The sequence below is a fragment of the Salvia splendens genome, chromosome 4, assembly GCF_004379255.2.
Source record: "Salvia splendens isolate huo1 chromosome 4, SspV2, whole genome shotgun sequence".
Lineage (NCBI taxonomy): Eukaryota > Viridiplantae > Streptophyta > Magnoliopsida > Lamiales > Lamiaceae > Salvia > Salvia splendens.
In genome coordinates this window covers 23,488,129-23,560,217 of record NC_056035.1, presented here as the reverse complement: position 1 = coordinate 23,560,217, position 72,089 = coordinate 23,488,129, and the positions used below count along the sequence as shown (strand labels likewise).

The 72,089-nt window shown below is 39.7% G+C and overlaps 3 protein-coding genes, 1 long non-coding RNA gene and 1 pseudogene across 11 annotated transcripts in view; 4 read left to right on the top strand and 1 right to left on the bottom strand.

Annotated features, from left to right (window-relative positions):
- The window catches only part of LOC121800453, a 2,918-nt gene extending 1,756 nt beyond the window's left edge, over nucleotides 1–1,162 (top strand). Inside the window, exons 3-4 of one of the 3 annotated variants that reach the window (XR_006050507.1) lie at nucleotides 515–615; nucleotides 930–1,162. This is a non-coding gene — a long non-coding RNA (uncharacterized LOC121800453). Of the gene's footprint in view, nucleotides 616–929 lie in introns of all 3 variants that reach the window. The other 2 variants (XR_006050508.1, XR_006050506.1) reach the window with 2 other exon arrangements.
- A 44,219-nt stretch (nucleotides 1,163–45,381) lies between these two features.
- Nucleotides 45,382–48,310, top strand: LOC121799179 (protein ENDOPLASMIC RETICULUM-ARRESTED PEN3-like). Of its 5 annotated transcripts, XR_006050160.1 has the most exons (3): nucleotides 45,382–46,843; nucleotides 47,144–47,245; nucleotides 47,896–48,310. XR_006050160.1 is itself a non-coding variant. In XM_042198523.1 (2 exons), exon 1 carries the CDS (start codon nucleotides 45,436–45,438, stop codon nucleotides 46,828–46,830), a length of 1,395 nt encoding a protein of 464 aa, XP_042054457.1. In that variant the 5' UTR covers nucleotides 45,382–45,435; the 3' UTR covers nucleotides 46,831–46,843; nucleotides 47,896–48,310. The 5 variants fall into 5 exon arrangements, 3 of the variants coding, with proteins under 3 accessions (XP_042054457.1, XP_042054455.1, XP_042054456.1); XR_006050159.1 differs by having other exon boundaries at nucleotides 45,382–47,245; XM_042198523.1 differs by lacking the exon at nucleotides 47,144–47,245.
- A 3,743-nt stretch (nucleotides 48,311–52,053) lies between these two features.
- On the top strand, nucleotides 52,054–53,829 carry LOC121800859 (annotated as a pseudogene).
- A 1,254-nt stretch (nucleotides 53,830–55,083) lies between these two features.
- LOC121800858 lies at nucleotides 55,084–56,225 on the top strand. Its single transcript, XM_042200351.1, has 3 exons — nucleotides 55,084–55,300; nucleotides 55,384–55,598; nucleotides 55,786–56,225. Exons 1-3 carry the CDS (start codon nucleotides 55,084–55,086, stop codon nucleotides 55,885–55,887), a joined length of 534 nt encoding a protein of 177 aa, XP_042056285.1. The 3' UTR covers nucleotides 55,888–56,225.
- A 7,138-nt stretch (nucleotides 56,226–63,363) lies between these two features.
- Nucleotides 63,364–67,010, bottom strand: LOC121801460 (aspartic proteinase 36-like). 2 transcript variants are annotated; one of them, XM_042200953.1, is made up of 10 exons: nucleotides 66,475–67,009; nucleotides 66,003–66,132; nucleotides 65,635–65,882; nucleotides 65,316–65,540; nucleotides 65,017–65,182; nucleotides 64,859–64,932; nucleotides 64,664–64,754; nucleotides 64,515–64,590; nucleotides 64,353–64,424; nucleotides 63,364–63,798 (listed from the first exon to the last, which is right to left on the bottom strand). In XM_042200953.1, the coding sequence occupies exons 1-10, from the start codon at nucleotides 66,717–66,719 to the stop codon at nucleotides 63,650–63,652; spliced, it is 1,476 nt and encodes a 491-aa protein (XP_042056887.1). In that variant the 5' UTR covers nucleotides 66,720–67,009; the 3' UTR covers nucleotides 63,364–63,649. The 2 variants fall into 2 exon arrangements, with proteins under 2 accessions (XP_042056887.1, XP_042056888.1); XM_042200954.1 differs by having other exon boundaries at nucleotides 63,660–63,798; nucleotides 64,353–64,446; nucleotides 66,475–67,010.
- Between the last annotated feature and the right edge of the window lie 5,079 nt (nucleotides 67,011–72,089).

The window sequence follows — 72,089 nt, the reverse complement described above, 5'->3', positions numbered from 1 at the left end:
TTCTGTGGGTACAATTGGCATGCCATAGGACAGCAGCGCTGCATTATCTATGATCTCTCGTCTTCTGGATAACCGAAGCGAGGATCGTCTGTTATCTGATCTGTCTGATCTACACCCTATGGGTGGTCAGTTCCCGGGATTATCTGTCTACATCCGAAATGGATGGTCTGATTATCTGTCTGCACCCTAATTGGGTGGTCAGTGCGGAGTCCTCTCGAGGACAAAATCCGCGTCTGTATCTGATTCTGATCGTGATTCTGATTCTGATCTGGTCCGCGTACCCTAGTATGTCACTAAGCACATTAAGGGGCCATGTGTGAAATTATGTGATAATGTCAATCGAAATATTCGTGATGATATATGTGACAATGTGTATGGCAACATATGAGTTATAATATGAGATTATGTGAAACATCTGTTAAAATTTGATATGATAATATCTTATACGTGAAAATGGATTCTGTTACATGGTTCTGTTGAGTTTTTTCATAAATATTGAAAATCTGACTTGCAGATGTAGTTTATGACATATGTGAAGTTTTGTATTATTATACCCCTCTGATGACATAGTTTGGAAATTTGAAGTCGTGGACGGAGATTTGACTACTGGTACGGGTATGTTGATGCGTATGATGACGTCTGTGATTTGTCTATGTTAATGTATGGATATCATTTGGAATATTAGATGCTTCATATGAATGCTGATGACTGTTGATAAATTCTGGGTTTGATATTGCCTATTGTTGGGTTCTGGGTATGTGTTGGTCATAGAGGAGATGCTGCCCAATATATGTTAGAAATTAATAAGACAATAATAATATGATATAAGCGGTAATGGTTGATAAATAAAATAATAAGAATTTAAAAAATTTAAGTTGTATGATTATTGTTGTTAGAGTATTGTGGCTGAAGTGTTGAGTGTGCTACAGGTTAATTGGATCAGGGATTTCTTTGGATATTTCTTTCGTTTCTTTGCCAGCACTGCATCCACGGTGGGTCACTAATCACTGCTTGCGGCGTTTGTGTCCATTTCTATTAGATGTGGCATGTATAGTATTTGAACATTTGCAATAGCTTCCGCTGTGTTTGTAAATAGTGTTGGAACTTTTGTTGATAGGTTAATGAATTAAGTTTGGTTTTTAATTGACCATAATTTATGGCACCGTAATTGTGACATTTCCTATTCGACCGTTCGCCGATCGGGTAGGGGGTGTTACAAGTTGGTATCGGATCCTAGGTTTAGGTGTTCCTAGGCTCTTGGTGGGTTTGAAGTGTGTTTAGTAACATGCCACATAGGGTGTCGAGTCGTATTCGATATCAGTGACCTGATGCAGTGGCTACAGTATGTCAGTATAGAAGTTTGTCAAACGATTATTTGATAAAGTATAAAGTCTAAAGTTTATCAAAGTACGGGACAAGAATTCCCGTATGACCGAGAAATGTGGTTATATGGGACTGGCCACCCACATAACTCGAATCTCGATAGTGTCATTGTCGGACAAAAAAACAAACTAAAAATAAATAAATAAATAAATATGATGTCAGCTAAAAGAGTGTAAAGTATAAAATGATTAGTAAGTAAATTATTTGCTAATTATGATTTGAGATCTGATTTTGATATATGTGAACATGACAGTGATGTAGATAATAAATTAATATGGTCATATAAGTGTTGTGCCCTTGCTTATGCGTTAACATCGGGTATAGAAATTATTTATGATATATGATACATAGTGTCATTCTCTACAATATCTGGTGTGATGGGAGGAAATAATATGATGTGACGATTGGTGTGATGGGAGGATTTGATTGACCCCATGCGGGTGCATTTTTCTTTGTACGTATACCCGTGTTTATCGTTAAGCACACTTAGGCAAACAAGTGAAAATATGTGATAATGTGTATTAGCCTACGGATAACATATGTGTTCTGTGATCTGTAAATGTGTTGGTTATGGATAAGAATGGGATATATCCTTCGTATTTGATTTTAATAAATCGTATGGATATATGATGTTAAGTTTTATACGACGAAAGCGGGCTATCTAAATGTGAACATGTGAATTGATCGATACCTGATATGGATAAATATGTGTGCTCTAAATGAGCTATGCGTATGTGAAAATGAAGTGTATGAATATGTGACGTGAATGGAAGTATGAAATCTATATGGATTATATGAGTACTCGGAATCGGGCAATATGAAATATGATGTGATGTGATAGAGATATAAGCTAAGTAACTATACATGATATAAGATATGTGATACAAAATGTGGTAAGATTAGAATGTTAACTCCGTAAGAACTGTGTGCACTCGAAGACGAGCTAAATGATTATGGAAATTTAAATGAAGATTTAGATATGAAATGGAAAATTAAAATGGGTGCTCTAAGTGAGCTATAATATATATGAAATGATATGTCTAAAAATGTGAGTTGTAAATATATGAGTTTGAAATTGAACTATATGAGGAAAAAATGGTACTATGCTTGAAATTATGGAATCCAGGGAATCATATGCGTGTTTAAAAGAATGTGAAATGTATTGATGACCAATATATGATGGAATTCGAAAATGAATGTGATATTTGACATTATTGCGAATTGTGTTGATTATTTGGGAGATATTAGAATGCTGCTGTGGATGATTAATTTATTTGGATGCTTTGCCTTTGAATTTGAATATTGTTGGTTTTTGGGCATGCTCCATTTTTAGGGGAAAGGTTGCCCAATTTTTGTTAGAAACTAATGGAATAAATTAACTACGGAATTATAATAACAATAGATGATGACTGTAATAGAAACAATATCCAATATGTGATGAATCAAGGTGGAAGTATGTAGTATGATAAAAGGGTATGTAAATTGATATGATATAAGAGGACAACAAGAATAAGTTAACAATGAACTAGAATGGTGTAGGGGATAAATGAGTAATAAAAATGGTAGCATTGTCACGTGAATGCGAATGGGGAATCTGAATGTGAAAATGCTGATTATGTGATTTTATATGCTATTTGATGAATGATTATTGAAATATGAGCTATGGATTTCACATTGGAACTTATGCTGAAATCTGTCAGATAATAAAATGTAAAGAAGTATGCGATATAATTTGATAAGTATGCTTATGTATATTTTTGAATCTGTGACATGATGGAACTAATAATCTTAATATGATATATTAGGGTGAAATATGAACTTATGTGACATTATATGTGAAAGGTGGATTATGTGATTTTAAGTATGATTTTGTGGCTTGATGCGGAAAATGAGGATACGCTACGAATAGGAAATGACGTAATGCCATGAAATGACATAAGAGAAACCATGGCGCTTCAGGAGTAAGAAAATCTGATGGAATTTCGAGGACGAAATTCTATTTAGGGTGGATGAGTTGTAATGCCCCAAAACCCACCTTAGACGGAAAAGTGAATTTCCGGTGCTGTAAATCGCCGAAATTAGGGTTTTCGGCGAATAAATTGAAATAAATAACAAAATAAATTCTGATAATTCAATAAATCATGGGATACCGAAATATAAGTCTTAAATAAGTGTTAGAAAGGATACGTGAGCAAAGAATTGAGTTTTAATGAGTTTTAGTACGTTTTTGAGAAAAGTCACCGATTAGGGTTTTTCGGCGAATTTGCCGAGAAATATTAGGAATTTCCATTGGAAGATAATTTATATGGAATCTAGAGATCAAAATAAGTATAATGTGAGTAAGATTGAGCAAGAAATTAGAGAGTGATGGTGAAGACTTTTCCACCGATGACGAGGTCGGAAGCGAGGGCGCTCAACAATATCAATGACCGGGGGGGCGGTGAATGGCGAGCACGGCCGACCAAAAAGGTAAGTAAGGTAAGAGAACTACATGGGCTTTGATTCCTCAATAAAATTGTGGATAAGTAGGCAACTCAACTTAAATTTGAAAGTTTAACTTTGAAAATTTAAGTTGAGCTCAAGCCCTTTTCAATTTTTTCCTTTTTCTCCCCATTTTATGTTTTTTTATTTATGTTCCGACGACATTTGTAAATTATATCAAATTATTGTATATGTGTATATGTATTGTAAATTGTAATGTATCGTTGTTCGTTACAACTCAAATTCAATAAAATTGATATGTTTTTCACCTTATTCGTCTTATTTCAATTTAAATTATCCATTGTCTTGTTTCAATTTATTGTATAAGTCCAAATATCAAATTCAATAGAAAAAAAACCCGTCAAAACTGCCAAAACCGAACCAGAACCATGAGAACCGTCTGAAAACCGGCGGTTCGGAACCGGAACCGCTTGTTTTCGAACCAGAACCGGAACCGGAACCGGAACTGTAAAATAGCCTCACGGTTTGGTTCCGGTTCCACCTATCTCAAAACCGAAACCAGCGGTTCCGAACCGGAACCGCCGGTTTACGAACCTTGGGCACCTCTACCGAGAAGGATGGTGAGATGATTGCCACGAGAGTACCCACGGGTTGGAGAGTTTGCATTGATTATAGGATGTTAAATGCAGCCACAAGGAAAGATCACTTCCATTTGCTTTTTATTGATCAAATGCTTGATAGACTAGGGGATATGATTACTACTGTTTCTTGGATGGTTATTCTGGTTATAATCAAATTGCAATTGCTCCCGAGGATCAACATAAGTCTGCCTTTACTTGCCCGTATGGGATATATGTTTATAGGAAGATGTCGTTTGGCTTATGTAATGCTCTTGCTACTTTTCAAAGATGAATGATGGCCATTTTTCATGATTTAATTGAGAAGGTGATGGAGGTCTTTATGGATGATTTTTTTGTTTTTGGGAAGTCTTATGATCATTGTCTTGACAACTTGGCTAAGGTTTTGCAGAGATGTGTAGAAACTAACCTTGTTCTTAATTGGGAGAAATGTCATTTCATGGTAAAAGAAGGTATTGTTCTAGGTCACAAAGTATCTTCTGCAGGGATAAAAGTTGATAGAGCCAAGATTGCAACCAATGAGAAACTACCGCCTCCATCCAACGAGAATGTCGTGAGAAGTTTCTTGGGGCATGCAGGATTCTATAGGAGATTTATCAAGGATTTCTCGAAAATCTCAAAGTCTCTTTGTAAATTACTTGAAAAAGATGTGAAATTTAATTTTAGTTCTGACTGTTTGCAGGCTTTTGAGAACTTGAAAAAGGCTTTAGTGAGTGCCACCATTCTCATCACCCCCGATTGGAGCCAACCATTAGAAATCATGTGTGATGCAAGCGACATTGCCGTTGGTTTCGCCTTGGGGCAGAAGAGAGAAAAAATTTGAGTCATTTATCATGCTAGTAGAACTTTAGATTTTGCACACACTGATTATACGACACACAAGCTAATTATACGACCAAAGAATGGGAGATGCTTGCTATAGTTTATACTTTTGATAAATTTCGAGCTTATCTTGTTGGGACTCAGATCATTTTTTACACTGACCATGCAGCTATTAGGCACTTGTTTGCAAAGAAGGACGCAAAGCCAAGACTCATTCGGTGGATCCTACTACTTCAAGAATTCGATGTAGAGATAAGAGATAGAAAAGGATTTGAGAATTTAGTGGTGGATCACTTGTCTCGGTTGGAGTACCCGGTGGAGGGAGAAGATCTATCACGAGAAATCAATGAGTACTTCTCCGACGAGCATTTATTCTTCACCCAAGCCACTTTTCCATGGTATGCAGACATTGTTAATTATTTAGCAGTCAAGGTACACCCTCCCGATCTTACTCCTTATCAAAGGAAGAAATTTTATAGAGATGTTAGATCTTATTTTTGGGACGAGCCCTACTTGTTCAAAAGATGTGCAGATGCTATACTTAGGAGGTGTGTACCGCAAGAAGATTGGGCAACCATAGTTGAAAGATGCCACTTGTCGCCAACCGAAGGACACTTTGGTGTGCAAAGGACCACCATCAAAATCCTATAAAGTGGTTTCATTGGCCAACCATCTACCGTGACTCCGCCAGTTTTGTGCTCCAATGCAATGAATGCCAGCGCACAGGGGGAATATCTAAGAAGAAGGAGATGCCTATGAACACCATCATTGAGGTAGAATTTTTTGATGTATGGGGGATAGATTTTATGGGACCATTCTCAAAATCAGGGGAGTACCAATACATTTTACTTGCAATTGAATATGTGTCTAGATGGGTGGAAGCAATTCCTACCAAAACTAATGATTCTAAAGTTGTAACTGCCTTTGTGAGGAAAAATATTTTTATCAGGTTTGGTACACCCGGCGCTCTCATAAGCAATGGAGGATCTCACTTTAACAATAGGTGGCTAGACAACGTATTGGGCAAGTATGGAGTCAAGCATAGAATCACCTCACGTTACCACCCCCAAGCGAATGGGCTGACCGAGCTTGCCAGTAGGGAAATCAAGTCCGTCCTACAGAAAATAGTGAGCACTAATAGAAAGGATTGAGAACTGCGTTTGGATGATGCGTTGTAGGCATATCGTACCGCACACAAACCTCCTATAGGTATGTCTCCTTATCAATTAGTTTATGGGAAATCATGACATTTGCCTTTTAGTTGGAGTATAGGTCTTTTTGGGCAGTTAAGAAGTTGAATTAAGACTTCCAAAAGGCCGGCGAGGAGAAGCGCCTCTTCTTCAATGAGATGGACGAGTTTTGAATGGAAACATATGATACTTCGTCTACTTACAAGGAGAGGATGAAAGCCTACCACGATAGGATGATTAGCCCACGAGAGCTCACCCTGGGGGATGTAGTTTTGTTGCATAATTCAAGGCTCTCTTTTCCCTAGAAAGTTGAAGTCCAAATGGACCGGTCCCTACATGATCAAGAAATTCTATGATAGTGGGACGGTAGAGTTGCTAGCTCCGGATGGGACGTTGTTCCAAGCCAATGGCCACCGTGTGAAGAAATACTATAGCACGGACAAGGTGATGGAAGAGGAAGTGACACTTGAAGAACCTCCCAAGGAATAAAGAGGGGTAAAGTCAAGCTAATGACTTTAAAAGAGCGCTTGTTGGGAGGCAACCCAATGCTTTTTCCAGTTTTTAAGTTGTTTTTGTGTGATTTTCGTTTTTCTGCTATATTGGAATTTTTTTCGCAGGTACTGGATGTTAGGGTTTGTATACTAGAAATCACCTTTCGAGTGATAAAATACTGTAAAATTCTATATTTTATTTTCCAATTAATGCAACAGATTATTTTTGTCATAATGTTGTTATGTTTTACATTTAATGGATGTTTATGGCATATTTAAATGTATAAGAAACATAACAAAGTCTAAGTCTTTGTTTTAGTAGACCGGTTGTGGGCGTCGTTCACTTCAAGGTAACACAGTCAGATCTGAACAAAGAAAAATAAAAATTTCACAACCTAGACAGGCCTAGACTACTTATCGTGAAAGGTTGCAATGTCAGTCCGCATATTTCTAAGCCTTACTGAAATAAGATGACATTGGTGTAGTATATCACTGAATTGGATCTAACGGCAAGACGAGTCTTTATGCTATCTACTGAAAGACAAGGTCTTGATAATTAGTTTCTTAATCAATGTACGTTAGCATTGAGCATACGATATTGATCATGTACTACTTTGACTTACCAATAGGTGTAGGTTTTTCGTAACCCAAAGATCCTGGTATATTGGGTAGTGGTGATTAATATCTAGCGGTGCTAGGATTGCTATTATGTTGAATCGTGCGCGAGGTGGGTCTCGTTTGATAACATCCACAAGAGGAGCTCGAAACAAGGTTTTATTATTCGGAACCTAGCTAGTTGGAGTTTGATTACTCTATGAATAATGAATAAGTGTTTCTTGTTAAGTCCACTCTTGGAGTTAATAATATATTAATTAATTAAGTCCATAGCAGACATTAATTAATTAATAGATATTTCTATCTTAAGCACGGGAAATAAATAACAAACTAATGGAAACCCGGAATACTTGTAATTTCGGATTTGGATGGGCAGTGCAATATTACTTCTGTAGTGGCTGCTCGTAATATTCCAATATAAGCTTATATTAAATTGTGGGTTCAATTTAATTAGTAAAAAGCTAATTGGGGGAGGCCATATCCAAATTATTCCATAGATCCCTGACTAGGCCCAATATATGACTTAATATAAATAGGAGAATATAGGAGATAGAAAATACAAGATTTATTTTATAAAATTTTCGTCCCCCTCTCCTTTAAGCAGAGGGACGATTTTTGCTCTCCTCCATGAGCAGATTCCATCTTCTGTATTTAAGTCCTAGTACTCTTGTGAGATCTGCCCACACTGATATCAAATTACAGTCCGGGGACCAGTCAGAAGATCCGTGGTTTAGTACTCAAGATCTTCACGTGGAGAAGGCACGAGCTATCTTCGATTCTTCGGTGAATCAACGAGGTAAATTGGCTTACTCCATAGTAAACATGTTTTTGGTGTTGATTGCGCTGAAGCATGTTTAAATTCAAGTTATGAGCATGATACATGTGAGAATTACGCGTATAAAATTTGTCTAAATAATCTGCTAAATAGATCAGAATTATTATGTGATCCGTTTGAACGCACGCTTGCGTTGCCAATCCCTTCAATTGGTATCAGAGCCAGTCTTTGGCTCTGAATATTTAGATTTAAATTACGCGCAATTCATGTATGCATGTGTTGTTTGATTGCGAAGCATGTTCTTGGTGTTTTTGTTTATATTTTATGCATGATTAACTCAAGAACTATCGAATCAAAGAATTTCAATTTTTCGATTGTTCGAGACGTGCGATCCGTCGGCACTCGCGCCGAGACGGATCGCACCACGCGCGATCGAGAGAGGGTTGTCGATTGAGTGGGAGCCGAGGGTTAATGATCACGGGGAGACGCGCAGACGAACAAGGGCTCGTGCGCGCCACCGACCTAGACCAAACCCCACACGACACCCGCACCAAGGTCGACGCATGGTGGATGGCGCGGTGCGGCGGTTCGACTGAGAACACACCGAGACACCGAGACACCGAGCCCCAACCCTAGGCGGAAGGTCCCGACCGTCAGCACCAGACCAGGCCGAGAGCGACGCACCCCATGGCGCGACACTGGCTGAGCTAGTGGGAGCGGCGGATCGAGCCTGACCAAGACGGGCCATCGCGGCTGGCCGAGGGCAGCGCCACCGACGTGCGCGCTGCTGCCCGAGGATCGCGGTACTCGACGAGCCAGGGCACCTTGACGGAGTCAGCGACTGGCCGAGAGCGGCGACGCCTATGCTCGTCTCCTTGGCCGAGAGCTGCTGAGACACCGATGAGCCGGTGTGCAAGCCAAGCGGCCGAGAGCATGCGCACATCTGTGCGCTGCTTGCCGAGATGCAATGTACGTTGGATATTCATCGTTCATCGTTCGTGCAAACCTCGTGCGATGAGATATCGATGATGGATTATTTTAATGATTATTTAATTCATTAATTAAAGAATATCATTAAAATATTATTATTTAATGGAAATAAAATATTTTGGAAAGATTTCCCTAGATTTTAAGAATATTTGAATTATTGATTATATCTATGGAAATAAATAAAATTATTTTGATTCCTAGATGATATGGATAAGAATAATTTAATAGTTTCCTAATATTTATATATCTAGAATCCTAACAATGATAGATATATAGGAATACATTAAATAATACAATAACATAATTTCTCTTCCTTATCTTGAACATGGAAATAATTTGAATTTAATTTTTCAAGTTTAATTAAGATTTAAATAATTCGTTTATTTTAGAAGTATCTTATAGAAGACATGAATAAGAATTAAACTCCAGAATAATTAATTTATTAAACTAAGATAATAAAGATCGTGAAAAATATAATTATCCCGCCAATTAAATACCAACATAATTTAATTAAGCCTTTATCTGCCTTAAGGCTAAGGATGATTAAAGAAAAACCATAACAAAATATCTAAGCTATAATTACGAACTCAATGTTTGTATATGGTCTCCATCGATTGGTCTGCAATTTATGAAGCTAATTTCAAATATTATCGCCACCCATTATGTGGGGACAATAATCCTAAGAAATAGTAAGTTCATGAGGGCGGACTTCTCAAATATAAATAGTATGAACTGGAATGTGGTTTCCAATATTATTGCCACCCATTATGTGGGGACAATAATCCTAAGAAACTACGAGATTCAGGAGTTCACACAGTATTTATGAGATAGCTTGATTTTATTAGCAGCACATGAACATTGTTATTGGAGTGTGTTGTAGAAATAAGATATTGTAATGCTAAATCTGGTGGTCTTGCTTAGGCAACATTAGGCGGCCATGCCATTATGTGGTCTCTGGACTATTCGTCGGTGTTGTGACCAGTAAAATTGTAAAGTTTTAATGCGTATTGACCTCATATAGAGGGTACAAAATTTAAATTTTACAGTTGTAAGATTTTGAAAAGTTTTATGGTTAATCTACTCAAAATTCTTACATAAGTTTATGACAAATAGTAAATATTTTGTTTTGCAGTGTAAACTAAATCGTCAAGATGTCATTCAATCCTCTTTCTGCAATTCTCAAAGAAAACAAACTCGATGGCGAAAATTACATAGAAAGAAAACAAAATTTGGACATCATTCTCACAGCTGAAGAGTACAATTTTGTGCTCACAACCCCACGACCTCCAATGCCGACGGCCAACGCCTCGGCAGGAGTAAGAGATGCGCATAGACGGTGGCATAAGGAGAATGAGATGGCTAAGTACTACATGTTGGCTTCTATGTCTTCAGTACTCAAGCATCAGTATTCTGCCACGGCAGCTGCTACCGAGATCATGCAAAATCTCACAAATCTTTTTGGTACTCAGAATCGAACGACCAAGTCTCAGGCCTTTCGGAGTATCAAGACGAAGACCATGAAGGAAGGCACGTCTGTGCGGGACCATGTCCTCGAGATGATGGGCCACCTCAACCAAACTGAGGTTTTGGGAGGGACGATCGGTTCCGAGTCCCAATTAACAATTATCCTTCAGAGTCTTCCCCTAGTTTCCAGCAGTTCAAGCTCAACTTCGAGATGAATAAAAGGAACTACACCTTGGCAGAATTGTTGACTGAACTTCAGTCGGCAGAGGACCTTATGGTTCAGGCTAAGGTAGCTATGCTTAGTTTGGCGCATCATTCCTCTGGCTCTAAGCCTAGCGCGGGAAAGAAGAGAACGCCGAACCCAGTTGCGGCTAAGAGTGCTAATGGAAAGAAGAAGAGGAAGGCAAACAAGAAGCCTTCGGGGAAGTGTTTCAAGTGTGGAGAGAAGGGGCATTGGAAGCCAGAGTGTCCTAAAAAGGGCAAGGCTACAGGTATGCACCAAGCTCTGGTGGTCGAGTCATGTTTGACTTCGACATCTACTCATACTTGGGTCATAGACACTGGATCCACTAATCAATATTGTTTTGATCCTTACTTATTGCAGGTGACAAGACGGCTATATGATCGTGAGATCGAAGTCCAGCTAGGCGACGCTACAAAAGTGGCAGCCGTTGCAGTGGGAGACGTTTATTTACGTTTTAGTAGTGACAGATTTTTTATTTTGAAGAATGTTTTGTTGATACCTTCATTTAGAAGAAATTTAATTTCAGTTTCTAAATTAGTTTTTGATGGATATTCGATTTCTTTTAATGACAATTGTGTTATTAAGAAATATGGTTCTTATATCTGTTGTGGTATCATGGAAAACAATATGCACACAATCACATCTACACAGTTTAATAATCGCAACTCAAAACTCAATACAACATCAAAAATTTCAAAGAAAAGAAAAGCACCTTCAAGTTCAATGAACGAAACGTACTTATGGCACCATAGACTTGGTCATGCCAATGAAAGGAGGATCCATTCTCTTGTGGAACAAGACCTTATTAAAGGTCTAGAGAATGAACCTTTTCATAAGTGTGAATCATGCTTAGAAGGCAAGATGAACAAGAGGTCTTTTAAGACTAAGAGCAATAGGGCCAAGGAAGTACTTGAGCTCGTTCATACCGATATATGTGGGCCAATGTCAATAGAGGCAAGAGATGGTTTTCGATACTTCATCACTTTTATTGATGACTTCCTGAAATTCGGATATGTCTATTTGATGCGCCACAAGTCTGAATCTTTTGCCAAGTTCAAGGCATATGTGGAGACGTATCATGGAAAGAGTATCAAAAGCCTACGATCTGATCGCGGAGGCGAATACCTCAGTGCCGAGTTTTTGGACTACTTATCGGTGGCGGGAATTAAATCCCAACTTACCGCGCCGGGCACGCCCCAGCAGAACGGCGTGGCTGAAAGAAGGAATAGGACCTTGTTGAACATTGTCCGGTCGATGATGAGTTTTGCACTGCTACCTGTTTCAATTTGGGGACATACATTGCTTTCTGCAAGTCATATTTTAGACAACTTACCGTCAAAATCTGTACCTACTACTCCTTATGAGTTGTGGACTGTGCACAAGCCTAATCTAGCACATCTCAAGATTTGGGGTTGCCCAGCTCATGTATTGGAAAAGGATCCGACTAAGCTAGGATCAAGGATGGAGGTATGTGTGTTTATAGGGTATCCTAGAGGATCGAAAGCTTATGAATTATATAGTCTCCAAGACAAGAAAGTCATTGTGAGTACTCACGCGACATTCTTAGAGGAAGATTATATAATGAATCATAAACTCATCAGTGAAGTGGCTCTTGACGAGCTAACTTCTGTCACAAGTTCCATTAACCAAGAACCCGTACCTAGTGTACAAACAATTCCCGAAATTTCAACTTCTACTCCAATTATTATAGTGCCGCGCCGCAGTAGGAGGGTCTCTCATAAGCCCGATAGATACATTGGTTTGGGGGAATCTATGGATCTCTCCTCGGACAGCAATGTATTAGATCCCTGGAACTTTGCAGAGGCGCGGGCAGATGTCAATCATTGCGAATGGGTGAAAGCAATGGATTCGGAACTACAATCTATGATAGACAAAGACGTCTATGATTTGTCTGTCCTACCCGAACGTTTACTGCCATTGGGAGCAAGTGGATATACAAACGTAAACGTGGACCCGATGGATGAGTTAAAGTCTTTAAGGCAAGACTAGTGGCCAAGGGGTATACCAAAAGGGAAGGTATCGATCACTATGAAACCTTCTCCCCGGTGGCCATGCTCAAATCGATCTAGATACTGTTGTCTATTGCAACTTACATGGATTGAGATGTATGGTAGATGGGCGTTAAGACTGCGTTCTTGAACGGGAGTCTTGAGGAGACCATCTACATGGAACAACCCGAAGGATATGCCATGAAGGGCAAGGAACACATGGTCTGGAAGCTTAAGAAGTCCATTTATGGCCTCAAGCAAGCATCTAGGTCATGGAACTAGTGTTTCGATCAAACTATTCATAAGTTTGGATTTGAAAAGTGCCCAAATGAAAGTTGCGTTTATAAGAAGGTTGAAAAGAGGAATGTTGTGTTCTTGGTTTTGTATGTAGATGACATTCTTCTAATTGGAAACAATAAAAAGATGTTGTCATCAGTATGAACTTGGTTATCGAACCAGTTCGAGATGAAGGATATGGAAGACGCAGGACACATCCTCAGGATCAAGGTTTTTAGGAATCATGAAAAGAGGATGTTGTCATTATCTCAAGAACCCTACATCAATATTGTACTTAGTCACTTTAGCATGCAAGATGCCAAGAAAGCTTTCTTACCTTTTAGACATGGCATCCATCTATCTCAAGAGATGTGCCCCAAAACGACATCTGAGATAGAAGAGATGAGAAGGATTCCATATGCTTCGGCAGTTGGAAGTCTGATGTATGCTATGCTTTGTACAAGGCCTGATATTTGCTTTGCTGTTGGCATGGTGGCAAGATATCAGTCGAATCCGGGCCCCATTGGACTGTCGTAAAGAACATACTCAAGTACCTTAAACGGACTAAGGACTATGCTCTAGTTTTCAATGCAGACGAGCTCTGTCCTTTGGGATATACTGACTCAGATTTTCAATCTGATCAAGACTCGAGAAAATCTACTTCTGGATATGTGTTCACTTTAGGAGGTTGAGCCGTAATTTGGAAGAGTGTGAAACAGAAATGCATCGCGGACTCGACCATGGAAGCCGAGAATATGGCCGCTTCGGAGGCTGCAAAAGAGGTTGTATGGTTCAAGAACTTCCTTATGAATTTAGGTATGGTTACGAATCTGCCCAAGAGCATCACCATGTATTGTGACAATTCTGGTGTTGTGGCAAACTCAAAAGAACCAAGAGCTCACAAAGCGAGCAAACACATAGAAAGGAAGTATCATATCATTAGAGATATAGTGCAGAGAGGAGACATACAAGTGGTCAAGATTGCGTCAGAGAACAACTTGGCAGATCCTTTTACAAAGGCATTGGCGGTGAAACCGTTCGAACGCCATGTTGAAAGGATGGGGGTTCGACTCATTCAACACCTCAACTCGCTTTTCAGTATAAGTGGGAGAATTAGACGTGTGCACCTATATTTTGTATACTCGAAAGCTGTTTTGAGTATAAGTGGGAGATTGTTAGAGTTTGTATACTAGAAACACCTTTCGAGTGATAGAATACTGTAAAACTCTATATGTTATTTTCCAAAGGAATTAAATAGATTATTTTTATCATAATGTTGTTATGTTTTACATTTAATGGATGTTTATTGCATATTTAAATGTATAAGCAATGTAACAAAGTCTAAATCTTTGTTTAGTAGACCGGTTGTGGGCGTCGTCCACTCTAAGGTAACATGGTCAGTTCTGAACAAAGAAAAATATGAATTTCAAAACCTAGATAGGCCCAGACTACCGATCGTGAAAGGTTGCAATGTCAGTCCGCCTATTTCTAAGCCTTACTTAAATAAGATGACATTGGTGTGGTATAACACTGAATTGGAACTAACAGCAAGACAAGTCTTTATGCTATCTACTGAAAGACGAGGTCTTGATAATTAATTTCTTAATCAATGTACATTAGCATTGAGCATACGGTATTGATTATGCACTACTTTGACTTACCAAAAGGTGCGAGTTTTTCGCAGGGTTTGACTTGCCCTTCTTGGTGAGTTTTTTGGGTCCTCCATAGCTAAAAAGGGGTTGTCTCATTTCCTCTAATAAGCTTCTTTAATTCCTTTTGTTCTTTTGTAATTAATACTTGTTTTTATCTTGCAGGTGGATTAATAATTTGGCTGTCATACTGCTATCCATGCCATGGGCTCAGTGCCCCGGGCCCGACGGTCTGATCGGGTAGGGCCGCGGTGAGGATTCTTCCATAGATCCCTGACTAGGCTCAATATGTGACTTAATATAAATAGGAAAATAAAGGAGACAGAAAATACAAAATTTAATTTATAAAATTTTCGTCCCCCTCTCCTTCAAGTAGAGGGACGATTTTTGCTCTCCTCCATGAGCAGATTCCGTCTTCTTTATTTAAGTCCTAGTACTCTGGTAAGATCAGCCCACACTGATATCAGATTACAGTCCGGGAACCAGTCAGAAGATCTGTGGTTTAGTACTCAAGATCTTCACGTGGAGAAGGCGCGAGCTATCTTCTATTCTTCAACTAGGTAAATTGGCTTACTCCGTAGCAAACATGTTTTAGGTGTTGATTGAGCTAAAGCATGTTTAAATTCAAGTTATGAGCATGATACATGTGAGAATTACGCGAATAGAATTTTTCAAAATAATCTGCTAAATAGATCATAATTATTATGTGATTCGTTTGAACGCACACTTCCGCTGCCAACCCCTTCACTGGACTCTTCTCAGTGACCGTTGGCGCTTGCGCAGTGGCCCGCTGGGAACACACAGATCTGGACTCTGCCCAGCGACCGCTAGCAGTTCCGCAGCGGCCCACTTGCCGACCATAGTGTTCCAGCTGAGAAGTTTTCAATTTTTTCAAAATTTCGCTCGTCCAACCTCTACACGGAAAATTTCAAGGTATCTTTAATCGCTTTCTTAGTTTAGTCGCGTCCCTACCGCCTCTACAAATTTATTTTACACTTTGTTGTGAATAAGTTTGGGGGGATGAAGTGGTGGACCGTGAGCTTAGGTTTTTGTTTTTGGTTTTGAAAATTCTCGAAGGTGAATCATTGTCATGAACTTAGCATGAAGAACTTAGAAACACGCATGCTTAGGGACACATTAGACCGAGTTGCCTATGATATAAAGTTCTTTCATCATTGATTAAGTATGGCTTGACGTTTTGATTTGATGGTTTAGTAAAAAGGTGCATAATTAGTGAATTGCTTATTTGTCTTGAATCATGCTTATCCCTTGTGAGATTTGAGCCTTAATTTCTTTCATGTGTGATTTATCTGTATCCATGTATATGTTTATAGAACTTGCTCCTAGTCTGCCTAAGTTTACATAGTGTTTAAGTAGATTTATGATGATATTAGGCCATCTTTACATACCTACTTTTATATCTAAAATTTTGACCCTTTTCAAAAAATTCTCTATCCCTTTGGAGCCAATTTTGAGCCTTTAAGCCTATTCTTTGGAAGTCAAATCAATGGGGAAAATTCCTTGGTTTAGTATAGTTTTTTTTATCTTTTGTAAAGGAATTGGAGAGATAAGGGGAAATTGTGAAAAGTGAAAAGTAGTGTGCTTAAAGTTATAAAAGTGCATGTTGTGAAATAGAAAAATTCAAAAGTGTGTTTAATCTAGAAAGGATACCTATGATAGAAAAGAAAAAGAATGAAAGGTTGTGAAGAAAAGAAATATCAAAGGTTTGGGAATGTGAGTTGAAGGGGAAAAAATGATAAAAGTGTCTTGGGTTTATAAGAAAAGTGTAGTTTATTTTACTCTACTTGGGATTTTTATTATAGCCACTTTTAGCCAAATATTCCTCACCTACCAAAGAGCCTACGTTACAACCAAAAATAAAGACCTTTCGGAATTTTGATGCTTAATCACATCTAGTAGAGGAGGGATTAGACTTTGAGCAAGCCTATGATAAACTTTGCATGATGCATGATTTGGGTGCTTATACACACTACCTTATACACTTTGAGAGTGAGAGAGAACACTTCCCATCTTTGGAAGTTTGCCACATGTGAGTGCATGAATTCAAGGTGTTCCACGAGTTAGTAATGAGAGTGCACTAATAAGCCTTGCTTGATTTGATTGCAATACATGCTTGATCTAGTCCTTGTGCATTTCGTGCGTCTATTCTTGTGTCTTCTATGTTTTTTTCGAGGACAAACAAAAATGTAAGTTTGGGAGAGTTGATACGCTCAGATTTTGCACGGTTTTAAGGCCATCTTTTGGTCTGTTTTCCATGTCAAAGTTGCATTACATGTCCATTATTTGCATATTTTATCTATTTTGGTATTTTGACATGTTTTGTGAGAAATGTGCATATCTGAGCCTAAAAAGGGAGCCAAAACGCAAAGTTAGAAATCTGGAGATGTTCTGCATGTCCAGCGGTCCGCTGCAACACTGTGGGCGACTGCTGGCGCCCAACGACCGCTAAGCTAGTAGAGGCCCACTCCGGGAAAGTTGTGCATGAAGTCAAGACACGCCCAATGACCGCAGGAGGATGCGTGGCGACCACTACCGAGAGTCCAGAGAGTTACGGGATGATGGCTAGCTACCGCTGAAACAAGTGCAGCGGCCCGCCAGCCAAGAGACAGAAGCCTCGGAGCAACCCATAGCGACCGCTAGCCAAGGTGCAGAGGCCCGTTGGGAAATAGCGGTGAGCAGAATTTGCCCTACTTTCTCTCCAAGATTTACCATATTTTGCAACCATTTTCCTTATATGATGAGGGGTGATTTTCCTCCTATAAATAGCCCCCAAAGCTTCATAAAAAATAGATCTTCTCTTTGCCAAATATTTCTAGAGCTTAAAAGTTAGAGTGCTTCATTGTGCAAGGAGTTGAAGAAGGAATCAAGATCATCAAGGCTACAAGGATTCAACCATTGTGTTTTATTGCTTTAGTTCTTATGTTTTCATTGTCTTCCCTTCAACCTATATTTTTAGCTTATTCTATCATGTGTAACGAAACTCATAGGATTCTAGGGATATGTTAGTAACTTTTATTGGTTTATACAATTCCTATTTCTATTTAACATCCGTTTGTTCTTACTTTATTTCTTCCTTAAGTTAATGGATAATGCTTCACGCTTGAGTGACACATTCAGTGATGATTTAATATAACTTGCTACATAATCGTGAGAGGAGGTTGGCGAGTTAGATCCACTTAATAGACGATGCAATTAGCTTCCTTTAAAACAACATTGTTAATTGAGAGTGAGGACTGTGCTAGGGTGTTGTAGTTGGAATTTGTATAACCATAAATGTGAAAGCATATCCCTGGAAATTCCTTATCTCTATACTTTTAGCTCCGTGATTATTTGCAATTAGTTATTTCTTTGCTTTCAAAAGTTCTTTGTTTTCAAAAATCTCCAAACTTCCGGTTTTCTAAATAGTAATTGAGTTTTAGTAGAAGATAGACAGTCTGTGTTTGTTTTCCCCGTGATCGATATCCGGTACTAACCTTTAGCTATACTATTTCTACTCTGTATAATTTAACTCCAATATGAAGGAGGAAATTACAAATAAACCCATATACTATAGAAAGGAGGAAATTACAACTGGTGTGAAGAGGGCTCGAACTCGGCAGCTCATACAATAATGTCTAAGCTCCTTGCTTTTAGGACAAAGACTCTGGACTTCCTACTCTATATACTTGTTGGTATTTATAGTTCTAATAAAAAGTGCATCACCGATATACCGAAGATTCGGTATACCACGGTATACCGCGGTATAGGAAATCTAATATCGTTACCGTACTGTATCTTTCAGTACGGTATCATACCGTACTAAAAACTACGGTATACCGAAAATCAATATTTTCGGTATTTTTTTGGTAAGGTAAGTTCGATATTCCGGTATAATTCTCTACCCCTAATATAGACCACCATCAAGTGTGCCCTTGAGAATGATTTCCTTGGATACCTGATCTCTCACCAAACATAAAGAAGAGTGAAATTCAAAGAATGACATTGTTTTCTTTGGCAAACTGAGATATACTCAACATTTTTTTGGAAAATTGAGGCACATGAAGAAGATTATGTAAGAGTAAAGTCCTAGAGGCTGGATTAGAAGTAGACCTAAAGGTAGAATTACCAATATGAGCAATATGTATTCCATTACCATCACCTAAATGTAAGAGCTTACCTCCACTGTATTCTGTAGTTGCGTTCAGATTTGAGTAGTCATTGGAGATATGGTTTGTTGCTCCATAATCAGGATACCAAGATGATGTTGAAGATGCATCAGCTCAAAACTCAGAGGGAGGATGATGAGAAGAGGTGTTCTGAAACACCAACTGTCATCGGGTGTGTGCAACATGAACAATAGGGGTGTTGAAAAAATGAGACTGATTTGGTTGTGTTCTCTGCTAAGAAGGAGCATTATCATATCTATACCTACACTTATTAGTTGCATGACCTAGTTTTTGGCACAGTTGGCTGGTGAGCTTATTGTCTGCCACCTCCTCGGCCACCCCTTCCCCTGAAGCTAGAAGATCTCCCTCCATCGTTTCTACTGCTAAAGTTTCTTCCACCATCATCTCTAAAATTAGAATCTCTCATTTGGTTGATGGACTGAGCAAGATTTTGCTAAAGAGAGAGAACCATCAGAATTTGTGGTATTCAAGCTTGTGCCTTCTAGCATGGTCTCAAAGCTCAATAGGATTGAAGTAGCTTCCTGAAGTGAACAAGCCTCAGCTCTTGAGGTGATAGCCACTATCACTGGGTGATAATCAGTTCCCAACCCAGATAGGATATGCATGATATGATCATCTTGCAAAACTCTGCAACCTGCTGCACCAAGAAGATCACAACAAGTTTTTACTTTGTTGAGATATGCTCTCATGGACAAACCTTTCTTTTTAATGGTTTGAAGCTGCAGTTTATACTGCATGATTTTTTCTTTAGACTGGCTTGAAATATTTGCTTCCAAAGCTTCCCAAATGGCCTTGCTTGAGATTAGACCTACTGGTCGGACGTGGGAAAGGCGAGATTTGGATTGATCAAGTTATATAAAAGATAACTGATCGGATGGATCAGTTAGCAAATGTCGTTGCCACTTGATCAAGGTGTTTCTCGCTCTCGCTCACCACCAATGTAATTTATAACTCCCAAACTCGCACTATTTTAACAGTAAAGCGGCAAGAACGGGGTCGATCCCACAGAGAAACCGGTGTATCGAGTGAGTGAGTAGTGAACAGGGTTCGGCTGCTACCACGCTTTAGTTTGGGAGTTTCTAAGCTACTGGATTTACGCTAGGCAAAATGTAAACTATCTACTTGATCAAGCTACTCATCATGCTGACACAATTAATGGATCAAGTAAGCGACAGGCGGAAATAAGATCTTAACTACCTAAGCATACTACGAAAAACACAAACACTTTGCCATTCAACATAATAAAGATTCGGACAATTAATCGAAGACTTAAAAGTGAAACTGAACTGGAAGAGTAAACAAGATGACGAAAACAAAACAACTTCGACATTTATATTCAATCTCAGAGCAATACTGCAAACATGCGAAATAAAAAAGATCAATTTTTTTAACTACGGAATTAAACTAAGCCATCAACTTCGGAAAATAAAAAAAAAAGCGAGTAAGGCCGAGGGGCTCTCGGCTGGAAACTTGGGACGGTGGCGAACAGATGTTGAGCATTCTGTCGCACTCCCTTCGATCCTCTCTCTTTCTAACTATTTCTTTAACTACGCTACCTTCGGAACTGGAAAACTAAACTAGAAAAGAAAATAAAAGAAAAGCTAAGGAAGATGCTAAAAAGGAACTCTTCATTATGGTGGCACATCCTCTATTTATAAGTTCGCCGTGACGACCTCCAGCTAAACAACGATCTTGGAAGGGGATCTTCGCTCACGCTGTGATCGAGCGTCTCATCGACTAATACGTGCCTTCCTTCTAGAAGACGTCACTTCTCAATAACAGAATGATGACTCAGCTCCGTCCTTGCGTCTTATGTATCAGCACGTGTCCCCTTCTAGAACGTCGTCCTTGATAACGGAATGATGATTCCCCTCCAGCTCATTAGCTCACGCGTCCTTCTTCTAGAAACCAGTGGTCCCCGCCTAACTGCTTGATCACCCCCTTCGATCATTTCACCTGACTTTTGGCCTTTTTTGCCTTTTATACTAACTTGATCAGCTTGGCCTTGTTGCCTTGGTCAAGCGGCATTCCTGCACAATTAACACTTGCTTTGCGCAATAAACTGATCAAGTAGCATATATTTTACCCCTAAACCGATGCATGAAATAGGCCTTATCACCTACTAGTATCACCATTGTGCTTTCTGAAAGAGATGATAGAAGCCTATGTGATAGCCTCTGATCTTGCATATTCCCGCGGATAAATGCTGGATTTGAGACAGCTTGAGTGGATCTGGCAGGAGTTATCATTCTGGGAGGTGGAGTCTGTTCTCCAGTTAGATAACCTTCAAGTCTGATAAGTCGTATTCTAGGCCTTGGTTACTGGTCAGTATAATGTGCATAATTGGAATATATCTGCAAAACAGTTGCTAAAGTGTGCAGGGAGAGTGTTCTAGCCAGTATGGGAATGTTCGGATAATTCAGGTGAAAAAGGGCGTCAGTAGGGTGCAATACTGACCAGGTTGCATGCCAAAAAGGCTCGAGATGGAGAAGAAGGTTAGCTTGGAAAATCAGCCGCAAGCAAGGGGCAAAAGAGTCATTTAATGAAGAGAGTCTACCCTAAAAATCAAGGGAGGCCTCCCTATGAAAGGAAGCCACTTGGAGAGAGAAAAAAGAGAGGAATGAGTTCATCACCTTCACACTTAGTTAGAATTCTCTCTCGGTAAATCAGTTCCTACAGCATTGTCCTACATCTTCTCATTCCTCGCCACAGCCATGGTCACCTGAGTTCCATCAGTCTGCCGGAGATCCACCGTCCTTCGTTCCAGTCAGCGTGTTTCGTAGTGTTAAAAGTTTCATCGCTCGGAGTGGCAAAACAATCTTTACTTGCTTTCTTAGTTATTTGCACTTTATTTTCTTACGTTGGATCTGTTGCACGTTCAATATTTGCTTACTTTAAAGTCTTAGTTGCGATCCAAACGATTTTATGATACGAAGCTATTTTTCTGCATCGGTTCTTGTTTGATTTCGTTCTTTTCTGCCCAGATAGATTAGATCCAGTTGTTACGTTAATTTCCAGTTGTTACGAGCATGTTTTCATTTCCGAATTGATAGATCTGAGTTTATGAGTTCAGTTTGCTGTTAGATTTTAGATCTGAAATGGTTAAGTGTGAAGGCCTAGTTTACGTAGTTTCTGCCACCTTGCATGTCACCCAGTAAGTTTAGTTGCAGTTTCGGTGTTTGATCTTTTGATTTGAAGTTTTAATTGTAGATCTGTGTTCATGGAGTTGTTAATCTGTGTTTCTATAGTGATAAATCTGGATTTGCTGATCTGATTTGATTCATGTTGAAGAAGAATACATCTCCATCCACTTTGGGACCACTTTTGCTTTTTAACCACTTTTACTTTTGTCCTTTACTTTTCAGCTGTTACTCTTCAGATCTGTAGGCCTAGTCTCCTAACTACCTCTTTTTCCTCTGATATTCCGTTTAGCCTTTTATAGTAAACTCGTACTTTCCATATGTTTCTGAAACATCATGTTCCCCACTCTCACGTACACAGCCGCCTGTCAAACATCTCTCCCACCTCCTAGTCAGTAGAGTACCATCTTAAATTCCAGCCTAGATTAAGTCTCAACCCAAAGCGTGGTAGCTCACCAAACCTTCCAGAATATCACCACGATACCAAAACGCATCATCTCTGTGGGATTCGACCCTTACGTCCTCTATGCTAGTCAGTAGAAGTGGGTTGAGGAATTTTTGATACCAGGTTCAGGCTTAGCTAGGACTTCCATCCTGATCAGTAGGATACATCCTTTGCTCGAAACGACACCTGACACAAACCTGCTCTTTCAAAGTCCATACCCTCGCACAGCAGATAAGACATGTTGTTTCCAAATGAGGTAGTTATCCTCAGACAACTTAATGGACATGGGATGATTTTGGGGAAAAACTTGCAGGGATGCAACATTAGAGCTGTTGTCTAGTTGCTCTCCAGATCCAGATCCGTCGCTTTCAGCCATATGAATATAAAAAAGAGTGAAAGGGAAAGAGAAAGAAGAGGGTGGGAGCCTAGGATCAGATCTTAGGCTCTGATACCATGCTAGAAGTAGCCAATAAACACATATAAGCTACAAAATTAAGTACACTAAAGTCCCTTTTTGGTCCATAACATATAGCGATTTTTTGATTTTGGTCCAAAACATTATCTTTTGAATTATTCGGTCCGTCACAAATAAAAACGGGTCACATTTGGTCCATTTTGGACGGAACCGTCAAATTTTTAACGGTTTTAATTACCGGGTCACTAATTCGTCACTAATTTTGTTTCTTTGAATATATTCAACCCCACCCAACTCCGGATGCAGAAACGGAGTGGGCAATCCACCTGAGTCTTCAACAAATATTGATTTGAAGGTTTGTGAAGTGCTGCTTCAGGAATTTCCTCCCATTTCAATCAATGGGCTGATTAAAGAAAAATAAATAAATATGATATAATTAGCTATTTTAAAATTGTGAGAGAAATCGAAGATGCTGATGATGATCTGGGCGACATTGATGAGCTCATCGCAATCGACGAAGAGCAAGAAAATGGAGAGAATTCGCAGCCCACAGCAGCCCATTTCGAAAGCAGAGAATCTGGGAAGATAACGGATGTGTTGAGCAGAGCTCAGAGAGTGGTTCTTGAGCTCAATGGTGACACCGCGAAGAGGGCAATTGAGGAGAATGAGTATGTTCTGGTGTTGGGGTACGCGCCGTGGTGCGGCAGAAGTGCTGAATTGATGCCGAGGTTTGTTGAGGCTGCGAATGTGCTCAAGGGTTTAGGGAGTCGGGTTTTGCTGGCCAAGATTTATGGCGACAGGTACTCGAAGGCGGCTTCCAGCATCGAGATTAGAGGGTTCCCAACTCTGTTGTTGTTTGTCAATGGAAGCTCTCGGCCTTACACTGGTGGATTTTCATCGTAAGCGTTTGATTCTTGGTTTTGTGTGAAGGGGTGAATGTTTGATGTATGAGTTCTTTGAATTATTGCATTGCTAGGAATAATTAGCAGATTTAGCGGATTAGTGGCGGATTAGTGACGGATCAGTTTCTCCTAATTAGTGATGGATTAGTGACAATTAGTGATTTGACGGTTCCATCCAAAATGGAACAAATGTGACCATTTTTTATTTGTGAGGAACCAAATAATTCAAAAGATAATGTTTTGGACCAAAATAAAATAATTTCTATATGTTAAGGGCCAAAAAGGGACTTTAGTCTTTAATTTAAAAGGAGATATGAGAGCTCGGAATATGGTGCTTAACTGATGATATTTCAGATGATTCAAAATGAGTTTTTTACATCTCTATATATACTATGGTTTGGAAGAGACTAGAAGCTCATCCTAAACCCTAGCTAAGCTACCAAACAAACCAACTAAGAACCAAACTAGAGTAACTGAAAACTTAATGCAATGCAGTACAACTTTATCTTCAAGCTAGGATCCTTTAGAGTGTCCACAATGGTGGCCCTCTAGGGCCACCAATTGTAGCTCTCCATGGCCCTCCACAATGGTAATAAAACCCAAAGACAACAAGGGCCACGAAATGTGGCCCTCTCCAAAATAAAAATTAATTTGTTTGTTTTGTTTAATGATATTTTTTAATTTAACTACAATAAATTTAATTAGACTAATAATTTGAAAAATAAACATAATTTAATAAAAAGCGAATTAGAGACAAATTTTCATCGTATTATAGGTAGAGGAAAATTATACAACGTTCATCGCGTCCATATTCGGCCGGTAGTCACCGAACCCCGATTGTGGGCGAACCACGTTCCTCTGCTGATGGGAGGATGACTGAACCCGGTATTGGGGCGATTGTGGACTCCACATCTGATTTGGAGGGGGGGTTGGACTCGATCTCCACGGTGGGGAAGATGGGAAGTTGCCGTATCCCGCGAGTCTCCATATCCCGGGGAATTACCATCTCTACCTTGCATTTTTTATAGGATTAAAATTAGGGTTTTGAAGTGTAAAAATGGAGTGGGAAGAAATGGAAATGAAAGTGTAATATTTATAAAAGAATTTTTGAAAATAAAAAAAAATATATCAAATTTCGCCGGCCGGGCCGCAAATCTCGGCTCTCTGCAGTGGTGGGCCGCGGCTCACAGGGCTGAGCAGCGTGAGGGCCGCGGCCGCGGCTCTCTCTCGTTCCTCGGCTCCCAGCCGCACTTTGTGGCTCTCTGCAGTGGGGGCCGCGCACCCGAGCCACCATCCGCGGCTCCCCCACTGTGGACACTCTTAGTCAACACTTCTTTCCACGTTGGATACATTGGATGAGAACTCATTGATGACATTGCACAATCTGCCACATCTTTATTGACATGAGAAACATTGTCACGACCGCCCCTAGGGTTAATAAAAGCGGGCGATCGCGACTTAATGGGGCTTAATGGACAAGCATAGAAGACTAGGGTTTTCAACAAAAGTTTGACCAAGAATTTAAGTTTAATAAATAAAACAACCAAAAGTATTTATGTTCAACAAGTAAATGACTAAGGGTTTAGCATTTATTCAAAATAAGTAACGAGTTTGCAAATATCCCAAGTGAAACAGTTTTTGAATTTAAATAAAAAGTATGTAAAGCAAACATCACAGCGGAAGCATCCAAGAGAAGAGTGACGTTGTCACGCCCGCATTTTCTAAGGATAGAAAACACAGTTGGTCGTGACTAGGGGAGGATTAAAGAAACGGGGAAGAAAGGGGAAAACAACACAAATCGACCATAGCTCGAAATAAATGGGAATAGCTCGAATAAAATCAGAGTATCTCAACAATTAAGAACTCAAAGGGATTATATCTCATCAATACATAAACTCAAAAGAAACAACATTCAGCGGAAGCATTTCGAGAGTAGAATAATGTCATGTATGAAGACACAACATATTCTAGACATTTGATAGACATTCTTCACTTTTATGCTCAACACCCACCGCGCTCGTCACCGCTCAACCTGCACATAGGGAAAACACATGCAGGGCTGAGTACTTGATGTACTCAGTGAACAAATGCCAAAACAATTTTATAAAAACAGTTATGTCATGCCACCATCGCGTGAATCTCGGGTTTCACTTTAAAATGCCGAGAAGCACTAAAATATTTCCAACACAAATTTTCTACTCATCCTCAAATCATTTCCTCATCATTTCAAAACACAATCATTTCCCCTTGATTTACTTAAGAAACTGCCATATCTGTTCTTTAAGGTGCCGTGTAAGGGGGCCACTTTCCACGAGCACGAAAACTGGCCAACCCGTTCGATGACTCACAGTCCTCATCGTGTACACTAGCCCGAGCAGGGACGCACCCTTGCTAGGACCCGAATTCGATTAAACTCATAGTAGGGACTCACTCCCCACTAAGCAATCATCAACATCATCATCTCAACAACCTCAACAACATCATCTCAACAATCTCAACATACATGACAAGGAATGCGGCCACATTCAAAGTCACTAGACCGGCCAACTCGAAGAGATAGCGCACGATCTACGTGGTGTACACTAGTCCGAGTAGGAACTCACTTCCTAGTCAAACCCGAATTCGATTTCAACAGGTCTAGTAGGGACAACTCCCTTGCTAAACAAACAGATAGGCATTTCTCAAACAAAAGCATGGCATGACATTCCCTTTGCAAACTTTATTTTCCTTAAAAACGTATTTGAAGCATAAATCATTTTTCTCTGTCAAGGTCGAGCATCATCTCACATCACATCAACAAGTCGAGCAAATCACAAATCACTCGATAAATCAACACATATATCACATAACATCACTTTCACTAAAATCATTTCACTTTAAGCACATAAATCACATCATCATCGAATAAAATTAATAATACTTGCAATCTCGGTTAAAAGGAATTTCGTCACATAAAATGATGCTCGAATCAAAATGTTAAAACTAAAGCTCTTGAAAGTATTTAGTTCGAAAGCCCACCTCGTTCGTTAAATTTTCTGAATTTGAACTCCTTACTTGGACATCAATTTTGTTCGTGGAGAAAATCCTTCCTTAAGTCCATGCTTCCCTTCTTCCAATTATTCCCGAGTCTGCCTGAGCTTCTTCTCTCATCAACCCATCATTCAAAACAATACCTTGGCCCATTATTTATCAAAATCCGCCTCATTAAAACACCATATTCCATCTATTTTTAAAAAGGCCAACAAGAAATAAAAGGACGAAATTCTTCCATCTCTATTCTAAATTTCTTTCCATTTAAAATTCCCAAATCAGACTCCAATGCATTCCCCCTTTTCTCACAAATAGGCAGCATCGCCTATCTCACGACCCTCCGTCGATACTGCGCTGCCACTGTCTCCAGCCACTGCCGCCTTGCTCCACCCGAAATCATGCCGCTGCGAGACTTCATCGCCCAGTTGATCAACATCCAACCACCGCCGTCATTCTCGCGGTGATTACCTTCTGCCCGGCGCTGCTCGTTGATACTGCTGTCTGTTGGTTGCGAGGCTGCTGTCCGGAGTAGGAGTCGTCTCCGTCGTGTTTTTGCGGTATTACCCGCCGCGCTGCAGTCGCAGAGATCGCCGCTGCTATATGGACACTGCTTCTCCACCGGGACAGCCTGCCGCGCTGCTGCTGCTCATTGCTGTTCGCTGTCTCTCCGTGACACTTCGCCGCCACTGCCGTCTCCTAGCTTGCCACAAAAGCTCGTCCTCTCCAGCAAGCGCCACTCTACCCCAAGCGGTCCCGATCAGCCGCTGCGGAGTCGTTTTCTGCCGTCGCATCCAAGCCGTGGCACAACTCAAAGGACTCGTTGTACCCCCCATGCTCGTCTCTGTCTCCCTCTCCGTCTCGCCCAGATTTTGAATGAAAGTGATGGTTGAAAAAAACTGTGTGTATCACGTGTGAACGTGGGATGATGATATATATAGATTGTTGCTAGGGTTTTGCTAAAACTGTCTTGGTTCTTCTCCAAAAATTTGGGCTTCATAAAAAATAGTTTCAAAAGAATTGGGCTTGGAAAAAAAATATAAATTGGGGTACACAAAGAATAATTGTTATAGGCCCAAAAGTGAAATACTTTTCTCGAAAAAAATAAATAAAGGCAAAAAATTTTCAGATGTGTAAACGACGTCCTTCGAGAACAAATAAAAAGGGTAGAAAAAGTCAGGGTGTTACAATCTACCCATCTTAACAAAAATTTCGTCCCGAAATTTGCTTACGTCCTTCGAATGGTTCGCACCTAGCTTGCTCCAAAGTTTCACGCAATTCCAAGAAAATTTTCATGGTCCATCGTTCTCCATTCGCACTCTCGATCTCCTTGCCTCGTCGTGACTTGACAAATTAGGGGTTCACCCCAATCTTTCAGATTCTCGTTCGTTTTCGTCACTCGGGAAAGTGATTGATAATTTCAAATTAAAAGTTACGGTTCGCGCGTATTCAATCTTGCCTACAACATAAACACTCTATGTTCGCAACACTCTTCATCATCTCACATCTCAACATCAAATCATTCATACTTCAGGATAACCAAGTACAACACACAACATTTTAACATCACAAAGCAAAACACTTTCACACTTCACATTTACATTCATCAAATTTTGACACAAAAGCTTTCTTCAAACTCTCGCCCTTTTCCTAAAAATTTTCCAATCTTACTTTCAATTTTAAAGTAAAAGTTTTGACTCAAAACTAAAACGTACTTTCACATCAACTTTCATCCTTCATGTAAAACACTCCATAGAATAACGCATCATACTTTGCACATCATAACATAATATCATCACACTTACATAGCTCAATTTTTCCAAACGAAAAAAGTTAAAACTATTTTTCTCGAAACTCAAATATTTTCAAAAAATTCATAAACACAGTATTTTCCATTGATCAAATCTTTTCATAAAAATAAGTCATCCCATTGCAAGACATACATCTTTTTATTACCATAGACTTTCATCTTCTCACAAAACACACATATATTTTTTACAACCATAGCTCCTCTATCCCATTGTAAAACATACTTTGTTTTCATAACCATAGCTCTTCTATCCCATTGCAAAACATACTTTGTTTTCATAACCATAGCTTCTCATCTCATTTCCTGAAAACTTTCTCATAAAATTTTTTTATAAAAATAAATTACCTCTTTCTTGGTTGAGCATGGCGAAGCGGGATGTTGAGCCTTCAATGCATAATTATTATTATCATTATTATTATTATCACTATTATTTTAGTCTAGCGAAACAAGTCTAGACTAAGACTGAAAAAGACTCTCGGGTCCAGAGCGGAAAGAAAAATTGCTCTGATACCACTCTGTCACGACCGCCCATACAAGGGGTACCAAAAACGCGGCGATCGTGACCGACATGCATGGATTACAATTTAAAAAGAACAACTTAATTGATTTGAAGAAAGGAAAACAACTTAGTTTAAAGATTTTAAGGTTATATTTTTTCCCTTGTCTTTCTAAAAGTATTTTATCTTATGTCTTTTCAAAAAAAAAATATAACCTTAAAATCTTTAAACCAAGTTGTTTTCCTTTCTTCAAATCAATTAAGTTGTTCTTTTTAAATTGTAATCCATGCATGTCGGTCACGATCGCCGCGTTTGTGGTACCCCTTGTATGGGCGGTCGTGACAGACGTCATGTGTGAAGACACGACAACACTTAGAGTTTCAAAATGACCATAGTTTATTATTAATTCCTGCTCAACACCACCAACCGCTCGTCGCTGCTCAACCTGCACATAGAGAAAACATATGCAGGGCTGAGTACTTTTGAAAATACTCAGTGGCTCATGCCGAAAACATTTTAAATAAGAGTACATATTATCATGCCATACGTAGGTAACCATCGGGGTTTGAGCTTTATAAAGGCCCGAGGCACCAAAATATTTTCCATTGTTCAAAATAGCGACTGCGCAGTCGTTTTTCCCCATCGTCATCAACTATATCTGCCAATACATGACAAGGAATGCGGCCGCAAACCAGGTCACTAGACCGGCCAGCCCGTATGCTAGCACACAGTCTACCATAGGTGTACACTAATCCAAGTAGGGTTTGCGGCCCTACGAGGACCCGAATTCGATTTATATAACAGTGGCAACAGCCACATCAGATAGGCACGTCAAAACAAATCACGGCATGATAATCGCTTTAAACCACCCTTATAGCTCCACAGTCATACGTAAAAGATTTTAGTAAAAGAAAACCCACAAAAATGTAGGGTAGAAAAGAAGCCCACCTCGACCGTTTAGATTTCGACTACTGCTTTCCCTTTGTTATCACGCTTCGCGCACGAGTTATTACCTTTAGATAATGTATATATCTTATCAGTCACAACCATCGACTTAATATTATGCATGTATCTATCGTTTTCCCTTTCCCCCCCTTTGAACAGCGCATCATGTCATCACATATATCAATCAAGTAAATCACTTATAACAACATACTGTTTTTGTCAAGGTAGAAATCTGGCACCACTGCGCACCCATTTTGTAAAAATTATTAAAATTTCACCCGACTTCCGTTGGGGCTAAAACTTTGCCACAATGCAGTAGACTCATCAACTAACTTCCAGCTTAAATTTCATATCAAAATACCCCTTTTTGGTTGGTCAAAAAGGGCAACGTAACCTACTGGTCGAGAAAACATTTTCTGCCAGAAATGCGCAGTCAACTTTAAAAATTCACCGAAAATTCATCTTTTATCCGAATGAGTTGATTCACACACAACATAGAAGACATCAAGAAATTTACTCAGGAAAAAGAATCGATCAAATCGGAGTTCATTTGGTCGGTAAAATACATGTCAGAACATATTGTCCGAACTTACAGCTTTTAATGCCTTTAAAAATTCGAATTAGGGTTTATCCCTATTTATTCAAAAATCAACCTTTTCATGGGTTTAACACACAAACATGCTCAAAAGGGTCCTTATACTCATGCTCTCATAACATCATACATCATTCAGCATAGATTCATTAATTCATCAAACAAATTCATTCAAAGCGCAATCAAACATACACACACAAATTCCCACCGATTGAATCCCTTAGATTTGTAATCCCTACACTCTCTACATGCATGAGGGAGTCAAAGAATGATTAGATGGGGAGGAATGAAGAATAGGGTCTGATTTTTACCTCTCTTGGACGAAACAAACGGTAGGAACTAATAAAAACCTTGCTTCTTCAACAATCTCTTGGAAAATTCGAAAGGATCTTGAGTAGAGTAGAAGAACAAGTGTGGGAGAGTGGAGAAGAGGGAGAGGGCGTGTGATTGAGGTGGGAGACGTGTGATTTGAGGTAGGGTTTAGGAGTCTTTTATTTATAGAGTTTAGGGAATAGAATATCTCCCAATTAATTAGAGAATAATTGGAGAATAATCACAATAAAGATGGGAGAGATTTGGGGAGATTTGATGGAGGTAATTGGCGTGAAATTGATGGAGAAATAAGGAGGATATTTCGAAAATCATGGCTATTTATTTAGCCTTTGATTTAAATTTAGTGTTTTCACGGAGCAGAATAAAATAATACGGAGCAGGAAAATTAATAAAAATCCTCTCAAATAATATGATAGTAGGCGTGTGAAATATTCCTCCCACAAGGAATAATTTCCAAATCTTTAATAAAATAGAGTAGGGAAAGATTTGCTAGGTCATTCTAATTAAAACATGGAAAGAAATAATTAAGGGATCAAAATAAATAATAAATAATTTCCTTCTCCTACAAGTTAAGAGATTTCGAATCCCCCTAAGAAAATAATAGGGGCCGATTTTTATCAAGAATGAAGTAAGGTAATTAGGCTTTAGGATTTAATTTGGATAATTATCCCAAAACAAATAATTAAATCCAAGAAATAGAATTCCTCACCAATAATTTGGTAGTGGCCAATATTTCCACAATAAAAGGACAAGGTAATTATTTATGATTCTATCTTATATCTCACTCCCCTTAAAAATATAATTCACCGCCATATATTTCATTCCACATCAATTAATATAAGTCACGCCATAAAATCAACGAAATTGACTAGGTCAAATCAAAATTAGGTCATCGAATCAATCACATAACGATTCATCATTTAATTCGTGATAATCAAAGCAATAAAAGCAACGTCTTAGGGTTCCAAAATTAGGGTTCGAAAAGTGGGGCGTTACATCCTACCACTCTTAAAAGAAATTTCGTCCCGAAATTTGGTACTCTCATGAGAAGAGTTCTGGGTAGAGATCCATCATCTTGTCCTCAAGCTCCCACGTGGCTTCTTCGTGCCCGTGGTTTCTCCACTGCACTTTCACGTACGCAACTGGTCTATTCCTCACGTTCTCGACCCTTCGGTCTAGAATCGTTTGGGGTCTCTCTTCGTAGCTCAAGTCTGGGTTCAACGCGACTTCTTAGTAGTGAATCACGTGCTTTGGGTCAAACACGTATTTCCGCAACTGCGACACATGAAAGACGTTATGCACGTTCCCAAGGCTCGGGGGTAGCGCCAAACGGTAAGCAACAGGACCCACTCCTTCGAGGATTTCATAAGGTCCAATAAATCGCGGTTTCAACTTTCCCTTGACACCAAAACGCGTTATCCCTTTCGACGGGGATACTTTGAGAAAAAACCTTGTCACCAGCTTGAAATTGTACGTCGGTTCGTCATACATCCGCGTATGACTTTTGTCTGTCTTGAGCTTCTTTTATTCTCGCACGAATTTGTCGAACGATTCTAACCATTTCTTCGACTGCGTCGGGCCCGAGTACCCTTCTCTCACCAACTTCGTCCCAGTAGAGCGGGGATCTACACTTTCTCCCGTACAAGGCATCGTACGGAGCCATGTTTATCGTTGCCTGGAAACTGTTGTTGTAGGCGAATTCGATCAATGGGAGTGCGGACTCCCAACTCCCTCCTCGGTCCAACACCACGGCTCTTAACATATCCTCGAGGGTTTGGATCGTTCTTTCGGATTGCCCGTCCGTCTGCGGGTGAAAAGCGGTGCTGAAGTTCAGTCGAGTGCCTAGCTCACGTTGTAGGCTGATCCAGAATCTCGATGTGAATTTCGGGTCACGGTCAGGCGTGATCGTCACGGGGACTCCATGTAGTCGCACTATTTCTTTTATATACACTTGAGCTAGCTTGTTTGATCCATAGGTTATGGGTATCGGTATGAAGTGTGCACTCTTGGTGAGTCGGTCTATAACTACCCATATGGCAGTATTTCCTCTTTGCATTTTTGGCAGTGCTGTCACAAAGTCCATGGCAATGTGCTCCCATTTCCACTCGGGGATTTCTAGTGGTTGCAACTTCCCATAAGGTCGTTGATGTAGAGCCTTCACCTGTTGGCAGGCTAAGCAGCGCTCCACAAATGTCGTTATATCCCTCTTCATACCATTCCACCAGAAGGACTTCTTCAAGTCTTGATACATCTTCGTACTTCCTGGGTGGGCGGTGTAAGGAGTCTCATGTGCTTCACTCATCACTTCGTTTTTTAGTTTTTCATCACTTGGTACGCAAAGTCTCCCTTTGAAGGTAAGGGCGTTGTCGGATTCCTCGTGAAAATCCCCCGATTCGCCAGTTCTTACTTCGACTCGAATTTCCTCTAGTTTCGCATCCATTCGTTGTGCTTCTATAATTCTCGACCTTAGGTCAGGTTCAACAACTAAAGTGGCGATTTGCGCTTCCACTGTTTCTGGTGCTCTCACCACTTCCAAACGCATCTTACTAAACTCGCGGACCAGGCTTTCTTCTTTGGTGAGTCAAGTGGCCAATTGGGAATAACTCTTCCGACTCAAGGCATCTGCCACTACATTTGCCTTGCCAGGGTGGTAGTTGATGCCACAATCGTAGTCCTTCACCAATTCGAGCCACCTTCGTTGTCGCATGTTTAAATCCTTTTGCTCGAAGAAATATTTCAGGCTTTAGTGGTCCGTAAAGATCTCACATCGAACTCCGTAGAGATGATGTCTCCAAATCTTTAAGGCTTGTACCACTGCTGCTAACTCCAAATCGTGGGTTGGATAGTTCAACTCGTGAGGTCTCAATTGTCGGGATGCATAAGCAATCACCTTGTTGTTTTGCATCAACACACATCCAAGTCCTACCTTCGAAGCGTCCGTGTATACCACGTAGTTCACTCCAGGTTCTGGTACAGCTAAGATGGGTGCACTAGTTAGCTTTTCCTTCAAAAGTTGAAAACTAGCCTCGCACTCGGGAGTCCAATTGACTTTCACTCCCTTCTTGAGTTGTTGTGTCATGGGCCTCGCTATCTTGGAGAACCCTTCTATAAACCTTCGGTAGTACCCCGCCAAACCTAGGAAACTCCGAATCTCGTTTGGTGTTGAAGGTGCTTTCCACTGTTGCACTGCCTCAACCTTAGCGGGATCTACTCGAATTCCTTCTTTCGACATGATGTGACCAAGGAAATTTACTTCCTTAAGCCAAAACTCACATTTGCTGAATTTGGCGTACAACTTCTCGCTCCTCAAGGTCTCCAAGGTGATTCGCAGATGTTCCTCGTGCTCCTTCCCATTCTTCGAGTAAACTAGCACGTCATCAATGAACACCAAGACAAACTTATCCAAGTAGGGATGAAACACTCGGTTCATCAAGTCCATGAATACCGCAGGTGCATTCGTCAAACCGAACGGCATTACGACAAATTCATAGTGACCATATCTCGTTCGAAAGGTCGTCTTTGGTACATCTTCTCGTCGGACTCTCAACTGATGATATCCGGACCTTAAGTCCATCTTCGAGAATACACCGGCTCCTCGAAGTTGATCGAATAGGTCATCTATCCTTTGCAGTGGATATTTGTTCTTGAGAGTCATCTTGTTCAGCTCCCGATAATCGATACACATTCTCATTGATCCGTCCTTCTTCTTAACAAAAACCACAGGCGCGCCCCATGGTGAAACACTGGGTCTAATAAAACCCAGGTCCATAAGCTCTTGGAGATGTATCTTGAGTTCTTCTAACTCCTTAGGCGCCATTCTGTATGGTGCCTTAGACACAGGTGCCGACCCTGGTGCTAGATCGATGGTGAACTCCAATTGTCGATCTGGCGGTGGTCCAGGCAATGCTTCGGGAAAAAATCCAGAAATTCCCGTATGATGGCTACGTCTTCCATTTTCCTTTATCCTTTCTCCTCTCCTTGTAGATAGACAAGATAAGCAGAACGTCCTTTCCTCATCATCGTACTAGCTTGGAGCGCGGAAATGACAGAGGTTCGCCGGTTCATCGCGATCCCATAGCATAAGGTGGGTTCCTTGCCCGGGGCTTGTAGAGATATCTGTCTCTCCTTACAACGAATCGTCGCAAAATTCGAGGTCAACCAATCCATTCTTAAAATTACGTCATAGTCCCCAATCGCCATAACTTGCAGATCATGAGCGACTATTTTAAGGCTTCCCATCATAATTTCTACGTTCGGGCATGTTCGTGAGATTTCTGTTGTCCCACCCACTGGTGAAGACACTATCATCTTATGTTCAGATTTGTTAACAGGCAAGCTCAAAGTATCCATACATAAGTCAGATATGAAGGAATGCGATGCGCCCGTATCAAACAACACAATGATAGAAGTGTCGAGGATTTTACCCATACATGCCAGGTTTCCGTTCTCCTGGTTCCCTTGTTCAATCTTGGGTTGTTTCCGACTCAAGGCGTATGCTCTAGCCTGAGGAGGAAGTCTTGGGCGGTAGGGTTGTTGCTGTCGCGGAGGTTGATCGCGATTTCCCCTTGACTCTGTTTGTGGTGCTCTTGGCTGCATGCGGGGTCCTTGAGTGTTCTGGCTCGACTCCATTGTTACCCTCTGACTCGGACACTCTGTAGAGAAGTGACCGTTTCCTCCACAGTTAAAGCACTTAGGGGTGCTCTGGATTCTACACTCTCCAAAGTGGTACTTGGAGCACACATTGCATTGGGGTGGCTTGGGTCGGAAGTCGCCTCTCTGGTTAGATGAGTTTTGCCCTCCCCCATATTGCAGTTGGTTCTGGGTGTGCTGATACCTCTTGTTGTCATATGGGATTCTGTTTCCCTCCCACTTCCGCTTCTCTCAGGAGTGGTGTGGTGGAGGTAGTGCCAAAGTAGTGTTTTCCTTCGCTTTCTCCTTGGGCATAGCTGCCTCAATGTCTAGCGCAAGGGCCAGTGCTTCCACATAGGGAAGTCTCCCACGACTAGCCAACGACATCCTTATCTCTGGCCGTAGTCCCTCACGGAACTTCTCGGCCAGCTTCTCGTCGGTATCAACTTGTTCAGGTGCGTACCGGGTCATGTTGTTGAGTGCACGGTCGTACTCGGTCACAGTCATGTGTCCTTGGGTCAAATTGTAGAATTCTGCCGCCTTTGCTTTCCGATAGCTCTTGGGCACATACTTATTATACATCTCGGCCTTGAAACCTTCCCATGTCATCCCCGTTACTTGCTCTCGGGGCATTGTCTTCATCCGTGTGTCCCACCAGAAGTCAGCAGACTCGGTTAGTTGGTAGGTCACACAACTCAACCATTCTTTGTCATTGCACCCCAAGATTGCGAAAATGCGCTCCAATGAGCGTATCCATGATTGGGCCTTGGCCGGCTCTCCCATTCCATCAAAGACGAGAGGTTTCTGACCTAAGAACAACTTCACGATCTCACGGTCAACTGGAGGTGGAGAAGGTGGTGGAGGAGGGATGGGTTGCGTCACACTCTCCTCCATCGCCTGAGGGGTAGGTTCGGGGTTCCCACGTCTTATGTTACGTCTTGGCGGCATTCTGATTTATCACAAGAATTATTATTGTATTTATTCGAAATCCCAAGAACAGTTGTGTGGTATAGTTGAAAGGTGGAAATCAAGGGGAAATTGCATCATAGAATAATAAGGAGCTTTTGCAAGACACTTTATCGAATATAACTGCATAAAATGATAGCAAGAGAGCAATCACCGAATGGTGTAGCAAGAGGCAATTGCGTCGCAAGGTAGCAAATGAGTGATTGCTCAACAAGATAGTAAAGGATAGGAGACAATTTGTACAATAGAGTGGCAATCATAGGCTTTCAATAGAATGGTAAAAGACAACGATAGTAGGATATGATTGTGCAATAGGACAACAAAAGACAGTTGTATAATGAGATGGTTATGATGGTTTCAAATTATGGCAAGAAACAATTGTACCATCGAGTAGCAAAGATAGTATGTCACAAATAATTGTGCAATTAGGAAAAGGACGATTACAATGTAGTATAGCAAAAGGTAATCGCACAGTTTGAACAATAAGAAATGATATCAAGTTATTGCACAATAGAATAGCAAAAGACAAAAAATTCCATAGAATTATAAAACGTTGCCTCCAAGAGGTCTTAGTTCCATCATCATCAAAACAAAAGGGTAAAACAACGTGTAAAGAGAAAAACTAGAGTCAAGCAAAAAGGTAGAGTATCAAAAAAAACGTGGGAAATCGAAATAAAATATTCCATAATTATTATGTTTAATCTTTTCCATCCTTATCCTCCTTCGCCTCGGTCTCTCCAACTCTCTCTCTATTTGGGTCCTCCTCCTCCTCGGGTTCCTCCTTCTCGGGATCCTCCTCTAGATCCTCTTCCTCACTTTCTTCCTCGACACCTACGGGTGGGGGTACTATCCCGGGCATCCCATCGACCTCTCTGTCGATTCTTAGAGGGGCTGAAACGCGCATCCCGAGTCTCATTCTCTTAGGAACACGGGAGACATGTGGCTCCCTGTCGCAGCGATTCCTTCGCATGCGGGCTTGAATAGGCGGATAGATATGTGGAGGTGGAGCACGTGGCGGTCCGTCAAAAGCAGTTGTCATAGCCGGAAGTAGCACCTCTATAAGGCCAACCAAATCACCCCGCGCGGTGTAGTCAGGCGGGCTATACCATATGAAAAACCGAGATGCCTGAGCGGTCCACTCGTCCCAAGGCGGTGGTAAAGTGTGGATGAGCTTTTGGATCCCCTCGTGATGGGTGGCTCCCCCATGTGCATAGGCGTTCATCTACTTATCATAAAATCCGGTGACATAGGACATAAGGAAAGCTTCCCATCCCACTCGTAGTCTTGGTAGCGCTCAACTGGGTGGTCCCTATTGCTGGAGTAACGATTTCGCATCGGGGCATAATACTGATGGACCATCTAAAGGGACAACAAGGAAAACTCAGCATCAGTCCAACGATAGAAGGAAGCAATGGGGTTTAAGTTTCAAAAAGAGATGCTGAGAACATGATGCCTATGAAGATGGCTATGTATAGCAAAAGATTTAGGTATGTAAGTAGCATCATGTCAAAGTTTTGAATATTCCAAGGTTATTGGTTCGTATATTTTTGCGTTCCGTCGAGTCGTAGCATGCCGACTTCCCCATAGGCTACTTGCCTTGCACTAAGCAATTCACATCTCTACGTTTATTATTATCGCAAAGTTTTGCATTCATTGCACCAATTTATAACTAGGTATAGTAGCATGCTCAAGTTCACCATCATAGATATTGTTTTACAATGTAATCGCATAAGCATCATCATAAAATTTCATCCAACTCATAGGTTTAACGCATATTCGAGCAACATATACAAGTTTATCAGTCACAACCATCGACTTAATATTATGCATGTCTCTATCGTTTTCCCTTTCCCCCCCCTTTGAACAGCGCATCATGTCATCACATATATCAATCAAGTAATTCACTTATAACAACATAGTGTTTTTGTCAAGATAGAAATCTGGCAGCACTGCGCAACTATTTTGTAAAAATTATTAAAATTTCACCCGACTTCCGTTGGGGCTAAAACTTTACCACAATGCAGTAGACTCATCAACTAACTTCCAGTTTAAATTTAATATCAAAATACCCCTTTTTGGTTGGTCAAAAAGGACAACGTAACCTACTGGTCGAGAAAACATTTTCTGCCAGAAATGCGCAGTCAACTTTAAAAATTAACCAAAAATCCATCTTTTATCCAAATGAGTTGATATTCACACACAATATAGAAGACATCAAGAAATGTACTCAGGAAAAAGAATGGACCAAATCGGAGTTCATTTGGTCGGTAAAATGTATGTCGGAACATACTGTCCGAACTTACAGCTTTTCATGCCTTTAAAAATTCGAATTAGGGTTTATCCCTATTTATTCAAAAATCAACCTTTTCATGGGTTTAACACACAAACATGCTCAAAAGGGTCCTTATACTCATGCTCTCATAACATCATACATCATTCACCATAGATTCATTAATTCATCAAACAAATTCATTCAAAGCGCAATCAAACATACACACACAAATTCCCACCGATTGAATCCCTTAGATTTGAAATCCCTACACTCTCTACATGCATGAGGGAGTCAAAGAATATTCCAAGGTTATTGGTTCGTATATTTTTGCGTTTTGTCTAGTCGTAGCATGCCGACTTCCCCATAGGCTACTTGCCTTGCACTAAGCAATTCACATCTCTACGTTTATTATTATCGCAAAGTTTTGCATTCATTGCACCAATTTATAACTAGGTATAGTAGCATGCTCAAGTTCACCATCATAGATATTGTTTTACAATGTAATCGCATAAGCATCATCATAAAATTTCATCCAACTCATAGGTTTAACGCATATTCGAGCAACATATACAAGTTTATCAGTCACAACCATCGACTTAATATTATGCATGTCTCTATCGTTTTTCCCTTTCCCCCCCCCCCTTTGAACAGCGCATCATGTCATCACATATATCAATCAAGTAATTCACTTATAACAACATAGTGTTTTTGTCAAGATAGAAATCTGGCAGCACTGCGCAACTATTTTGTAAAAATTATTAAAATTTCACCCGACTTCCGTTGGGGCTAAAACTTTACCACAATGCAGTAGACTCATCAACTAACTTCCAGTTTAAATTTAATATCAAAATACCCCTTTTTGGTTGGTCAAAAAGGACAACGTAACCTACTGGTCGAGAAAACATTTTCTGCCAGAAATGCGCAGTCAACTTTAAAAATTAACCAAAAATCCATCTTTTATCCAAATGAGTTGATATTCACACACAATATAGAAGACATCAAGAAATGTACTCAGGAAAAAGAATCGACCAAATCGGAGTTCATTTGGTCGGTAAAATGTATGTCGGAACATACTGTCCGAACTTACAGCTTTTCATGCCTTTAAAAATTCGAATTAGGGTTTATCCCTATTTATTCAAAAATCAACCTTTTCATGGGTTTAACACACAAACATGCTCAAAAGGGTCCTTATACTCATGCTCTCATAACATCATACATCATTCACCATAGATTCATTAATTCATCAAACAAATTCATTCAAAGCGCAATCAAACATACACACACAAATTCCCACCGATTGAATCCCTTAGATTTGAAATCCCTACACTCTCTACATGCATGAGGGAGTCAAAGAATATTCCAAGGTTATTGGTTCGTATATTTTTGCGTTTTGTCTAGTCGTAGCATGCCGACTTCCCCATAGGCTACTTGCCTTGCACTAAGCAATTCACATCTCTACGTTTATTATTATCGCAAAGTTTTGCATTCATTGCACCAATTTATAACTAGGTATAGTAGCATGCTCAAGTTCACCATCATAGATATTGTTTTACAATGTAATCGCATAAGCATCATCATAAAATTTCATCCAACTCATAGGTTTAACGCATATTCGAGCAACATATACAAGTTTATCAGTCACAACCATCGACTTAATATTATGCATGTCTCTATCGTTTTCCCTTTCCCCCCCCCCCTTTGAACAGCGCATCATGTCATCACATATATCAATCAAGTAATTCACTTATAACAACATAGTGTTTTTGTCAAGATAGAAATCTGGCAGCACTGCGCAACTATTTTGTAAAAATTATTAAAATTTCACCCGACTTCCGTTGGGGCTAAAACTTTACCACAATGCAGTAGACTCATCAACTAACTTCCAGTTTAAATTTAATATCAAAATACCCCTTTTTGGTTGGTCAAAAAGGACAACGTAACCTACTGGTCGAGAAAACATTTTCTGCCAGAAATGCGCAGTCAACTTTAAAAATTAACCAAAAATCCATCTTTTATCCAAATGAGTTGATATTCACACACAATATAGAAGACATCAAGAAATGTACTCAGGAAAAAGAATCGACCAAATCGGAGTTCATTTGGTCGGTAAAATGTATGTCGGAACATACTGTCCGAACTTACAGCTTTTCATGCCTTTAAAAATTCGAATTAGGGTTTATCCCTATTTATTCAAAAATCAACCTTTTCATGGGTTTAACACACAAACATGCTCAAAAGGGTCCTTATACTCATGCTCTCATAACATCATACATCATTCACCATAGATTCATTAATTCATCAAACAAATTCATTCAAAGCGCAATCAAACATACACACACAAATTCCCACCGATTTAATCCCTTAGATTTGAAATCCCTACACTCTCTACATGCATGAGGGAGTCAAAGAATATTCCAAGGTTATTGGTTCGTATATTTTTGCGTTTCGTCGAGTCGTAGCATGCCGACTTCCCCATAGGCTACTTGCCTTGCACTAAGCAATTCACATCTCTACGTTTATTATTATCGCAAAGTTTTGCATTCATTGCACCAATTTATAACTAGGTATAGTAGCATGCTCAAGTTCACCATCATAGATATTGTTTTACAATGTAATCGCATAAGCATCATCATAAAATTTCATCAAACTCATAGGTTTAACGCATATTCGAGCAACATATACAAGTTTATCAGTCACAACCATCGACTTAATATTATGCATGTCTCTATCGTTTTCCCTTCCCCCCCCCCCTTGAACAGCGCATCATGTCATCACATATATCAATCAAGTAATTCACTTATAACAACATAGTGTTTTTGTCAAGATAGAAATCTGGCAGCACTGCGCAACTATTTTGTAAAAATTATTAAAATTTCACCCGACTTCCGTTGGGGCTAAAACTTTACCACAATGCAGTAGACTCATCAACTAACTTCCAGTTTAAATTTAATATCAAAATACCCCTTTTTGGTTGGTCAAAAAGGACAACGTAACCTACTGGTCGAGAAAACATTTTCTGCCAGAAATGCGCAGTCAACTTTAAAAATTAACCAAAAATCCATATTTTATCCAAATGAGTTGATATTCACACACAATATAGAAGACATCAAGAAATGTACTCAGGAAAAAGAATCGACCAAATCGGAGTTCATTTGGTCGGTAAAATGTATGTCGGAACATACTGTCCGAACTTACAGCTTTTCATGCCTTTAAAAATTCGAATTATTATCCCTAATTATTCAAAAATCAACCTTTTCATGGGTTTAACACACAAACATGCTCAAAAGGGTCCTTATACTCATGCTCTCATAACATCATACATCATTCACCATAGATTCATTAATTCATCAAACAAATTCATTCAAAGCGCAATCAAACATACACACACAAATTCCCACCGATTGAATCCCTTAGATTTGAAATCCCTACACTCTCTACATGCATGAGGGAGTCAAAGAATGTTTAGATGGGGAGGAATGAAGAATAGGGTTTGATTTTTACCTCGCTTGGACGAAACAAACGGTAGGAACGAATAAAAACCTTGCTTCTTCAACAATCTCTTGGAAAATTCGAAAGGATCTTGAGTAGAGTAAAAGAACAAGTGTGGGAGAGTGGAGAAGAGGGAGGGGGCGTGTGATTGAGGTGGGAGGCGTGTGATTTGAGGTAGGGTTTAGGAGTCTTTTATTTATAGAGTTTAGGGAATAGAATATATCTCAATTAATTAGAGAATAATTGGAGAATAATTACAATAAAGATGGGAGAGATTTGGGGAGATTTGATGGAGGTAATTGGCGTGTAATTTATGGAGAAATGAGGAGGATATTTCGAAAATCATGACTATTTAATTAGCCTTTGATTTAAATTTGGTGTTTTCACGGAGCAGAATAAAATAATACGGAGCAGGAAAATTAATAAAAATCCTCCCAAATAATATGATAGTAGGCGTGTGAAATATTCCTCCCACAAGGAATAATTTCCAAATCTTTAATAAAATAGAGTAGGGAAAGATTTGCTAGGACATTCCAATTAAAACATGGAAAGAAATAATTAAGGGATCAAAATAAATAATGAATAATTTCCTTCTCCTACAAATTAGGAGATTTCGAATCCCCCTAAGTAAATAATAGGGGCCAATTTTTATCAAGAAGGAAGTAAGGTAATTAGGCTTTAGGATTTAATTTGGATAATTATCCCAAAACAAATAATTAAATCCAAGAAATAGAATTCCTCTCCAATAATTTGGTAGTGGCCAATATTTCCACAATAAAAGGACAAGGTAATTATGTATGATTCTATCTTAAATCTCACTCCCCTTAAAAATATAATTCACCGCCATTTATTTCATTTCACATCAATTAATTTAAGTTACGCCATAAAATCAACGAAATTGACTAGGTCAAATCAAAATTAGGTCATCGAATCAATCACATAACGATTCATCATTTAATTCGTGACAATCAAAGCAATAAAAGCAACGTCTTAGGGTTCCAAAATTAGGGTTCGAAAAGTGGGGCGTTACAAACATCATGCTTCTTTTCCTTCACCTTGATCATACCTTGATTTGTATTCAAGGTTGCTGTGCTAACATCATTCCCATATTTCTCTGCTTATTGTAAATCGATTAATGCTCTGTTGTGATGTTGGTTGTGACTTGTGATATTGGTGAATCTGTAAATTTTGGAATTGTTTGTTCATTGTTCTGTTGTGATTTTTGGTTGTGATATTTGGTGAATCTGTAAATTTTGGAATTGTATTTTCATTGCTGCATAATCTTTGAATTGATTGTTGCTGCATAATCTTTGAATTTAGGCATTGAGATATATCATAGGCATAAAAATAACCATTACATATGTATAAATTTTCTTTTTACATAAAGTTTCTTTAGCAGAAGATAAACATTGCAAAAAGAATAAAAACAACCATTTAATTATTTTGAGTACAGAAGGTGTAACTAAGACAATCACAAAGTTTGGATATATAATAAGTAAATTTAAAAAACTTTAAAATATTCAATTAAATTTTTAAAATTAATGACTAGAATATTCAAATGTAGCAATATGTAAATTAAAATAAAAAAATCTATCACATCACTTAATCTACTTTAATATTAATCTCATTACAATACTAAACAACACCACCTAAAATTTAGTGCCGAAAAGGAGTGTCTCACTTGAGGAGGAACAGATGGAGTATTAAATAGATATGAACTATATAAACCAAAGTCGTTACTAACACATCCCTAGAATTCTATAAATTTAGCTACTCATAACGAAATACACATAAGGACTAAGATAATAAAGCTCAAAGGCTGAATCTCGCAGGCTTGATCTTCTCTTGATTCAACACTTCAAACTCCTTGAACGATGATGAATAGTGGAAGGAACTCTCAAAATAATATGCTTTGGTGTAGAATCTAGCAAAAGGTTCGTTTTAGGAAACTTGAGGGGTTATTTATAGCCTCCAAGTCGTGTACAATAATATGGAAAACCTTCAGCATAGTATGATAAGTCTTGGAGAGTAAATATGACAATTTCTGTGCGTCACGTTTTCCCAACAGGCCGTTGCACAATGATCAACGGTCGCTGGCCAGCATTCCGTAGCTTCTGGATCTAAATCAACGGTCGATGGGTGTGTTCTTCTTTTCTGCTTAGATTTCCGAAGCGGACCGCTACGTGGGCAACGATCGATGGCGTACCATGCAACACCATAGGTCGGCTCCTACCTGCCTGCGGGGGCTCGGTCATGCGCCTTTTACTGCTTACTTCATTCTATGTTATTGAGTTATTTTTCTATTTTAAGAAGTTTTAAGATATTTGAGTCAATATCTTTTAATAAAAGATAACTCCATTTTCCTTAATTACGAATGCTTTGACCTTATTTTTTTATATATTATTCATCAACCACTTACTACATTATTCTTAATTTTTTTTAATATGGAAAAAGAATGTCTTAATTATCGAGGAAACGGAGAGTATAGTTAAATAGTACTCCCTCCGTTCCGGACTACTTGCACTTATTTCCTTTCTGGGCGTCCCAAGTTATTTGCACTCTTTCCATTTTTAGTAAAAATTATAACCTAAAGCCGCAATTGTTGACTTTGCTATACACTCATTCCTTAATCTCTATGCCGAAAAAGAAATGTACGAGTAGTCCGGGACGGAGAGAGTAGTTTCCTTTCAATAAAATAGATTGTCTTGTTTTAGTGGCCTGATGTTTCAAGATAACTGTATTAACCGAGACAATCAGACTTTTCAATTCAAACCTAATTGGGTGAAACACCAACGCAGATGAACGGCCTAAATCTCGCCGCCGCGGCCGGCAATCGCATCAAGCTGAACGTTGGAGGTAAGCTTTTCGAAACCACCGTGTCCACTCTCCGCTCCGGCGGACCGGATTCTCTTCTATACGCGCTATCAAACCGGTCTGGTGAGGATCCGGTTTTCATCGACCGTGACCCGGAGATCTTCTCCGTCCTCTTCTCTCTCCTCCGCTCGAACCGACTCCCCTCCACCGCCAAGCGCTTCTCCAACCAAGAGCTCATCGACGAGGCGCTCTACTTCGGCATTGAGTCGCAGCTCAGATCCGCGCTAGCTCCGAGCCGAATAAACGGAATCGACGCCTCCTTATTAACCACCGTCAAACCCTTCTCCGACGGCGTCGTTTCGGATTTCAACGCGGTAGAATCGGACGGATCGCTTTGGGCGGCTCACGGCGGCCAGATCACGGTCTACGATTGGAATCTCAGCCACACGGCGACGGCGCGGACGCATTTCGATTTGATTAATTCAGTGAAGAGAATCCAATCTGATATCGCCGCAATCGGATCTCTCCAGGGATCCGGATTGCATTTCTACAATATGGCAAATGGGCGCCGAGTCCACTCAATCGACTGGGTCGACCCGTCCGATGTGAGGGTTTATAAAGCCCGAGTCCACGCGATTGCCGACTCGGTCGACTCGGTGTTCGCTTCCTACGATTGCCACCATGGAGAGAATTGCGTGCTGATGATTGATAAATCGACGATGGAGATATCGTCGGAAATCGGGAGGATGCCGGGAAATTCCGCCAAATATATGGTTCCGACGAAGCTAACGCATGTTTCCGATTTAGGTCTTTTGGTGGGGAGCGCCATTGCATCAGGGGCTTTCGGGTATTCGGGTTATATCCGGTTGTGGGACCCGAGAACCCGCGATGTGGTCTGGGAGACCTTTGAGCCTGGGTCGGGTCGGAGCAGCCGGTTTGGGGATTCTTTGGCGGATGTGGATGTTGATTTGGAAGAATTGGGATTGTTCAAGATTTGCTCGAAATCGGGGGATTTAGCCATGGCCGATTTGCGCAAGTTGACGGATGATCCGTGGCTGTATCTGAAAGAGAAGAATTCGAGTTTGAGGGATGTGGGGAGAAAGGGTGGTGGAAGTTTTGCAATACATTGTTACCGGAAGCAAGCATTTGTGGGGAGAGACGGCGAGTTGGAGGTGTGGTCGAGGGTAGAGGAGAATGGGGTAGAGATGGTTGTGGACGAAGAGATGTATAGGAGGAATTACATGGATAAAGTCGAGGATTCAGAGCGAGGGGTGATCAAGAAAATCGAGGGTGGTGGGGATAGGCTTTTTGTGACTAGAGAAGATGTTGAAGGGATTGAGGTTTGGCAAAGTTGTTACAACTCCAGCGTTGGACACTGATTCTCTCTTGGAGGTACTCTTGTGCTAATCTTCAAGTTATTTGGTACCTGTGTAAACTTGTATTATAATGAAACATCTTTCCTCTACCATTACCAGTTTTGATGAAAAATGTGATGGATACAACTCGGAATAACGTTTCAGTGGGGAGTTTTTTGGGAGTTCGATCGGACCTCTTTTATAGCATACTGATACATTGCATCTGTTTCACCATTCATATGGTTTTCGGCATTGTTTTGTGAATTAATGAATAGAGAGGAAAAAGTAGAGATGCCCAAAAAGGAAAATGTTTCATTAAATTTTTAATGTGGCATAGGGAGCAAACATATAATGACTATTGGTCATCGTCAGTGGCGATGGCCATCTTGAGAGAGACATCCTTCGTGTTCTTCTAAAGATGAATTATCTCAATGAATCAGTGAGTTTCCTCTCCTCCAATTTAATATTTTTACATTTACCTTTAGGACTACATGCCATTTTGTGAAACTAAAATTCAGGTTTTCGAACCTTTTCTGATGGTCTGCTTAAATTCATAACAAATTTGGTCTCTGGTGAATGCATATTTGCGGTTCTTCATAAAAATAAATTGCATGGACTAAGGTTTTAATTCTATTGATGTACTTTTTCACTTTTATGGACTAGTTTTTCCCCTTTCACCTTAAGGGCAAAATTGATTATTATTATTATTGCTATTATTTATATTCTCATTTCTTTCTCTTGTCTTATTGCTATCTTATCCTCCTAATTCTCTATTTTAGCATGTGCTTTAAAATAAAATAATATTACATAATTAATATTTTTATAGTTTGAAAATGTATTTTTATGTAGTTAAAATTTTATACATAGATGATGGATGTAGCCATCCATGATTTCATGGTAGGAGGGACAGAATTATACTACTTTACTAATTTTCTTTATAACTCATGCCATCCACCAATTAATGGACTATTTTTATGGACAGAAGAGTATGAAAAAATCATCCTACTACTAAGTAAACAACCATTTTATTGTCTAAATACATTCTCCTTTTATTGATTACTAAAATATGTGTTTGAGTTGATGTCAAAGGCATGTGTGAAGCGAAGATCAATGAGATGAGTGGCTAAACACCTTTTACAGTCATAGAGCTCCTTGAGTCGAGAAGACTGCTACCTACCATGATTCTTGCTTGATGATTTCCCACTACTCTCTTTTTTTTACTTGAGCATCATAATTGAATTGTCTTTGAAGTTGTGCCTTGATTAATATATGGAGCTAAGCGCATCGATAACGTGGAATTTTGGGAGACTCGGAGGGGTGCGGTGCGCCTCCCATTGCAGCTGGGGAAGGGGGATGGTGCCTGGTGGGGTAATAGCTGTGCAGGACGCTGTACCCTTTGCGGATGCGATTCTGCACCATAAGATTTTTTAAAATAATTCGAATGCATATTGTAAATATTAAATCATTCTTTATAATTAAATATTACTCCCTCTATTCCATAGTACTGCCGTCATTTTCGTACGTTCCATCATTTCCTTTTTAGTAAAAGTCAACACATTACTTTATTCTCTCTTCATCTATCTACATTTTCCTACTTTATTCTTTCTTTACTTAATTCACTTTTACACAATTTTTTCCTATATCGCGTGCTGAGAAGAAACACCGACACTACTGCAGAACGGAGAGAGTATTATTTAAAATTTAAATTATAATTTTTGGTGTATAATTAATCTAATTAATTGAATAATTTTGTTATTTATAATGTTAGTATTTAATTTTGTAAAGTGGATGGTAATTTAAAAAGTGAAAAATTAATATTAAAATTATTGGATGTATGAGTTGTAGGAATTGTGGTCGGTCTAAAATTTGAGGAGGTATAGGGAAAGAGGTGTGTGCCATCAGCTATGGATGACCTAAGATGCATTGTGATTGAAATATTGAATCAGTTTACCTTTTCGAATTATCGTTAATGGTTATGTCCATTTTTGCAGCTCTCTTTGTCTGCACTAGTGTATAAATTTAACACGTAAAATTCCCCAAATCAGAAAGTTGCATGATGTCGGCCTATGTTATATTCTGTTCACTAATTAGAATTCCTTTGGAAACTTCCTAGTTACTAATCAGTAATCACAACAAGCACGATTGCGGCGCACAGTGTTGACGCGGTATGAAGAAAACAATTACTTCAAAAATTAAATACTATTAAACTATAGCTGAACTCCTCCCGGTTCCATGCTACTTGCACATTTCATTTTTGAATTTTCTCAAACTATTTGCACTATTTCTATTTTAGATAAAAATTATTGTATTTAATTAAGATATCTTTCCTTTATCAAGTCTTGTTTTATTGCACTTAAAATTTAAATTTAATTACACTAATTACATATATTCAAATTTATGCTATCAAAGTGAAAAATAGCATGAGAAGGATGAGTATATATATTTCCTAGAATTTTCCCTCGACAACTTGTAGATTTTCAGGAATCTCAATCAAGCTCTTTTGCAATCATTAAATTACTATTGAGTGTGAGATGTTAGTGCATCGACATTTTCTTTCTTTGCCTCTGGTAGGAACTAAACTTGCAATTTCAGAGTTAGGTGGCGTCTACTTTTTTATTTAGCTACTGTGGACTTTGACCAAAGCAATTTACAAGAGTCAACTCTTTGACAAAAAGTCAACTCTTTGCCAAATAAAAGGCCTCTTGATAATACTACTTCCGTCCCCAAAAATTTGTCCTACTTTGACCTGACACGAGTTTTAAGAAATGTAATGGAAAGTGAGTTGAAAAAGTTAGTGGATTGTGGGACCTACTTTTATGTATTAGTTTTATAATAAAATGTGAGTACGAATGAATTAGTGGAATATGTGGTCCACTACCAAAAATGGTAAAAGTGAAATGGGATAAATTTTGGGGGACAGACGAAAATGGTAAACTGGGATAAATTTTCAGTGACGGAGGTAGTAACTTAGTTTATACTACTATATATATTTGTGTGTTCGTCTCTATTGAAAAAGTGAGAAGAAGGTCAAATCAATGGCAACGGTTGCAAGAGTAATAGGTGAGAATTGATTTGTAATGATCATAATCTGAGTAGATACCTTAGAGTGTGCACTATAAGGCGGACACGCCCAATAGCGCCGCCCTAGTTTTTGTCCATAGCTCCAAAATTTTGTGTCCGCCACTATAGTGGACACCTCCAATAGCCCCAAATTTTATAATCAACTTTCATTTTATAATGTTTCAAGTAATTATGATCAAATTTATCGGGCTATACGAAATTAGAAGAACACGACTATACGAAGTAGAATTAAAATTAGAATTAAAATTAAAATTAAAATTAAAATTAAAATTAAAATTACACACTACATTTAATCTAGTACAAATCACTAACATGGGCGGTTCGCCGCCCGCGACGTCGCGAGAAGTCCATTGAACCTTATCATTTAGAGGAAGGCCACCATCTCCCCTACGTGCCAACACTTCTTCAATCAAATCGGCCCGCAATGTGTTATGTGATGTGGTCCTGCGCATATCAGCGAAGCGTTGGATCAAATATTCATTGCTTCGTGGTACGCCCATCTGGATCGGCGTGGAGGCAACACCGTGACTTGTACTTGCGCCCTCTTCCGGCGCCCATCGCTCTGTCGCAAAGCCTTCATCTTCTATTATCATATTATGCAATATGATACAGGCTAACATAATATTCGCGACATCATCTTCGTGCCAAACTCGTGCCGGACACCGTATAATAGCCCACGGCGATTGGAGGACACCAAAAGCCCGCTCAACATCCTTCCTAGCACTCTCTTGTTTGCGCGCAAAATATTGTTTCTTCGGTCCAACCGGTTGGCGGACAATCTTCATGAATACGGGCCACCGCGGATATATCTCATCTGCCAAATAGTAGGCCCTATTGTACTGCGTACCGTTGGCTACGAAGCTGATTTCTGGACCCTCCCCCGGCACTCCTCGTTGAAGAGCGGCGATGACTGAAGAACATTGATGTCATTGTTCGAACCTGCCACACCGAAATACGCATGCCAGATCCATAGACGGTAGTCCGCAACGGCTTCCAGAATCATCGTTGGATGTTTGCTTTTGAATCCAGTAGTGAACTGGCCTTCCCATGCCACGGGACAGTTCCTCCACTCCCAATGCATGCAATCGATGCTTCCTAACATTCCTGGGAACCCGTGCATCGAACCGTGCATATCCAGTAGGTGTTGACACTCATCTGGGTTGGGCTTTCGTAGAAACTCCCCACCGAAAATTTCCCGGATCCCCTTACAGAACTGCCTAAGCACCGTGAGGCCAGTCGTCTCACCCATCTGTAGGTATTCATCGAACATGTCCGCTGGTCCGGCGTAGGCAAGCTGCCGGATTGCAGCGGTGCACTTCTGTTGCGTAGACAGCCCGATTCGGCCAGCCGCTTCACGCCGGATGGTGAAGCACCGGTAACGCTCCGCCAAATTCGTCGCTATATAGTTGAACAGCCGTCGCGAAATCCTGAATCTCCGGCGGAATATCTCGGGTGGATAATGGGGGTTATCCACAAAGTAATCATCCATTAGACGCTGGTGCGCACCGACGTGGTCTCGTGGGATTGTCCGCCGATGAGTAATGGCACGAGGGATCGCATCCTCCGCATTCTCCGCCTCCTCCGCCAAACGGGCTGCTTCCTCCTGGGCGGCCTGGTGTTGCACCTGTTGAATCAGAGCATTCCAGCTGTCTCTCCATAAATTGTTCATTTCCGACCCCAAATTGTAGTGAGAGAAATTTTTATAGATGTAGAGTTGGAATGGTGTGAAAATAATAAATTGAGTGTGGTGTATTTATAGGTGAATTGAAAGGTAAAAAAAAATAAAATTAAAATCGGCTATAGCCGCGGCAGTCGGTGCCGCCACTATAGGCGCCGCGCCTATAGCCGCGTCCGCCCCCATTTTGCCGCGTCCTCGCCCCGGAGTCGGCTGAAGCCCGTCCGCCCCCTACCGCCCCCATTTCGGTGTCCGCCCCGCGGGCGAACAACTTCTCCACTATAGCCCGCCCGCCCTCCGCCCCAACCTGTGGCTATAGCCGCGGGCTCCCCACAGTGGATACCTTTATGTGTGAAATAGAATATATGAGCAAATTCATGTACCTGAGAAGAACAAATCAAATCAGTAGTTGAAGGCTGGTTGTTCATCTGGCTATATCAATTTGTTCAATAATCCCATTTTTACTAGAGTAGTACTTTATATGTTGTTAAATTACACCTCATTTTTCTTGTGCAGTTCTGCTATGGGTGGATATATTGGCCATGTACATGATGATGGCATACTTAACCAACGTATGGAAGCTCGGTTTCACACGCGCCGCCGCAATTGTGAACGTCTTTTGGGGTGTGACGACGATATTACCGTTACCCTAGCATTCCTAGCCGAAACCATAACCGGAAATTACTGGATGCTCCTCCTCTCCAGCTTCTCTTACAGCGCTGTAAAAAACAATCCCTTTTAATATCTAATTCGGCTAATTGCCAACCTAAGATGAATGTATTCCTACAGGGATTAGGGTTCCTGGCAATGTCGACTCCGCCGGTGCTGGGACGTACAATGGGAAGCTGCAGAGAGTACAACCCGGAATGCATAGGGCAGGGCCAGAGAATCCTCTTCTACACCGCGCTGCATTTGATAGCATTCGGCATGTCGGGCCACATGACCTGTTGGAACTCGTTCATGGCAGAGCAATTCATTCCAGTAGAGGGCGAAGACCAGGATGACTTCGACACCGCTGAGAGAACCTTCTGGAAGTTCTTTTACAGCATTCTGGCCACCATCGTCCTCACCTTTGTCGCCGTTTTAGGCCTTCCCTATATAAAGCCGTGGTCTGTTAGGTTTGGGATTCCGGCCATCTGCACTCTCGTCGCCACTCTCCTCTTCTTTAGCGGATCCTGTTCTTACAAGTATTTCCCGCAGCTGGGAAGCCCTTTAACGGTCTTCTTTCGAGTTTTCGTTGCTGCTGTTTCCAAGTTGTTTTATCGAATCCCGAGAGATCCTAAGGAGTTATTCGAGGTTAATCATCCACAACTCTATGTCATTCCACACAAAAAGAGCCTCAGGTATGTATTTCTTCTCAGAAGACTAGCTTGTTAGGAGATCGAGCCTATTTAGTCTATATACCCCACACCAGAGTCGGTAACACTTGATCATCAATTTTAATTTGACATGTTTAGGTGCTTGGACAAGGCTGCAGTTGTGATACCGACGAAGCCTGTAGAGGAACAAGCCGAGAATCTATGGCGACTCTGCACAGTGACCGAAGTGGAGGAGACGAAAACGATCATACGCATGATTCCTGTGTGGATGACATTCATTTTGTGTGGCGTGGTCAACGCCATCGGCTTCACCTACTTCGTCGAGCAACTGGACCACAAAGTGGGTCGCCTGAAGCTCCCCTCGGTAGCCCTCCTCTGACCAAACTCAGAACCAGATTGCGAAGCTATATGGTATGGTAGCGAATCGCTTAGCCCAATCGGGGTCCATAAAGTTCGCTCCTCCCCTAGGGATCGCAGTATCAATGATACTGTGCTGCATCACCGCGGCCAAAGTGGAGGACCGGAGGCTGGGGGTGGTGCAAAGGCATGGACTAGTGGAAAAGCCAGACGAGACAGTGCCGATGAGCATGTTTTGGCTGCTTCCGCAGTTTGTTCTGCTCGGGGCTTCGACTGGAATCTTTAACTATAGCGCGCTTTGCTTCTTTGTGGATCAGTCCCCTGTTTCGACGCGGAGATACTTGCCGTTTATGATAAGCGCTGTGTTTGGTTTGGTGTAGGGATTCTGGGGAAAGTGAGTGAACGAGGGGGGAAAATGAATTGGGAGTAGGCTGGATAAGTACTATTGGAGTTTGTCTTGGTTGATGGCACTTGCTTTTTCTGGTCGTCGCAATATTTTATCGATATAAGGAATCGGAGCTGCAAGATTTGGGAGGTGGTGATTTTGGTGGGATTGATGAAAACTCCAAATGTTGCTCTTGTTTTTGTTAATCCTGATGCTTTAAACAAAAAACTTATCACTCTTTTATTTTTGTTAAGTGAATTCATACATATTTCAACTTTTGTACATGAAAATTTCCCACAATGGTGGTTGCCACAAAATAACTGCACTTTCTACTTTTTCTTCTCTCTTATTTTATTATTTTTTTTGTTTAATGCATTACACATATTTCTTGATCTTCGTGCTAAAAATATATGTTTTCACTATTATGGAACACACTATTATAGAACGGAGAGATTATTATTTACAAAATTCATTCTTGTGTTTATAACAATTTCAAAACCCAACCACCTATTTTTCTTAACTTTAAATTTGACTTGCTGTGTATAAAATCAAGTCAGCACCTCATAATTCTACGCAAACATCATGAAGTTGCAAGAGTGGAGAAAATTAATTTTATTCTTATAACCTAATATCAATATCGTAGTCAACCTTTTCCAATATGCATTTTCTTAATTCTGCAGTCGGATTTCACAAATATAATAATTCTCCACAGAAAAATAGACAAATTTTATAATTTTGGACCGCCCAACAAAGTTAGACTAATTCTGAAAATAGAAAGTTTTAAATCAATAATAACTCTGCACATCATTTTAAATGTTTAATGTATAATTGATAAAATAAGAGAGAGATAAATGATAGTATAAGTAGTGCTAGTGGATAGTGGACTTCACATCATTGATAGTGTAGTGTAAAAGTGGTGTTCGGTTTCACAAAAGTGCTTGAGATTCAATACTACAACTCAATCCTAGATATTTAATCATGAGATAATTAGTCATAACTAACCCCCTATGACTAAAATAATCTCACAAAATAATCATAGATTATATCTTAATATTATTTTATCTTGGAAATCGAACACCACCTAATAATAAAAGTTGTAAATAAAATGTGGTGTAAAGATAATATATTGTTTAAATATTATAAAAATAGAAAGTTAGATATTTTTTTGAGATGAACATAGTTCATACTGTACAGAGAGAGAAAGAGTATAAAACAACTTTTTATAAACTATTATGCCTTGAGTGCCATGACCTTGAGATGGAGGGAATACTAAATAAAAAATAAAATAATATTGCGTCATAGCAATAAACAGTTTTTACGCTGTAATGGATTTTAAAGTTTTTTGTACGCTGTATTGGCTGGACATAGATTTTGCCCATATTGATTTTTTCTTATTCTTGGTCTTCATATTCACACGAGTATGAAATTCATATTTAAAATAGAATAAAGCAAATTAGTGAATGCTCATCACTAAAGCAATCAATATTCTTTTAGATAAAAGAAATGTAAAATACCGGTTTCAATCATTCCTTGTCCTCTGTTTGTACACTCGTTTACTAGTCGTCTTTGCCAGAAGTGTTGGTCAACTCAGCTGCTTCATCAATGCCTCCATTAAAGGTATCAGTGTTCTCAACAATGCCAAGAACATAACTTCTCAACCTACACATTGTCCCTCAGGTATATTTGCCTCAAACTAAAAAGGGTTACTTTTTTTTTTTTTTTTCTAGATTTTGCCCAAGTGTTCTTCATGTTATTTGCAGCTCTGCTATGGGCTGACATATTGGTCTCATATGCACTATTCGTCATGCAAAACTATTTAACCAAAGTTTGGAATATAAGCTTTGTTAATGCTGCTGGAATTTTGAACATATGGGGTGGAATTTCAATGATATTACCCGTTTTCTTTCTTTTCCTCGTCGACACCCTTCTCGGAAACCGAACGATGCTCGTGATTTCTAGCATTTCCTATAGTTTGGTGAGTTTAAGATTCGAAGAATCATAGAAATTTCAAGTCTGGTATATGTGTGCTTTTGTAATGTTACTAACTTCAGATAGATTCGTTTGTGTTTGTGTGTGTTTTTATGGTTGATTTAGATCAATGTTGATATATTATTCTAGCTATAAAACACTTTACTTTACTTAAAGGCTATCTTATGTTACAGGGAATCGGATTAGTCACTATGTCTACGCCTCCGGTTCTTGCTGGTGCTACTGGTACGTGCAAAGACTACAAACCTAAATGTGTTCATCGCCCACAAAAGTAGCTGGAAATTTCATCTCCGTCAAACCCTTTCTTGATGAGCAACAATTGGATAATGATCATGACAGCAACGAAGGCGCAAGAGAATTCTGCAAACAACCATGTAATGTGATAGCTCGACTGCATCATTGTGTATTGAAGAAGGGAGCAAAGAAGCTTGATCGAGCTTCGAATACACAGCAGCCGTCCGATGGAGTTTTAGTTTGAGGATTAAACTGCAGCCGTTAGATCTAACTAGCCGTTAGATTAGTTTGTCTTTAAATAGTTGTTTCTGTTTGTTAGTTAGGTTGTTCTTCCTTTTCAATTGTAGCTCGTTTCTCCCTCAATCAATAAACGTCTTTGCGATTCCTTGCACACCCATCTTCAAAACGTTCGATTCAGCTCAATCAAGAAGATAGCCACCCAATCTTTACAATTGGCGCCGTCTGTGGGAAGCGAACCTTCTTGGATCGGTTCGATTTCACGGCTTGGAAGCAAAATCGCGAAGATCGATGGCCTCTAGGTTTGAGGCGGAGAAGTTTACGGGGAAGAATGATTTCGCCCTTTGGAGAATGAAAATGCGAGCTATGTTGATCCAGCAAGGCTTGGCTTCGGCGCTTGTGGTTGATGATGAAAAGGGGAAGGAGGCGGCCTTAGATGAGAAGGCGCTGGCCAAGAAGGCGGAAGTTGAAGCTAAAGCACATAGTGCCATTGTGCTTTGCCTCGGCGATAAAGTGCTACGCGAAGTAGCAAAAGAAAAGACCGCGGCAAGTATGATGACTCGATTGGAGGATCTGTATCTCACGAAATCCTTTGCGAATAGGCTGTTCATGAAGCAGCGTCTCTTCTCATATAAGTTCTTGGAGGGAACTGGGGTTCTGGAGCAGCTAGAAGAGTTCGATAAGGCGGTCGACGATCTGGAAAATATCGATGTATCGATAGGAGATGAGGACAAGGCGATCTTGTTGCTCAATGCCTTACCGCATTCTTATGATCAATTTCGTGATGGCTTCCTGTATGGTAGGGATAGAACCATCACGCTACTTGAGGTTCAGACTGCTTTGAGGGCCAAGGAACTTCAAAAGGGCGAGATGAAGGCTGCGACTTCAAATGCTGAGAGCCTGAATGTCAGAAAATTCAAGGGAAAGAAGCAGCCATTTAAGAAACCTCAGGAAGTTTTCAAGAACAGCTCATCTGGTCAGAAAGAAACCCGCTCTTGCCATTGGTGTAAGAAGCCAGGTCATTTGAAGAAGGATTGCTTTGCTTGGAAGAGAAAACAAGAAAGTGAAGGCAAGGCGGTTAATTCGGCAGAGGGGGTGGAGGAAGAGGAGATCAATGAGGTTCTGAATGTGATTGATAACAGAATCTTGGGATCCTGGATTATGGACTCCGGTTGTAGTTTTCATATGTGTCCAAACATTGAATGGTTTGAGGAGATTGGGGAAGCTACTGGCTCTGTTATTTTGGGGAACAATCAGGTGTGTTCTATTCAGGGGATTGGCTCGGTGAGATTGGAAAATGAAAATAAAAGGGGTACCATTGTTCTGAGTGGAGTGAGGTACATCCCTGATGTAAAGAGAAACTTGGTGTCTTTAGGTTTCCTAGAAAGAAAGGGTTGTTCTTTCACATCTGCCAATGGAAAAATGGAGGTGTGTAAGGATGGGAAAATACTGATGAGAGCAGAAAGGAGGGGGAGTCTGTACTATATGGATGCCTTAATCTGCAGCAAGAGTTCTGGGGAATCAAATGTAGTGACATCTTGCAGCCTGATGCAATGGCACACCAGGCTGGGACACCCATCAGTCGGGAGTGTGAGGGAATTAGTGAAGAAGGGAGTTCTGTCATGCTCAGATGGTGAGAAGAATCTTTCATGTGAAGAGTGCGTTCTGGGAAAGGCCAAGAAGTTACCATACCCGAGAGGTACTCACTCTTCTTCTCAGCCTCTAGACTACGCACATAGTGATTTATGGGGGCCCGCTCAAGAACAATCGATTGGAGGGGGTAGGTATTACATGAGTATAATCGATGACTATTCTAGAAAGTCATGGTTATACATATTGAAAGAGAAATCCGAGGCCTTCAGTCGTTTTAAGGATTGGTGTGCAGAAGTGGAGGCAGAAAAGGGGATGAGCCTGAGGTGTTTTAGAACCGATAATGGACTTGAGTATCTATCTGGTGAATTTGATGAATATTGCAAGGGTAAAGGAATAAAGAGGCATAGAACGGTGCCGTTGAACCCCCAACAGAATGGGGTTGCAGAAAGGTTCAATAGAACGGTTCTTGAAAGAGTTAGGTGCATGCTTCTTGCTTCTGGTCTGGGAAAAAGATTTTGGGCAGAGGCAGCCTCCACGGCTGCCAAACTCATAAATAAATGTCCTTCTTCCAGTATAAATGGGGATACTCCTGATTTTAGATGGTATGGGAGCTACAATGGCTACTCTAAACTCAGAACTTTTGGGTGCAAGGCCTTTGCTCATATGAAGCAAGGCAAGTTGGAAGCTCGAGCATTGAAATGTGTCATGCTTGGGTATCAATCCGGTGTTAAAGGATATAGGCTCTGGTGCATAGAGCCTAGAAATGGTAAGATTGTATTAAGCAGAGATGTGATTTTCTGGGAGCATGATCTACCATTCAGAGACAAGAGCCATGATAAAGGCTCTGCAGCTTCTGCTCCTCCTTCAGTAATTGAGGTGGAGCCTCCAACTCAGATGGAGTCTGAAACTTCTGACAATACTCATGATGTAGTAGTTGATCCAGTTTTGAATGATCAAGATGCTCAACAACCTGAGACAGCAAGTTTGGAGAATTGGAAGCTTGCAAGAGATAGGTCCAGAAGGACTATCAAGCCATCATCTAAATACTCAGATGCTGAGTTCCTCTTTTATGCTTTATTGATTGCTGAAGAGATTGAATGTTCAGAACCAAGTTCTTACAATGAGGCCATGCAAGGTAAGGAATGGGAAAAATGGATGCAAGCCATGATAGAAGAAATAGAATCTCTATTGAAAAATGGAACTTGGGTGTTGGTGGAGAAGCCGGATGGAAGGAGGGTTGTGAGTTGTAAATGGGTATTCAAAAAGAAGATTGAAGCTGCAGGACAGGAAGGTATAAGGTTCAAAGCAAGACTGGTAGCCAGAGGTTTCACCCAACAGCAGGGTGTTGATTTTGATGAAGTTTTCAGTCCAGTAGTTAAGCACACATCGATCAGAATATTACTAGCTGTTGTGGCAAGGAGAGGATGGGAGTTGGAGCAGCTTGATGTGAAGACGGCCTTCCTACATGGGGATCTCAAGGAGACAATTTATATGCAGCAGCCTGAGGGCTTTGTTAACCCAGAAGAAAAAGGGAAGGTTTGTCTCTTGAAGAAGAGTTTATATGGTCTGAAACAAGCCAGCAGACAGTGGCATAGGAAGTTTGATGATCATATGGTCAGTGTTGGTTTTGTAAGCTCCAAATATGATGAGTGTGTATATATTAAGAATGAAGGTGGAGCTGCTGTTGCTTTCTTATTACTATATGTTGATGATATGCTTCTAGCTGGGGCATGTATGGAAGAGGTTCAGAAAATCAAGAGGGACCTAAGTTCAGCTTTTGAAATAAAGGATTTAGGTCCAGCAAGGAGGATCTTGGGCATGACTGTGATCAGAGACAGAGAAAGAAGGAAAATTTGGCTGACTCAGTGTGATTATGTATTGAGAATGCTAAAGAAATTTGGGCTGGATAATCTGAAAGAGGTATCAGTCCCTATGGGTCAGCATTATAAGCTTTCAATGGATCAAGCTCCTAAGACTGAAGATGATGCAGCAGAGATGAGGAAGATTCCTTATGCAAGTGTAATAGGGAGTGCAATGTATGCAATGATTAGTACAAGGCCTGACATCGCACAGGCTGTGTCTACTACTTCTAGATACATGTCAAATCATGGTAAGGAACATTGGTCAGCCTTGAAATGGTTAATGAAGTATACGAAAGGGGCCAGTAATATGGGAATTTTATTTGATGGAGCAAGGGAATTCACAGATGATGCTCTTATTGGCTGGTCAGACTCTGACTATGCGGGTAATGTAGACACCCGCAGATCTCAATCAGGCTACATCTTCACACTTTATGGATCTGCTGTGAGTTGGAAGAGTAGTCTTGAAGCGGTGGTTGCGCTATCCACTACGGAGGCTGAGTTCATGGCGCTTGCAGCTGCTGTAAAAGAAAGTTATTGGCTCAGAGGTATTCTGGGAGATTTTGGTGTGAATCAGAGTGCAGTTGCTATTGGATGTGATAACACTAGTGCAATATGCTTAGCCAAGCATCAAGTATATCATGAAAGGAGTAAGCATATAGATGTACGTTTGCACTTCATCCGTTAGAAGATAGAGGAAGGAGAAGTAAAGGTTTTCAATGTAGACACGGTTGAAAATCCAGCAGATATGCTAACAAAACCGTTGCCTAAGAGCAAGCTAGAACTGTGCATGAAGCTTGTAAATGTTTGTAGACTGGAGTAATAGCAGTCTGAGCAATCAAGGTGGAGATTTGTAATGTGATAGCTCGACTGCATCATTGTGTATTGAAGAAGGGAGCAAAGAAGCTTGATCGAGCTTCGAATACACAGCAGCCGTCCGATGGAGTTTTAGTTTGAGGATTAAACTGCAGCCATTAGATCTAACTAGCCGTTAGATTAGTTTGTCTTTAAATAGCTGTTTCTGTTTGTTAGTTAGGTTGTTCTTCCTTTTCAATTGTAGCTCGTTTCTCCCTCAATCAATAAACGTCTTTGCGATTCCTTGCACACCCATCTTCAAAACGTTTGATTCAGCTCAATCAAGAAGATAGCCACCCAATCTTTACAAACCAGTTTTCATAATTGGTATTCCAGCAATCTTCACTGCTGCTGCAGCCCTTCTGTTTCTAAGTGGAATTTTCTTGAGAGGTTCGTGGGCATATAGAGAGGTTACACCACAAGGGAGTCCGATAACTAGTGTGTGCAGAGTGTTTTTATATCTCAGCCTTCCCCAAATGATGATCGATATTATAGAGAAAATGGCCAGGAAAATGATGGCTTCCGCCCTACGCGAATTCTCAGGTGTTTTATGTGTCTTATCAAATTGGGCAAACAAATTTCTTTTCACCTCACGGGCTAAATGCCTTATACAGAAATATGGAAAACACGGACCCCCCATGGGAAATTGCAGTCGCGATGATATTTTTCTTTTCTTTTTTTATTTTTAAAGGAGGATCGACGATGGTTCCCCATCTACCTCCGAAGTGACTCGGACCTCCGGCCTAACGGTCGGAGGTGAAGTGTCTTACCACCGAGTTGCGCTTCGTTGTCGGGATGGGAAGGAACGAGTCAACCAACCTTTCCCAAGCACGGATCTAGACCAGTTAACTGTATCAACCCAATCAAGGGTACGAAGTTAACCTATCTCCGCAAGCAATGGCGGATCCAGGAACAAATTATCGTGGGGTTTAACAAGATAGTAAATATTTATTTAAAATAATTGTTTAAATTAAATATTTTTATAAATATATTTTTTAATATAAATAATTCATGCGAGTATCGATATTCTTAAAATAACATACTCCACTTTCTTCGTCCCGTTATAAGCGAGACGCTTCTTTTGGATACAGAATTTAAGAAAAAGACGTTTATGGAGCTAACTAAAGAAAGAATAAAATATGATCTTAGATAAAACAAAGATGCAAATAAATAATAAAGTAAGAGAGAACAATTATGTTATATTATGTATTTTGACAAAAAAAATGACATACACATAGCATAATTTTCCTGTAACATACCAAATTTTTAAAGATTTAAAAAATTGAATATGAATAATAAGGTTGAAAATTTAAATTATAAAACTAAGAGTAGAAGAAATTAAGAAATATTTACGTGGTTAATTTAGATAAGTTGATTTTGATATACTGTAAAAAAAATATTACTACTACTGCTTAACATTAATTGATAAGATGAGAAAATATTTTTAATGGACTTCTAAGAATTAATTCAAATAAAGAAAATATTTCAAAGCCCATTTTACAATTAGATAACATATTTAAGATATTTAATCTTTTAAACTTAGTTAAATTTATTGATGCCGGTTTATTCTATTTCACGAGTGAATATAGGGATGAGAAAACAATAATGACATCTCCAATACCATTCCTCTTTCTCTTCGAAAACAAAAACCGCGGAAGGACTCTTCCCCTCCAACTCCTTCGTTCTCGACAACAGTCTACCCATCCGGCTGCCTCACTTCCTTCCTTTCTCTCTGATCAGTCTCCTCATCATCTCACACAGCGTGAGGACGTGAGGTGGGGGCGGAGACGTGAATGCCGTAGGGTCGGAGGCCGAAGAAAGTAGCTTTCCGGTGCACTCCGTGGCAGGTGGTGGGGTCGCCCGACCCCGCCCGACCCCACCTGGATCCGCCAGTGTCCGCAAGGATCCAGACCAGTTAACTGTATCAACCCAATCAAGGGTACCAAGTTAACCTATCTCCCCCCGCGCCTGGGTCAATCAAGGGTACCAAGTTAACCTATCTCCCCCAGTGCCTGGATCCAGGCCAGGACTCAAGAACTCTTCAGGGAAAAGCCTAGATCCAGGCCAGGACTCAAGAACTCTCCAGGGAAAATTAATCCTGGATCCAGGCCAGGGGAAATTAATCCTAGATCCAGGCCAGGACTCAAGAACTCCCCAGGGGAAATTAATCCCCAAGTTGGGCCTCCCAGGGGTCGAACTCGTGACCTCTAGGATGGCGCGGTATCCTTGCCTCCCTCCTCAACCACTTGAGCTAGGGGGCTTGGATGTCGCGAGGATATTCTCCATTCTTTGTTGCATAACCGTGGCCAAAATGGAGCTACGTAGGCTTAAAGTGATTGAAAAACATGTCTTGTGATTGAAAAACATGTCTTGCTAGAGACCACAGATAAGAACATTCCCATGAGTGTGTTTTTGCTGCTCTTCCAGTTCATTCTTCTCGCAGGCGGCCTTGACACATTCTTTGAAATGAGTGTTGTTGAATTCTATAAAGATCAATCTCCTAAATGCATGAGCAAGTACCTCAGTTGTTTTGCAAGGGGAGTTTCTGGTCTCGGATTCATGAGCAGCGTACTTTCAGTTTATGTCGTGGGAAAATTAAGTGAGGCCCCGGGGGTAACAAGAGCTGGTTTCAGTCCACGTTGGACAAGAGCCGTTTGGACCGGTATTACTGGGTGCTAGCCGGTTTGAGTACTGTGAACTTAGTCGTGTTTATGTTGGTAGCGTGCTTTTATAGGTACAAGACACCGGAAGAGACGGACAGGAATGTCGATAGTCCGGTAAGAGGAGTGACTGCTTTACCACCAGATGAGAATGGTAGCAACCAATGCTGCAATTTGTTTGCTAGGAGTTGGTAAGATAGATTCATGCCGATTCAATAATTGATTCTTTAGTATTCTATTTATTATCTTCAGCTTCTTGTTTAAGTTTCATTTTCCTTCATTCTACAGTAAAGGTGAATTGTTGAAACACTTCTTCTCTAAAGAATAGAAATGAAAGACTGTTATTCTTGTTTCACTTTACAATGTTCATGTAATTTCTATACCATAAAATTTAAAGAAAATATACATAAGATTGAAACAAATATACAAGGAGCAGCAATCTCTAAGGTAAAGCAGACTAGGGTGTTGAAAATCTCCAATTTTTCACCTTGACAATTGGATATCCAGTGTAAAGCTTCTTGCCTGTTCATGACACGACACGACACGACATGACACGACAACCAGCAGTATTTCTTGTTGCTGCCTCCTTTTTTAGAAGCTCATACGAACAGACTGAGAACAACGGCTACAAACATAAGAACCGATATAACATTAGCCTTCAATGGGGAGGGATCCAAAGATATGTCATGGGCAACAACATCATACGCATTGCCACTCTCTTCGTCCTTCACTTTGATGCTCGATGAACCTGAGATGGGTAACAAAGGGTTAGTCTTGTACTCCCTCCGTCACAAAAAATAGACAAGTTTTACCATTTAGGCCGTCCACCAAAATTAGACTAAGTCTAAAAATGGAAAGTTTCAAACCAATACTAACCCTACACATCATTCTAAATGTGGACCCCACAATCCACTAACACTACTTCCACCCCATTCCCCCCCCCCCCTCCCCCTCACTTTACCAATTAATACCGGGCCATTTACAACTTTGTCTACTTTTTGTGGACTGAGGGAGTAATAAACAAGTCGAGCTTAACTTAGGCTCTTCTAAGTTGAGAGACGGGTCATGTATGATACACGAGCTGAAAGATTTTTTTAGTAGATTGCATTATCCTATATCAGGGGGAAACGACAAGCTTACAACAATGTTTGTATCTTATCTAACAGGGCAAGTTCGAATTTCCAAGCAATCGTTCGTTTTCCATAATTTGCTCACCATATTCATTTCAACTTTATACTAACTTCATAACTTCAAATAATGATGCACACAGGGAACAAAAAGCAAAAGTGAAGTTGTACTCACAGTTATATTGTGCCCATCCAATCGTCTGATTATCAAGATCGTACACAACAAGCTTGTCGGATAAGGCAATATCTGCATAGGTTCGATTCAGTTCCTAAAGTTTACAGTTTTACTTGTTAGATTCTACAAAGTGTCTACTAGCAAAGTGAACTGCACATATACCTCCTAACAAAGTCAATTCTTGCCCATCCTTTGACTGCATTCCACTCACCTGCCAACCGATGCAATATTCTGTATCCTGCGATTTGAAGTTATGTTGCATGAGTATAATGCACTAAATAACACTGAATCGTATGGCGCAGTTTACTTACACGAACTTCAAACAGATAATTGTGAGGATAAACTTGCAATGAAAGTGAGTTCTCAAATTGAAACGTTACAACTGGGAATGCGGCATCAATGCTGCAGACATACATGTGAGAGAAACAATTACTCTGATCTCACATAAAGGGGTGAATTTGTGAACAGGATAAAGTATTAGTTACACATATTTGTTGTATGCTTACTTGGCAGTAAACCAAAAACATTTGAACTCATCCTCAACCATATGCATTTGCATCTTTGGTTGCAACTCCATTATCTACAGATCGAAAGATATTTAGGCGTGTGTGGTTGAGATAGACGATACCAAAAAAAGTTAACGAACAAAGAATGTATTGTGCACCTTAGTGATAACCTTCTCATACATGTCTGCTGGAAGATAGGCAAGGGTCGTGCCACTGTCGATTATGGCCCTCCGAGGGGGCCCTATGCCGAATACACCTGTTGGAAGAAGGTCTATGTTTTTATCACTCACCTGAACTCCCTTCAGAATAAGATTATAATGAGCCCTAAGATGATAAGGTTAGAAGTTCAATTAGATGAGGTCCAGCAAATTCAAGAATAATGGAAATTTTTTTACTTACTAGATAAAACTACCACTACAATGAAGTACATATAAAAATAAGTAACAGAGCCACTCACTGATTTGGAACGATTGGCGCTGTGACTACTTTTGGCTCCACAACCTCTCCCAGAGCAAATATGCCGCCTCCCTTCTTACTGTCCAAGCAATGTGAAAAGATCTTCTTCACCTTTCCGGCCAAAGAAAGCTGTGAAAGAATGGATGTGTTTGCTTGTCCGAAACCAACAATCCCATCAACAGCCTGTGAAGACGAACCTAACTCCCCAGATTGTTTAGCTGAACACCTATTTTAGATACAAAAAACGTACATGAAAGGCACAAAATCAGTATTATAGTTGGAACTAAGCAAACGGAAAGACGGTTTCCAGTTATATTCACCCAAATGCTACAGATCCATCCATTGGTGACGTCTGACGGTTTCCAGTTACTCGATCAAATCTGAAGGTATCTCTCACAAAGTAACCCTCAGTCTTGCCCCCATCTCCATAAGTAACAGCGTATTCGCAGTTCATTCCAACCTTGCAATTTGGATTCGGAGTACTGAATACTGTAGCACAGAACTCTTGATCACAAGTGACGACTTGTCCAGTGGAGGAGGCCTTGAGGTTATATTGCACCAATGATATCTGGTTAATTAAAAGAAGATAAGTTTCAGTAGCACTCATTTTAGACGATCATAAATATACAAAGTACCCTGAAAACCTAAATAACTAAAGAAGAAGAGAAATTGGAAGGAAGAAGCATACTCCAAGATCACTTTTTGTGGGACACTTATCACACTTATGGCAATTCACCCACAGAATATCACTTCCTGTATCAACCTGGACATGATAGTCAACTGGAGGAGTACCTATTGTAATTTTGGTGAAGTAGAGCCTGCATCAACCATATATTCCATTAACCAAGTATATTCATCTATTGAACACAGAACTACATCAAAATAGGAGACCATTAAGATCTTGTCACTTTATTCTTAGTTCAATAAGTTAATCTGAATTTCCTATTATAAAAACCTTATACTACTATTCTTTTATAATGACCAAGTATATTAGCATTTGGTTCTGCGTTCTACGTTTAAAAGGTGCGACGTTCTAAATGGTGTATCAATTTTTCTTTGCATATTCTCCCAAGAAAACAAACAAACAAACAAATGCAAATGAAAAACAAGATAGAAATAAATGCATAGATAGATGAAAACACCGTGTGCATCAAACGTACGCCGTGTTTGTGGGAGATCCATCACCACCCAATTGGAAATCTACACCTGCAAGAACTCTGGCATGGCGCTTCGAATCATGGGCCTTGAGCACTCCAATTGGTGCCTTTCCCTTTGCGGCCCCACCATACTTGTGGTGGACTTTAAACACCACATTATTCCCCTTCACCACAAACACAACCTCAATCAGCAGCAGCACCAAAATAAACGAGACCCCAAAAGATCGCCTCCCACCACAATCATCCATCGCCACCCCACCAAGAAATGCTGATCATAACCCGAACATATGCGATCAAGAAAGGATTTTGGAAAGGGGGGAATTTCTTGGGAAGAATGCCGTTGAATTTCACATGTGAATTTTTGTAGGGATGAAAAGGGTTTGATCTAAATTAGAAACTTTCTAGGAAATGTGGTGTTGGTTGGAATTATTTGGGATTCTAACTTAATCTCAAACGAGATCATATGCGCCATGGACGTGCGTACCTCTCTCTACTCTACGGATATTCTTCTCTTGTAGTATTTGCAACTTCATTTATGATTATAATAATTTTAAAAGCTCTTTTTTTATTCTAACCTATTCGTATGAATTCTTATAATTAAGCATCTTCGCAACACTCTAAAAATATAATGAGCAACACATTTACTGATATTATATAGTCAGCAATTACATGATAGTGATCGATAGCAGCTTGAGTAGCCCATTGAACTAATTAAAAATCCGAACCTTTAAGATAAGATTGCATATTTATTACCCGATAAAAATACTCTCTTCGTTCTTGAAAATTTATCACGTATTTCCATTCCGTCCCTCCCACACGATAAAAATAACACATGATCTACAATATTATTTTCTTGATTTAGAAAATTTTTTTGCATTACTTTAGATTTTATTGTTTCAATAGTTACTTATAAATATGACTAGGAACATGAGAGTCTTATGGAGATGAGAAAATATCATCTATCTCAAGTAAGAAAAAGGTTACTAAATTATTTTGCAGGAAATGAAAGAACAAGAAAAAAGTTTTACTTGCAAATGATGGAATTGTGATATTTGTATCTTACATATCTCTGTTATAAAGAGGATGTTGCAGTCACACATTCTAATGTCCACGGAACAAAATAATCTTTAAGAAACTTTAATGGAGAAGTGAATAGGATATCTAAGAGAAAATAATATTAAAAGGAAAAAAATTGTTATACTCCCCCATCTCACCTTTGAGTCCCATTTGAGTTCAACACAAATTTTAAGAATAGTAAAGGAAAGTTGGTGAAAAAGATATTGAAATATGAGCCCTACTTTTATATATTAGTTTTATAATAAAATGTGAGTGGAAAAATGTTAGTGGAATGTGAGGCCTATTGTCATTTATAGAATATTTCAATCGAGACTCCTAAGGGTGGAACATCCGAAAATAATAAACTAAGACTGCTAAAGTGGGATAAATGGAGTATTTGAATTTAATTTTTGATAAAGGGAGTATTTGAATTTAATTTTTGATATATAACTATTTTCCATGAGTTTGATATGTACAGTTTGTATAAGTGCTAAACCACCAAATATTTTAGATTTGGCTGTACCTGATAAAGTTGATCAAATAACTCATTTCTTAATCAAATTACAAATGTAACAAATACATTAGGTTTATAAACTTTTCTATAATTTTTTTACTCTAAGAGTTCTATAAAAAATGTCACACTTGTCTTGTGGGAGGCACAAAATTTTAGGAGGTTTTGTTTCATGTGTTAAGTAAAGAGAGAAAATATATTTTTATATAATGATGTGAGAGATAACTTTTTCCAAATAAGTAAATGTGACATCTTTTGTGGGACGGGGGAGTATTGAATTGAGTTTTTAAAGTCGATGGTAAGGTAATAAGTACTGCTCTGTAGGTTGTGGGCGCACGAAGTCGGGCCGGAACACTTTTTCAATTTTTTTTTCTAACTCTACAAATATCAAACCAAATCTTATTCATTTCATCTCTCTAAAATATTAAGAAGAACAAGTAGGATTTTTTTAGAAAAATTTCAAGGATTGTAATTTTGAATTTTTAAGACTTGATAATTTTAAATTTTAGGGTTTGTAAATTAATTTCCAGAATGAACAATAATTTTTTCATGTTATAATTGTTCATCGTTTTCAATTGTACGACTAAAATATTCCCTCCGCCCCACAATAAGAGTTACATTTGCCATTTCAGTCCGTCCTACAATAAAAGTCATATTTCACTTTTGTCATAAATGATAACTAGGTCTCACATTCCACTAACTACTCACTTCAATTACATTTTATTATAAAACCAATATAAAAAAGTGGACCTCATATTCAACTAATTTTTTCAACCCACTATTCTTCACATTTCTTAAAACTCGTGCCCACACTAAATGTGACTCCTATTAGGACTGAGGGAGTAGTTAGTAGTTGTGAATAGGGAAATTTAATGTTTGTGTCGTGGGAGGAGCATAGCCTGAAGGCACAGGGTTGTAAGAGTTGTGGCTTGGAGCAGAAAATAGGGAGAATGATGAGGTGGAATGGACTTTGGCCTGGCCCTAGGCTGAGGTTGTGGATGCTCTTATTAATTGTCCCAATTTTCCTTTACTACTTTTGGCGATACACCATATATTCAACTAACTATGTCACGCCCACATTTTCTAAGGATAGAAAACAAGGTTGATCGTGACTGGGGGAGGATTAAAGAAGCGGGGAAGAAAAACATACACCTTTGACCAAAATCTTAATAACTGAATTAACCTTGAAAACGTCATAATATTTTCCTAACAATAATACCAACTCTAAGGAAATAAGGAGTGGACAGTAAACAATTTTCAAACGAGTTAGACTCTGCACGAATAAACAATTCTAAAGAAAAGGACTCTTAGCGGAAGCGTTCAAGACACGGAAAATGCCGAGTATGAAGACACGACAATTCCAACAATTATTAACCATGACGAAACAATCCATGAACTCTGCTCAACATTCTCCACGTCCATCGCCGCTCAATCTGCACATTAAGAAAAACAATATGCAGGGCTAAGTACTTGATGCACTCAGTGGACACATGCCAAAACATAGTTTGTCAAGCCATAATCAAGTGACCTTGGGGGTTTTAATTAAAAGAAACCCAAGTACACCAAAAACATATATTTCACAAGTTCGGTTGGCCAACCATTTTCCATCCGCATTCACCATCACCATATCTGAACATACATGACAAGGAATGTGGCCACGAACCAAGTCACTAGACCGGCCAACTCCAAAGAGATAGCACACGATCTACGGGGTGTACACTAGTCTGAGCAGGGTTTGCGGCTCTGCTGGGACCCGAATTCGATTAAACATACATGGCATAGCCATTTCAGATAGGTTCATTAAAATACAAAACATGGCAAGACAAACACTTTCCACCTCCTTTTCACATAAAAAGTATTTAGGACATAGTCCTTAATTAAAAAGAAAGCCCACCTCAAAAGCTTACTCCTCAATCACTTTCTGTTCCCACTGCAAACAACGTGAACAAGTTCACACTTTTCCGAAATAACATGATATGCAAAAATCAGACTTTGCAGAATAAATCAATTTAACAATGCATGCATCCTAAGTGTGTGCTCAAATTATCCTTGTTCACATATAGTGAAACTTCATATATTAACCTCAGTCCAACAACGGATCTGGAATTAGCAAACAAATTAAATACAACGGTCCAAACCAATAGTCATTTCTTTCGATTTTTACTAATCTGCAATAAGCCAAAAGATTCAATTCCAATACCATGACTCAATTAATACATAAACTAGTTCAACCACAATTAAACAAACAATGAAGAAAAACAGTTAGTAGCTAAAAAAATACTCCCAGCGACCATACGTGTACTCCCTTCACAACATGTATACACCCATATTATTATATTTCCAAATCAACACATAATTTCAATTATCCAACTTAATTGGTCAAAAAGAATAAGAATATGCAACTTTAATTTACTCCCAGCAGTAACCCATTAAATAATAAAAAGGAAGAAAAGGCCGTAACTTAATATACTGCCAAACCACTACACGGCATCTCTCCCTATCTCAAATTATTTAGCAACAATCAAAATTAAAATTCCATATTAAGAAGGAAGCCCATTATTAAAACATTAAAAGCCCAACAAAAAAAAACTACGCCTCCGCATCTCCTCTTTCCCCTTGCCACGACGTCACTCTTTCTTCTTCCCACCCTTCTCCGTGTTTTTTTTTTAATTTTTGCAGACTCAGTGCTTTATAATTGTTCCAAACCCATATCCTTCTAATATAGTTTTTGCCATCAACTCACTCGTCCAAAATCACAATTAGGAGAAACCCAACTCTCTCTTCTAAACTCGCGTCTCTTTTCTTTTCCCCAAAACAAATTCTTTCATTATAATTTCCAGTTGTTCGTTTCAAATATTCATGGGCAAATATTCTACTAAAGCACTAAAGATCCAAGCTTTATCAAGAATGTTTCCTTCAATAGTTTATGAAATTCAATTCCGTGAACTACAGTGAGTGTATGAATCGTGAAGTATGAACTGGAATGCAGAGGGCTCAGAGATTTATGGGTATACCTTTGGAAAGAAGAAAAGTTTGCACACGGAAGGTAATAACAGCTCTCCCAGTTTCTTCTTTACACTGTGATGTTTGAGATTTTTGGTTATGGAATCAACAAATATGGAGGTTTTTCGAATTCAATTGAAGGAGGAGAAAATTACCTTAACGGAGGAGGAGAAGAATTGCAGAACGGAAGATGGTAATTTGATGAGATTAAAGGGAAGATATATGTGGCGTCGATAGGGGGGTTATTTGGTTGGAGATTCTTAAGGAGAGAATGAGATATGGAGGAAACCGTATAGTAATGGAATTGGGAGAAATTTATTTGACTAAAATTTGATTACAGGAGGAGTACAATAATTAATAAATATTTTGGGCTTCTCCAAATTTGGTTAACTAAAAAAAATAAAAGGCTAGAACAATAGAGATAAAATGATAGGCCCAAATATTTGATTTAGAGTATTAATTAAATTGTGGTATTTTATTTTTAGTACTTGGTGTTATTACAAGTACTCGTACGAACGCCCAAAATTTCCCATCGACGAATCTCACCTCAATCTCGTCGACAACTTACACCACACAATTAATCAACAATAACTCAAGCATTCACTATTTCCGTTCACAACCAATCGTCTCAAAACAAAAATCTTAGCTTAAAAGATAGAAAGAAAAAAAACGGGTATTACAATCTACCCATCTTCACAAAAATTTCGTCCCGAAATTTGCTTAGATCATTCAAACAATTCTGGGTACTTCTCCCTCATCTTGTCTTCCAATTCCCACGTAGCTTCCTCAACACTGTGATTCCTCCATCGAACCTTCACCAAGGCAATAGACTTGTTTCTCAACTCTTGCACTTTCCTATCCAGAATGGCTTCAGGCTTCTCTTCGTAACTCAAATTCGGATTCAAGATCATCATCTCCTCTTGATGAATTATGTGGTTAGGGTCGAACACATACTTCCTCAATTGTGACACATGGAAAGCGTTGTGTACTCTCCCAAAGCTCGGTGGTAGCGCCAATCTATACGCTACGGTACCCACTCTATCAAGAA

Coding starts and splice junctions, on each gene's coding strand:
- LOC121800858 (XM_042200351.1), top strand. CDS start 55,084: ATGCTCATCACTAAAGCAATCAATATTCTTTTAGATAAAAGAAATGTA. Junction 55,301..55,383: donor ACCTACACATTGTCCCTCAG/GTATATTTGCCT, acceptor TGTTATTTGCAG/CTCTGCTATGGGCTGACATA. Junction 55,599..55,785: donor CTAGCATTTCCTATAGTTTG/GTGAGTTTAAGA, acceptor CTTATGTTACAG/GGAATCGGATTAGTCACTAT.
- LOC121799179 (XM_042198523.1), top strand. CDS start 45,436: ATGAACGGCCTAAATCTCGCCGCCGCGGCCGGCAATCGCATCAAGCTG.
- LOC121801460 (XM_042200953.1), bottom strand. CDS start 66,719: ATGGATGATTGTGGTGGGAGGCGATCTTTTGGGGTCTCGTTTATTTTG. Junction 64,933..65,016: donor ATGAGAAGGTTATCACTAAG/GTGCACAATACA, acceptor TTCGATCTGTAG/ATAATGGAGTTGCAACCAAA. Junction 64,425..64,514: donor AGAATTGACTTTGTTAGGAG/GTATATGTGCAG, acceptor GAACCTATGCAG/ATATTGCCTTATCCGACAAG.